The sequence below is a fragment of the Prosopis cineraria genome, unplaced genomic scaffold (assembly GCF_029017545.1).
Source record: "Prosopis cineraria cultivar Desert tree isolate PC_DT_omini unplaced genomic scaffold, ASM2901754v1 PC14, whole genome shotgun sequence".
Taxonomy (NCBI): Eukaryota; Viridiplantae; Streptophyta; class Magnoliopsida; order Fabales; family Fabaceae; genus Prosopis; species Prosopis cineraria.
In genome coordinates, this window is record NW_026555345.1 from 28,835,787 (window position 1) to 28,893,565 (window position 57,779).

The window sequence follows — 57,779 nt, forward strand, 5'->3', positions numbered from 1 at the left end:
ACATTATTGCTTGTTTCCACATCTTGAATTGTCCATGTTGCACTTTGGATGCTAAAATCCAACAAAAATTAAAGTTTCGAGTGGCAAAAAACACACTAATAAAGCTTGTTTTCATAGGACATTTATAACTTCAATGGATTGTCTGAAAAAAAATAAATATTACTCATAACCATTCAATTATTAGGTTTTAACTTAGACCTTTCATGAAAGTGACTGAATTAACTAACCCGTGGTCTGGTATAATCCTATTATAACCTAAAGCCAAAGAGGATTAGATTGGTCCAACAGGACATTCACTTTGTTTTCTTTTCTTTTTTCATCTATAAGAGGTAACAATTTATTTCAATATAATAAGTTCAATTAACATAATAAAATTATTCATAGTCATATAAAATTTAGCACAACAACAATAATTAAAAATTCACAACAATCTCTAAGTATTTTAGTTATAACATAAATGATTCAAATTAAACAACCTTCAACAATATTAAATAACCTTCAACATGTTTAAAATCCATTACACTAAGTTAACAACAAATTTCACCAATAAAAGGAGAAGGCTAAGGTTGATCAATGCTGAAATTTTATTCAATATTCATGATTTCACAAGTATAAAACACAAAAAATTATTAATTATTATTATAAATTAACTTATTATAATAATAATTAATTTAATTGTATTAAATAAATTTATAAGATCAGATCGGATTAAGTGGTTTAGATGCTCGGCATCTTATCCTGTCCAACTTAAAGAAAGAGTTTAGTCTTTTTGGTCTTTAAAAAACCAAATTTTATCTGGATCAAATTTGCCTCGAGTTGGACCGAACCAAATTGGACATGAGGACTTTTGTACACCCCTATAGTTCTAACCAATGTTTTCAGAACCGGACCGAATATTGAACTGAAAAAGTCAGCGGTTCACGATTCGCATGGTTCAACCGGTTGTACCAATGGTCCAACCGGTGATGTAATAATTAAATTAAAAAAATTATATATGTATATAGTAATTTAAATATAAGAAATACATATGAAATTGCTATTTAATTTAAAAAAATCAAATATTTTAAGTTTATCATGACCTAACAAGCCATATGATACAATATAATATCAAATGATTAAAAAAATTAGTTATTTTTTAAAAAAAATTTGATAAAAAATAAAAAAAGTTTTTTTTTTGAACAGTCCGGTTTTTAAAAATCGGATCCAGTTCCCGGCTTGATTCTGGTTTTCGGTCTGACCGCTGGTTCGAAACGGCTCAAATCGGCTCAACTCTTAAAACGGTTTTTTCCTTTGAACCAGACCGGTCGACGGTCCGATCGGCCGGTCCGATCTCGTTTTCAAAACAGTGGTTCTAACAACTTTATTATTAGGTATGGGAAGACATTAATATATGTCGTCCCTCTCATATTGCTGAGACTGTAAATTAGATGCTATAAGAAGTGGAAAATAAAGCCTATGATGGAAAAAAACTCACTCATGAAGTCCACTTTTACACATGCAACATGCTTGACTACTCATCACAAAAACACCCTCTTGGTGAACTAATTCATGCTCTGGACTTGTTTATTTATATTATGCTCAGAGAAACTGTGAACACTGAACACCGTGCTTGAGAGAAGAGAGTGACGTTGAAGGAAAGAATGAAGCAGAAAAATTGATAGAAGAGATAGAGGTCAGGAGACGGATAATGGAGAAGGAGGCCACATTTGGAGGGAGAATTGGAGACAGAGGAGACAATAACAGAGAGATTGAGAAGAAGCATCGAACTATTTAGAACATTGATCTAGTCTTTCAATGGGCATTCATGGCAGAGGAGCAAAGGGCATATCAAGTTTCATGTTTTTGCGAGTGCTGGGCCACATGCTTGAATGGGGTACATTACCTCATGGTGTACCATTTCTTAAGTGTATAAGGTATATCTTCAGCCTTTTACATTGTATCTTTCACCATCTTGCCCTCGTTTCCTGACAATATCATCATGACTCTTGGCTATGGGTTTGTTGCTTAGACGTTCATAACAGTACTCTTGATTGAATGATTTAGGTTATGCCTTTTGCTTCCTCTCTTCGTGTTCTTATCTAATTAATTTTCTACTGAGGCTCTATATTTGGAACTTGACATTTGTGAATCAATTTTTTTTTTTTTTTCAATTTGGGGCGACACTTCATGTGTTCTTGCCAAGCCTTGTTTACCAATAATGTGAGCCACCCTTTTGTTTCGTACTTCTGTCTCATAAAGAATACATATGGAAAGTTTGAAATTTGAAGCATTGCTATATATGCATGCTTATCTCTTTGAACTTTTTTTATTTCTTAAGTGGGTTTGTCACCTAGCCTTTAGTCATAAGAGAGATGTTGAGGTATTTGAGATTTAGGAGTTCACTGCGGGAAGATTTAACAAATTGCTTTGTTGAGTTGTGTATTATGGTATTAGATTAGTTTCTTTACTTTATGATTAATGGAATCAAATTTTGTGTGATCTTCATGCTAGGTCTAGGAAGTCAAATCTGATGTTTGAAATTGATAACGTTGGTGGTTAAATTTTATCCAATGATAGATTAACACTAATTCTTATTATTTCTTTTGAGCATAAGGGGATCATCAATCTAAGCTTGGCCATCATCTTCGGAGAAATAAAAGAGAAGATAGCACGGTAGTTTGTTTTTCCCCCCTCCCTTTATCTTTTAGTTTTACTGTATTGGAACATATTATTACTTAAGTAAGTGTATTGGCACACACAGTCATAGTTTTTCTATATTATTATTATGGAGTTACTTGTGCGAGACCTAAATTTCCACGTGTCATGTGAACGACTCCATAGGCATGTTAATTAATTTGTGTTCTCAAACCTAGGTTTAAATGTCAAACTCTCATTTTATTTTAGCGCACACAACTTTTCTTATTAATTAAGTTAAAACAGAATAGTATGGTCTTAACACGCATATAAATAAAATCAAACTCCTCAACCAATTTCTGTTTTTATAGACCATTGAAAAGAAATTCTAAAAATCTTACTTTATAAATTTTATTGGCAACTCCGATTCATTTAATTTTTCTATTCTGACAATAAATTTTTTCATGCAGCACTTACTAACCATGCGCTAAGTGCCTTTATGATCTTTTTTGGTAACACCAAGTGAAGTATAAAAGTTTTTTTTTTTTAAAAAGTATTGTTTATTCAGTTGAATGAACTAGTCAAGTGAACTCTAACATGAGCTTATTACACTGATAAACTGAAATGGTTTTCTCAATCCAACCAGCACAAATTGGTTAGCGGATTCTACCGGCCACTCTATCACATTTTATTCTACATACATCAATAATAATTCTAACAAAATAATTAATCTAAAAAATATTTTTATATTCCACATTTAAAGTAGGAAACTGAGGTCATAAAGAAAAATTACAAATAAAATTTGTCATGGTTAACTTGGGATTTAGTTTCATTATTCATTTGTTTAGTGGGCTTTTAGTAGTGGGCCTGGGCTAGCATTTGAATGATATATTAGATTTGAGTAATTAGGCCTTTTCACTAGCCAGTAGATAAGGGTCAATCTTGGTTTGAGCCCCAAAATTATATAGGAGCTGGCATTTTACCTTAGACGCCCAACACTTTCTCATTCTCTTTGAGCCTTGACTGCATCGTCATCTTCAGCACAAGTGCACAACACAAGGAAACAAAGCAGCAAGGCGGAAGCAGAAGCTCCAAGTTTTTAGTGAAAAGTGCTCCATCGTTTACAAAAACACCAAAAACATGTGCTTCCTTATTTGGTATTGTTACAGATGGAACCAACCTTGCTTCAACCTATCTTCCTCAAGCTTCTTGAGCTTTGGTAATCTTCCCTTTACGTATTTGGGGAAAGAAGACTAATTCTATCAAGTGATTAGATTGAACCATTTCCGGCCTCCACGCTTTATTCTCACGCTTGATAAAGAGTAAAGAGAACACGTTCAACAATAGTGACTAAAACACGTCCCTAAACCAACCCTCTCTAGTAAAAACGTTAGACTAGCGTTGTGGAGTCCTCAGAACAGAGGACTCCTCCAAAAATAGGCGTATGCCGCTTTAGGTGGCGAGCACACGGTATTCTTTAGTAAAAGGCGAAAGAATAGTTCGCTCTGTGCTCACCACACGGCTCCGTGTTTTTACATGGGGGAGCTTCGTTCGTTTTATAGCTGGGAGCACTTGCCTTCACTTATGACTCTGCCCGATGTGGTACCTGAAACCGGCACTTAATCTTTCTCATACTTCCACCTTCCTTTGCTTTTCAAGGGGGCCCAAATAAAATAATCATGCTCGTTTGCAAATATTTTTGAATACACAGACAGTTGTGTTCCGCAGATTACAATTTAGGTGTTAAAATCTAACGGAATTTAAAGCCTCAGCTCACGAAAAGCCAACTGGTGAAGTTCGCTTTTGCAGAACATCCATGATCCTTGACTGAATAGACTATGATGAAAATAATGTGGCTACCAACTTTCAATTGTCAGGTTCTAACAACTTCGTTATTAGGAATGGGAAGATATTAATGTATGTGGTCACTCTCTCATTGTTGATATTGTAAATTGGATGCTATAAGAAACAAAAAATAAAGCACAAAAATGGAAGAAAACTGACTTATGGCTATCAAGTCCGCTTTAGAACACCCTCGTAATGACAGTCATACTTCTACCGGTTTTGCGTAGTGACGTTGCAGGGAGAATCAAGGACGAAAGCTGGGAGAAGAGAGCAGCGTGGAGAGGGAAGCAAAAAAATTAAGATATGAGATTGAGGTGAAGAGAGAGGATATTTAGGGAGAGGGGAAACAGACTGAGAAGGAGGATTCAACTATTTAGAACATTTGATGGTTTAAAAAAAAAAATTATTTAGAACATTAAACTGTTCATTCAGGGTATTCATAGAAGAGGAGTAAAAGATCGTATCGTGTTTCATGTTTTTGTCGAGCGATGGCCTAATGCTTGAATGAGGTACACTTGCTTATGGCATGCGATTTCCTCAAGAAGAATAGAAGCAATCTCTTGGGCCTTTTCTAATGACCCTTTTTATTGCACTATCTAGCCCACATCTACTAACTAATATAATCATCAAATGAGCTTAATGCTTGGACGCTTTGGAATTTGCTTGCTCTATGTGTTCTCGTCTAATTTTTTTGCTGAGGCTGTAGCACGTTAGGAACTTGAGATTAATTTTCTTTTCATCCTGTGTCTCTGGTATTTGAATAAATTATTGCTTAAAAGTTTGTATTAGATCACACAACCACAATTTTCTACTAAATATTTATATCACCATCATCAATCAATCAATCATCAATTCTATTATACAAAACTTGTAGCACGCATTTGATTAGTCTTCATTGACTAAAATGCCATTGATCCATTTTACTTTTCTTAATTGATATTGGTCAAATTCCATTAATTTTGCGTTTAAACCAAAGATAACCCCTTATGCATTCATATTGGGATGGGGTGTTGTGTTCAGACTGTGTAGGAACATTCATTCCCACCGGTATTTTTTCTACCATGTGAATCGAACAGTCGTAACATTTTTTTTTAACGGTTCATTAATTACTCTCTGTTATACCCATATTCTATGCATCTTCCCCATGTGAGGAAATATGGCTACTCTCTTTTTCTATTTTGTTTTTCAAATTTGAAATGCGTGTTATATGATTTATTTCCTTCTCTTTCTCCATTATCAGTTGGAATGTCTCCATTGGATTTTTTTTTTTTTCAATTCTTATCCCATTTTAACTTGCTTCTCCTCTCCCATTTATTTCTGAATCTGCTCAATTGACCCTCTTTGATCGTTCCTCCATGGTAATGTTCTTAAAATCATTCTTTGCAAATTCCATTTATTCTTTTTTTTTTTCCAATTCTACAATTTTAACCCTCGTTTTTTTTTGTTTTGCTTCCATTCTTTATGTTGTTCTTCTCTATTTCTTACTTTGCTTTCTTCATCATCATATTACTAATACGTTTTTTCCCCCATATATTCTCTTTAAATTCCTATACCATTCTCATGTCTTTCATTTTTCACTCTCACCATTTTTTTTTATTTTGCTTACAGATAGACTCAAACCAAATAACCCCTTTAAAAGAGCTTACTAACGGAGATTCCCACTTTGACATTCATGTTCACTTGTTCGCCTGTTAGGAAAGACGATAGGGGTTGTCCATGTATCGTCAAAACTTTAAATGCAATAGCATGTGATAAGGAGGTATGATATTTCCCTTCTGCTTCTCTTCATTTTTTTGTTCATTACTTCTTATATTTCATTTATCTTATGTTTTCATCTTTTTACAAATATTTTATGGTACTCATATGATGGTTGTCATTGACAAGGTTGATCTGATTCATAGTCTTTAGCCCATCCCCCATGAGGTTTATACATACATCATTCATCATTTTGAAATTATGTCAAAAACCAATCCTTTTTCTATGTGCTATTTGATTAGAGTTCATCTGTATAACCGTTTGGAGGTTGTCCGATGTGCTTGTTTCCTCGCCTGTATTAAGGCGTTCTTCATTGGCGTTAATGCTCGACAGTGAAGAAACAGCTCTTCTATAAGATTTAATAAAATGAATTTACTTTTTCATGTTTTCTTGATACCAGAGTAATTGTCACTTTTCCAACATAATGTATCCTTTGTGTATCTATTCAATAAACAGATGTTGCTAGCTTGATGGTAGATGTGAGAAATTTGCAGAAATTTCAGAAGGAAGGATTTCAGGAAGAAGGTTTCTTGCCCTATTGCTTTTCCTTTTCTCTTACGGATGCTTGGTGTGTTTCTCCAGTATATTTGTCAGGTAACTTCTTTTGATCAGATTAGGCTTTGGAAGCCATTGGTAAAGCTTCGGAAGAGAAAGTTCCAAATACATCTATCTGCTAAAGTTATTTTCTGCCTATTTTCTTCTTCTTCTTTATAAAGTTATTCAGAGTGCCTTAATTTAGCCTAATTTAAGGGTTTTCATGAGATTCATAATAGTTTGCTTATTTCGCTTTCTTTTATTCAATTTTTCGTTTCAAAGATGGTCTGAGTTTCTATACATGTCGTCAGTTGAGAGAAATAACATATTTTTCACAATCTAGCTGTAATTGTTGCTTGAGTGGTGGTATTGCTACCTGATGTTTGAGTTTGGACATATCTGAATTAAGCATTCACTAATTCACTAATGAAATAAAAAAAATGATATTATGAGAAAACATTTGACTCTTTATTTTTGGTGGTTAATATATTTAATTATTTGAATGTAGTACATGTTTTTTTATTGATGGACAATGGCCATATGATGAGCATCAACCTTGTGTTTATGGAGAATGTGGGGTGGTTAATAATGTATCTTTGGCTACTTATCCTAACGAAATGCCTGTTTCAGCTCCATAGGTAGCTTCTGGTTCTAGCATGGATGTGGATAATAAGGCTATTCGGCGCATGGTAAGAATTGGTCTCACCTATAGAGTCTTAAGTTTTGTAATTAACAACATTGCTGAGTAAAGTGTCTGGACTTTAGAGTTCATTTTGAAACCTCATTGTACCGATGGAGTTGATAAATTAGATTCTTATAGGTCTATTGAATTTTCCATTTAGATTTGCATTTACAGATACAGTATTTCCGGATTGCCTTAACCCTCGTAATTTGTATACGCAAAAACATTTGTGCAATGTTTTTTTTTTTTTTCACGTGTTATGCTCTATTTGAGAACTCCACTTTCTTCTCAACTGTTATGTTCCATCTCTAAACTCGCACCAGCTTTGTCTTCTAGTTTCTCAATGGCTGCTTCAATCCCCACCATCAAACACTACAAGCTCAATGCTGAACCACTCAAAGAAGACCCCAGTAAGTTTTATTATCATTTTCTCCACAGAGTCGTCATCGTCACGATTTTCTTGGTCATGCTTCCCTTATCCGCTAGCATTTTGACAAAATCAATGGGTTTGAGAGACAGTTCAGTCTGGGATTCGACCTAATCAACCTTGAGTAGGCCATATGGAAGAAGATTGTCAACAAGAACGTCGATTTCTTTGCGTTTAGGATTTGCGATTTCCAAATGGATTTGCTTTGCATGCACTGGGTTCTGATTTGATCTTGGGATGGGTTTAAAGGACAGACTTGATCACTCTTACACCCATCCATGATCTTCAAACTACGCATTGTGGCAAAGATATTATGCTGCATCTTTCGTATTTCGTGTTCAAGGAAAGTCAAAAGTCTAAGTCTGAACAAAATTAAAAATCTACGATTGACAGCTCCAGAAAAAAGTTGGACAGCAAATTTTCCGAAGGATTTTAAATGAGCTGTCCAAACACCGTTGGGTTAACAAGATGATCGAGGACGAGATTGTGGAACCAGACCCATTAACAAAAACAGAAGTGGGATTCGATTCATTCACAAATTGCGGATTTAGAACAGTGGACTATTGAGGAAGTTGCCGATTTTGACCCATGGCTATGGAGGTGACGATAAGGTGTTGTGCCCTGAAGTAGAAACAAACCCTTCAACGATGCGCCAAGCTTGCTTGTTATTAAATTTAAGCCTTCCAGCATTTATTGTGATCGTTTCTTATTTGTTTTACATGGCATTTTCAATTTCAATGCAAAAATTAATTAGTACTTAACTTAATTAATTGAGAGTTGGTTTTTCAGTTGTACAGTATTTCAATTGTATTTATGTATTTATGAATTATGAATTTGATTACTGTTGATTCCCCTTTATTTTCATTTATTTTAACATGTTTATAGCTAAACAAAAAGTCTATTTTTAATATTAACTTAGTCCTTCAAGTTTAATATCTAATTTTCACACATGTGAACGAAATAAATTTTATTATTTATATCATGAATAACACTGTTATCTAGATGAAATGAAATGCATGTTATATATTGCTGAAAAATGCTTAATTATAATGCACTGAATATATAACATAATTTTTCATAAATTAATTAGAACCAAATGATTATGTATTTATTTCATTCATGGAAAGAAATTTAAAATAAGTGTAATGAAATACAAGTAATTGAGTTTTATTTTATTACTTCACATTATTCTTTCATACTTATCATCTTCAATTGAACTTATTTCTTTTCAATGTCTCTCTTTTACACAAATGTTGGATAAGTTTTCAATAACCCTAAACGTTGATAATATTCCTTCATTCAAATGATTTTAATTAATTTGAATTTCTCCAACGGACTAATTCCTAATAACGATAGTTATTATAGGGTTGTCCGTGGAAGACTTGATTTTTCACTAATGTATTGGATGATTATGTGCCATGACAGCCAAGAAGGCTTTGCGCTGTATTCTTCACCACACACTTTTCAATTAATAAAGAAATAATTGAAAATAAAAAAATAGTATGGTTTTACCACATGGGAATGACTCCCAAGCCCATGTCTATTTTTCTGACCACATTTTTTTAGGAAAAGAAAATGTTTTTCAAAATTCTTTTAAAAATTTTAGCAGTGGCTCCATTCCACTTGATTTCCCATTGTAAAAATTAAAGCTTAGGTGCAACAGTTGCTAACCATATTCTAAGTGTCTTGATGATATTTTTTTACTAAGAAAAAGTGAAACATAAAATTTTAAAAATTATTCTTATTTTTATAGAAATTACAGGTTTAATGAACTAGACTTTTTTGTGATTTTTTTTATACAAAGGAGGGTTTTCGTGGAAATGTAAATGAACTAGTCAAGTGAGTTTATTTTAACATTAGCTACTTGGGCTGACTAACCCGAATTATTCTTATTGGGCTTCTTGGCCTTCGACATCATAAACCCTAATCTAAACCCTAACGTGGTCTATAAGATCTATCGGACCGTCCCTGTAAGCTTCGACTTCGTTTTACGGTTGTTTCCACACTAGGCGTCGCCGTTCCCCCTCAGTCTTGCTGTATTAAAAGATGGCTCCTCCTCGAGGTGTCCGATGATGTTTCATTCCTCTGTTACTATATATATTCAACATTATCAAGCGATAGTGTAGCTGTTTATCTTGCTTTCTTGTGTTTTTTCGTTTCTCCAGTGCTGGTGGACTTCGCCAATCCTTTCTGTTTTTTGTCCCGCGTCATGGATGGTCGCATGAGGTTTTTGGTTTGGCTAGCTAAACAAATGAACTTTCAGAGTTAGAGATAGTCATGTTTGTTTACAATGGAACGATTGTTTGGCAAATAAAAAAAAATTGGAATAGTTGGTTTATATTTGGAATTACAAATTTGAAGGTCGAAGTTTTTTGTCCTGTTTTGCTTTGACAGTTTTATCTAATCGATCGTCGACTCGGAGTATTGTCTTGTTTCTAATGCTGCAAATCTAAGTAGGTCGTGGCGGCGGCGGCGGCGGCAGGGGCAGAGGTGATGGCGGTCGTGGAGGCAGAGGAGGAGGGAGAGGCTTTGGAGGAAGAGGAGCAGATATGAAAGCTCGTGGTGGTGGACGTGGAGGCAGGGGCGGTCGAGGAGCGGGTAGAGGTGGTGGTCGTGGAGGTAGGGGTGGAATGAAAGGTGGGAGCAAGGTGGTCATTGAGCCACATCGTCATGAAGGAATTTTCATTGCCAAGGGTAAAGAAGATGCCCTTGTTACGAAGAACTTAGTCCCTGGTGAAGCTGTTTATAACGAGAAAAGAATTACCGTTCAGGTTATTTCCTTTTTAATTGTTCTTTCCTTTTGATACCTGCTGTTCTTCAATACGTTGCTCGAGGTTTCTTGTGTTAAATTACGGCTCGGTCCTGTAATTTACAGGTTTTGCGGTTGTTTGTATATGTTTATTGCCGCTTTTAACTATGTTAACTTGTTTTATCTTTTTCACCATTGGTGTGTGTTCTTGTTTAACTCTTGAATTGGATTCCATTCAGAAGTGGATAATCAATGATGGGCAACACATCAATGGTTATCATCTGTGTCAAAATATTTTCAGTGGAGCCTTGAATCTAAATGCTTCGCTGCTAAGCATTTTGATAGTGTTTATTAATAATATCATTTGCTTTAGTTGCCGGTCCTTCCCATTTTTTTCTGTTCTATGCTTAAATTTACGGGAATGTATTTGGATACTGACAAAATGTGTTGTTGTATTTGGACACTGACAAACTATGTTACCATGTTTAGAATGAGGATGGTTCAAAAGTTGAGTATCGTGTGTGGAACCCTTTCCGTTCCAAGTTGGCCGCTGCTATTCTTGGTGGAGTTGACAACATTTGGATTGTAAGAATCTCTCTTGCCTTAGGCTGTATTGTTATTTGGCCTTGTATTCCGAATTCAGTTTCTTATATATTTTTCATTGCATTGTGGAATATAGAAACCTGGAGCCCGTGTTCTTTACCTGGGAGCTGCTTCTGGGACTACTGTCTCCCATGTTTCTGACATTGTTGGCCCAGTAAGTATTATTTCTAATTCCCTTCAGGTTTCCATATAATGTTGAATAGAGCTAATAAGACCAAGGCGTTATTGTTTGTAGACTGGAGTGGTCTATGCAGTAGAGTTTTCTCACCGGAGTGGAAGAGACCTTGTCAACATGGCTAAGAAGCGTACTAATGTTATACCCATTATTGAAGATGCCAGACATCCTGCCAAATACAGAATGTTAGTTGGCATGGTAGATGTCATATTTTCTGACGTTGCTCAGCCGGATCAGGTTTGGCTTTATTTTGTGGAAAGTAATTTTATGGAAGAGAGATCCAACTTCACATGTTCAGTCATGTTCATTTTTTATTTTTTACTGCCTTTTGTTTTCTTAAGTTGCTTACTTAAGCTTCCTTTGCATAAGCTTTTCTTTTGTTGTCTCTGGCTTCTGCTTTGGACTTGGTACAGAATACCTTTTTAACATTTTTGTATTACTTTGTGCTTTTGTTGTCCTGATTTTCTGTTTCTAGTGCTTTTCTGTTAGATTTCGTTTGCTGTTTTGTAAGTTTTTCTATACATGATATTCGTTTTTTTTTTCCTTTGTTCGTAAGTCGTGTTCCTGATGATTTCTGGAAGATCTTTTGTTAATATTTTTTAAATGTTTCTTGTTCACTTTGGTATGTGCATTTTTCACTATTTGATATTTGATGCTCCGTGCATATGATGAGCTAACTCGGATTCCCCTTCAAGACATCATGGATGATGCAGACCCGAGTTTCTGATGCACTTGAACTTTGATATATATTCTACTTTGAGTTTTTTAGCACCCATGTTTGTATACATATTTATTTATCCTTTAGATGAACATGTTACTAGTGGATTAGTTTGATTGATCAGGTTGTGCTTTAGCATTTTCTTTATCATGTTTCAATACAACCTCTCTCTTCTATATTGTTTGATTTAATAATAGGTTGTGTCATTTCTCAAATTCTCTATGCACTATTAACCAACTTGCTGAATAGAGGCCCTTTGTCGGAGGATCTGGTTCTCATTATGAAACCTTTGCAGGCTAGGATTCTAGGGCTGAATGCTTCATATTATCTGAAAACAGGAGGCCATTTTGTTATTTCAATCAAGGTTTGTTCCGAATTCTGGCATTTAATCAATCCTATTATGCAGTTAGGGTCTTTCCAAGCCGTGTCTTTTAGTGCCGTTTTATTTCTCAATTCAAGAGAGACGTTGTAAATGAAGTTATTAATGGGATTTGTTTTTAATTTTGTATGACTAGTTTGTGGGTCATTATTACTATTATTATTATTATTAGACTTATAACTTGGTTTGTATGTCAGGCCAACTGCATAGACTCGACAGTGCCAGCAACAGCAGTGTTTGCGAGTGAGGTGAACAAGCTGAGGGCTGATCAATTTAAGCCGAGCGAGCAAGTGACTCTGGAGCCATACGAACGAGACCATGCTTGCGTGGTCGGTACTTACAGAGTGGCCAAGAAGAAGAAAGATGCCGAGTAGATCGCTTAATATTGCTCCACAACTAATGTGGAATGTGGACGTCAATCCCTTGGCGAGTAATTTCTTTTAATTTTCTCTTCCTTGAGGGAGAATGTAACGGGTCTTATTTGACTTTCGTTTTTGTGTCGTCGTCTTGTTTTGACGAATATACTTGACGCCTGCTTGTACTCGAAATGTTTATTTGTGATGCTTTAGTGGAAATTAGTACCCTGATCAACAGAGAGCGAAATTTGATGCGTTTCTGTTAACACATGCTATATGTACTCAACGTAGGATGTATTTAACTAGTATATATAGGTCAAGTGCATGTTTGGACGTCAAATTGAGTTAGTTTTAAGACCTAAAATTATGGTTTTGTAAAAATATATTAAAAAATTATATGACAAAAGTGATTTTAAGCTCAATCATCATTTTTTTTTAAATGTTATAAATATCTATTATGCATGTTAAAAATATCCTGACACTTCTATACATATGATAAAATCAATTATAAAATCATGATTAATTAATTGAGATCATAATTAATAGTAACGTCAATAAGGTGTTTGGGTATTTAAAAAAAATTATGATTTTTTTTCCTAATTAATTTTCAAATGTGTAATGATTTTTTTTTAAAGAAAATCATGATGTTGAGTTTTTCATTAATTTTAACATGTAATATGATTTGATAAAATTTTATAAAACAATGAGTTTCTTATTTTCAATTTAACCTTATTTTTAATTTTATTTTTCAATTCTATTTTTATTCTGTTTAAAATTAATCTTATTAAGTAATGTTATAAATCAATCATATTAATCAAATTTTCCATATTCATTTTATTTTTCATCCAAAGTCCAAACTGATCCTAAGAAATTCAGGTAAATTAGATATTTGTAGAAATGTGCCATGATTTCTGATCCGGAGGGAACTTCAATGATAAACATTGATTCTGGTAAATTGTAATGGGATGATTTTGCCGTGGGAGGATGTTCAAGCAACTTTTTGCCGTAGGACGAGAGAGCAGAGAGAAAGGATGGAGGAAAGAAAGAAAAGAAACTCAAGGGAAACAAAATACTGTAATATTAATATTTTTATTTTTTATGAAAATATTAATATTATTTAATTGATGAAAACGTATAATTCATAGAAGGTGGGGATCACATATCATCCACGTCACACCATTCTCCAAGACGCGTCTAAGTAGAGCGTCACATGGGAAAGGTTGGACTTGGTTCCATACGAACCCAATGCCCGGCCTGATTTAGTTGTGCGAATATCAGGTCACTTAAAGGTTTGAGTTAGGTTTCTCGAAAATACTTCTTTTAAAATATAAATATTTGTTTAATAAATAAAAAGTATAATTAAAATTTTTTAACTATATTTTTAATAAAACTAATCTAGAATTGAAAATAATAATTTTTAAAATTTTATGTGCTTAAAAATGATATATTATTTTTACCTAATTTAAACTTATAATGTTAGAAAAATCAATTTAAAATTTTTAAAAAAGATTATAAATATTTAAAATAATAGAAAATATCTATAGTAATCATAAGAAACAATATAATAATAATAAATTCTAAAGAAAAATAATACTACAAGATAATTAATTTCTATACAAAATTAAAAATTCAATAACTATATTTTTGAGCTAGGCCGAGCAAGGCAGGGGGTTGGCCCTCGCTTGGTGCCCAGCCTGACTAGGTTGGATAGGATGAGGCCAGTCGAGCTACCTAGCCACATGAACAGGCTTATTTGAGTTATCAGTTTATCACTTTTCATTTTTTAAGAGATGGTGCTCATTAGTATAATGAGATTTGGACCATCTAAAATTTGATCTTAATAGTTCAAATTTAAAGCATTATTTTATTTTTTTATTTTATATTTATTAAAATAAAAATTATAAAAAAAATTAATAAATATTTATCATCAATATGGTCTAAATTTAATTTTGAGAGTCTAATTTAATATTAAAATTTTTATATATTAACTATCTAGGTATAGTTTTTATAGTCCAAATTTATAGTTTTTAATTTGTAATTTTTAAAAAAAATGCCAGTTTTATACATTTTAATTTTTAATATTACATTTATCAAAAATAAAAATTTATAAAAAATTTGATATTAAACATGAACTATACAGAGTATATCTGAATAGTCAATATATAAAAATTATAAAAATTTTCATACTAAATTAGACCCTCTAAATTAAATTTAGACAATATTGATGGTAAAAAGGTTTTTTTTATTTTTTTATAATTTATATTAATTTTTATTTTAATAAATAGAAAATAATATTTAAAATCTTGACCGTATACATAAGATGTTATCACACTTGCACTGAAGATGAGTCGATTTTTCAACTGACACTGCTGACAACCTTGCCAATCAGGCTCATTCCCTCATGCCAGGATACCTTGCTCTTTGGCTATTTCTTATTTGCGCTTTGTTTCATCATATAATGTCACGAGAAAACAATTTTAAAAATAGCAAGACCGGAGAATAAAGAAGAAATGAGGTATTTCTGTCTGTCTTATCTTCATCAGGAGATGACAACTTACACAGGGAATATATATTTGTACCAAAAGGGTAGCGAGTGCTTTACATGGATGGATAAAGCCGGAATAAGCATGCAAGACCGTTGACCCTTGATATAAAGCATGAGATCCAGTTGGATGGCCGTTGGTTCTGGACATGCGAATTCAACAATAAGGTTACCTGCCAGCTTTACAGATGTTTAGAGCTTAGGGTCTGCCTGTTATCCCATCGACTTCCATGTCTTCCTGCCCTCCCCATTTCTTCATGCGTTCACTTGTTTCTTCCGCCTACAAATTCAATGCCAAGTAGTCAAAAAGAAAACTATCGATTATTATATCTCTATGAATTTTTATACAAGCCAAGTATTTGCAATGGAAAAGGGAAAATGTGAAAAATGAGAGCACCACATGAGGACTTAATTGCATTAGCGCAGATGTTGCTTTATATTTGAAATTGACTACCATTACTAAATGTAAAGCAGAACAGCTCATCTTGTGGTAATTTGTTTTCGGCTTCGTGTGATTCAACTACAGTGTATTTGTAGCAGAATTAACATTAGGAGCTGCAACAATGAAAATTACTTGATGTCTAATGCTACAGAAAGATATTATAATTGGAGATTATCAGTTTCTAGTAGCGATCCAAAAGATGCAGGTGAATTTTCAGAGAGAATGTGAAAGAATCGCCTACCTCCTTGTTCCAATTGGTTCTATAAAGTACAAACAAGAGCATCAATGTCTGTAGAGCAGTTCCACATATCATTCCTCCCCAAAGTCCCTATACATGTATTGTAACAAATTTCAGAACTATCAGAAAATTGTTGTTATCTTTTCCATTTTTTTGTCAATTTATATCTTCCTTACTGCCCCTAGAAAATAGTTAATGCTGCGGGAATATAAAGAAAGGCTGCGATTAAAGGTCTTGTTAAAAGTATGCAACCGTTAGATTTGAGATAATCATTATTTACAAAGCGGTGAATTTTTAATAGAAGTGAACATGGTTTTGTCCTCTTTAGTCTCTCTTATTCTTCTTATTGGCAGAAAGAGTACCCATTTAAACGGAAAGTGTCCAAGTTCATATAAGATGTCAAAGACCACTTCATTCAAAATTTAGTAATGAAGTGTATGCCCCTACTGTAATGCATGAGTTTTCCCCTGAATCTCTTACACATTGTTTCACACAAAAGTCTTGGAGCATCGGCAAAGCACAGGCTCTGCTATGTCATGTCAGGGTCAATTTATATAGTTTTATCCATAGTCTCTGACAAACAAATCCGAGAAAACCAGACTTGCTGTTTTGTTTTGTTTTTTTTTTTTTCACTCTCTTGATTGAGCGCACAGACTTGTTGTTTTATTTCTCTTTTTCAAAATGGCAGTATTCCATGGAAAGAGAAATGATTGAATTACCTTGACCCCTAACTTTGCTTCATAACCAAGATAGAATCCCAGGGGAAGCCCAAAAATGTAATAACAACCCACATTAATGTAAGCCACCAGTGCCTGCCATCCACCTCCAACGGCAACACCTGCAGGAATGATTCCAAAATCATAAATAAAAAAAAAACAACAAAAAAAACTTTCTCTTCATGAAGTAAAAATGGAAATTTTCAATAATTCATACCTGAAATCACTGGTTGAACACTGTTAAGAAGTACTGTCACAGCAAGGAGGTCAGCTAGGCGGGAGACTGCCGCATGCAAAATTTTGCTGCTCGTGAAAATTATAGCAAAATAGTCTCTAGTTACCAAAATAACAACCATAAAAAATATGCCAATCAAGAGAGATTGGAATACTGTCACGTAAACAGAGTATTTTGCAGCTCTTGGATGTCCCAGTCCAAGTTCATTGGAAACTCTGACACTGCAGGTATTGGAGGAAAAAACAATGAGTTACACATGACATGATAAAGATGTCGAAATAGAGACATTCAGATCAAGTAAAATAGATCAAAGTCAGACTCAGAATAAGGAACCTGTTTCCCCTTTTTACCAATTATAAATCCACCAAGGGTCTCAATTTTAGTGCTGGTTGTTATTGCAATAAAAAATCCTATTTCTTGAAGCTGATTTCAATATTTGATTATAATTTTGTGCCAGGTGCCTTGGAATGTCATTTGTCATAAAATGTGAAAGGAAGGGGGGAAAAAAAACTAAGACATGGCTTCTGGCTGCATACCTTATTGCTGCGTTTATTCCAATAAACAGCATTGCTTCCCATCCATTGTAATTCATGCTATAAAATATCATTGAATGCATTAGAAAACGGATGACGAGACAAGCATAATTTCAATAACTATCAGATACAATACCATGGTGAACTTACATGTGGAGAAATTAATTACTAGGGTTTATGTAAAGTTAATTCCTTAGTTCGTCACGGTGCTAGCTTCTAACTGTAGCCTCTATACTTATTTTTAATTTTATCTACAACTTCAAGAGGGAAATTTCAGCCTAAACGTCACTTTATTTCTTCTTCTCCAGTTTTCAATTGTTCAAGAATAAAATTATCACTCTGTTCTTTTCCTTTTATTTGGCAAGAATAAGAGCATAGTTCTGCAAGCCTAAATAAAACCATCACGAGGTTCATGACCTTCATCCCTCCTCCCCTATGGAGAATAGAAATAGGATATAATGCGATGCTACAATGGTTCAGATATTGACCTGGTTTTGGAACTTGATGAAATATTTATGCTTGAACATGAAGTTATGATCTTACCAAATTGAGAGAGAATCTACAGCGATGACTGCGTTATCAAGGTGGCCAGTAAGAACAATAAGGCTCATCATATACCAAACCTCAAGGCAAAGCATTACAGCTGATTCAAGTGATAGCCTAACGAAAGCCCATATATCCTTAAATGCTGTCCAGGAGAATCCATGCCACCCCTCCTTGCACCAAACTACAACATAAACAACTTGAGCCAATGAAATCCCCCAACTTGTGACGTCAAATGCCACAGCTGCACCAGTTAAGCCCCAGTTGAATACATATACTAAGATCCATAACAACCCAATGCGCAGAAGTAGAGCCACAAAACCAATCCAGGCAATCACATTAACCTTGCTTTGAGCTTGAAGAAACTTTTGGGTTGGAAAATTGATGGCTAGTGAGAAAAACTGAGGAATTACCAATATAGTGAACTTTGCAGAAAGATCAGCTATCTCTTTCTGTTGGCCTAGAAATTCCAATATTGGAGCTGAAAAGATGTAAATTGGCAAGAGTAAAATGCAGGTGACCCATAGGATTATCCATGAGCGTTGCATGTAAACACCAAGCAAGTAAATTTGTCCAGCACCAAAAGCTTGACCACAAAGTGTCTCCAATGCACTTCCCATGCCAAGCTACAGGTTTCATAGAGTAAGATCAGATTTTAAACTTAATAAAACAACTTTCAACATATATCAATGCTAAAGCTTTACTTTGGCAGAAAAACACAAGTGAAAATTGATATGAAAGTCGGAAATTTTCAAGCGCAGTATCAATTACTTAATTATTTATTGTGTAGTCATGGACTAGACTTCAAGCTGGACTTTGTGTTAATATTTGAAGGATATGGATCCCACACCCCGTCCACAATCAATTCTAGTTGCCATTCTTTCCGCAACACATAGTAATTATGCATCACAGTTTAATTAAAGCAAATAGGCTTCTGATATCACTTGCAACACTCAAAGATTAAAAGTAAATCAAGAGAGTGACATCAATGCATTGCAGATTCTCTTCATCATAATTCAAACCACAAAGATAAAACTTTCTACTTCACAAGATGAAGCGCTTTTAAGCCATTGTAATTCAGAGAAATCTGTAAAAAAGTTATTCAGCTTTAAAGGAATATGGACTCCGCATTGGTAACAGATTAGCCTCCAAGGGACTCAAGTATTGATGATATTTAATGTGACCAAAAAGATTTGCAACGCCAGCTGAAATGAAATTAAGCCAACAACGAAGACATTGAAACTTAGCTTTAATTAGCCAAGGCACGAGTGAAGTGAGTAAAAGAGAAGTAAAGAGACAAAGTTGATTGAGTTTCTCATGCACTAAGAACCAGTCATGACACTGGTGCGTAATGTCAACCGTGTTTAAATGTAAAGTATTATATCAAATTTGTATTACGTTAACGCACACTGTGTGATATGTGATAGGACTCTGATTTTCAGTATTGATGGAATATTTGCGTTGATAAACATACTCAGACACATCCATATAGCTTTCATACTCCTTCATCTAGAGAGAGGCGATTGAATACACTAACCATGAAGCCAAAAGAGAAAGTTCCGATAACAGAAAGAGACAGAGAAACCGCAGAGAGCTCAATTTCGCCAAGATGGCCGACGAAAATGTTGGTGAAGGAGTTGACGGCGAATTGGCACACAATGTTGAAAATGATCGGCACGGCAATCTGCCACAACTTGACCGATTCTGTCCAGAACACCTCCCTGGCGGCCCTAAACCCCTCAACTGGAGCGTAGTCGCCGTTCTCGGCCACCATCGCCAGGGAAGGCGGCGGAGCGTCTGAGGTTTTGAGCAGAGGAGCGTGTGCATCCATCTCAATCGCCGCCAGAGAAGCGTTGAAGAAAACAGAGAAGGAAGGAATAGCAGTTATTTACAAGAGACCATTCACAGTACTTGTTTGGCTTTCCTGTTGCATTCTGTGACTCCGCCACTGCATGCCTCCCAGTAGAGAGCTTAAATGCAGTAGGCTGCGGTGCAGCCTGCAGCCGCACTCAATTATTATTATTTTTATGTTATTTTTTGCTTCCCCCAAAAATAATGCTCAGTTATTTTTTTTCTAAAATTTCGTTAAATTACATAGAATATATATTTTTTTTTAATTTTTAAAATCATATTTGATGATTTTGTCCATAACTATAATATGATAAAGCTGAGAATTTAAGCAAAATGCAATTTATTTGGTCCACGAGATAATAGAACTAATAAAATAATATACTATTTTTTTGCCAACAATAAATAATACACCTTAGTTCACTTTTATAAGTTGATTAATAGTAACATTAGTCGATTAATTAAGTAAGATTTAAAAAGTCAGAAAATCACATGTTACGACGTAGCAAGTGTGCATGAAGGCATGCATTAAATTTGGATTAGGTAACGTGAATGGTGTAGGCTTAGCCGCGTCGACTGTTCTTCACTGATCGGATGTGGCGTGTTGTAAAACACTCTCTTCAACACCAAATTAATTATATCTAATGGACAAAATTGAAAAAGTTACTCGTTTTTTTACAGATTTAAAGATATCAACTATCACTCTTTTAAGAACCATGAAATAATTAATTTACCTTATAGTGAAGAGAAGACGGAGAAATTAACAAGTCTCGTATAATGTTTTGTCGGTGATAATTAACGAGAAAAATAAAAAGATCCATGCTTTGGGGACACATCATGGTGATATAATAAAAGAGGTAGTTGGGAAGTTATAGATAATGTACGCAAACGTAGCAAAAGGTTTGTGCATGGTAGATAAACGTTACTGAATTTGGAGTAGCAACGTCTTTATATAGGGAGGGGAAAAGTTGAGAAAACTATTCTAGTAATATGCAGCCAATATATTGGAAGGATTCAAATTAAATGTCTGATGAATGCTTCACCATACAATTAAAATGGCAAAAAATAAATCCAACCCTTCTTTCTGCCTAAATAAATTAAATTATTGTAGCTTTACTCTTTTTTAAAAAAAAATAACTACCTAATATTTAATGTTATTGGTTCACCATGCAAATAGACTCGTTTGTCCTTTAGCTCCTATGTTTTTCTTGACAATTTTTGAATATCCAGCTCAGCAAAAATTGATAGAAGACAGAAACAAATTAAAATAGCAAAGTAAAACTTTGCGATGATGCTTAAGTGAAGTAGGGATCTTCGTCCCAAAAGTTAGTTATTGAGTAAACAAGATCGACCTACTTAAATATTTTATCAAGAAAGCTATGTTACACCAAACATGAGATCTTACACACTTCGATGTGAAACTACCTGTAAACTTTGAAGAGAGATAAGTAAAATTATCCTTACTAATCCTTCTTAACCTCCAAGCATCATGGTAATTATTGAACTCAATAAATTATATAAATGAGATCCTAAATTTTCAATACTTAAAATAGATTTTCACAAAGTGAATGTCAAAGTTGATCATTTTATATGCAAAAGTATGGGATCACAAAAAAAAATTAGTACATTTGCTTAAAATTTGAAAAACAATGAAACAGTGCATGAAATAAGGCATGCGCCACGTCTAGTGTGACTTTGTGCCATGCGTCGTGATTCATTACACACTTTTGACAGCAAATTTTGCTATCATCTAATAGTAACTAAGGGCAACTTCTGACGCACCCTATTTCTCCGTCCAACTTTTGATTGATGTAATATAGGCATCTATAGAGAGCTTTTCCCTTACTTTAACTAATGGCTTTGGTTTCATAATCAAATTATCTCTCATTCAAAAGTTGAACACTCATTTAAAAAATCCTTCTTTTTCACCATTTTTACATAACTTGAGTGCCCAAAACTTACGCCAAAAATCAAAAGCTACAAACACCACTAGATCACATTCAATTAACTAAAATAGACATGTGCAATACACCACATCACTAACAATACTTATTAAATGTATATCCATTGCTCAACCCTTTAATCTCAAAAACAAAAAGGGGAGCTCAAATCTAACATTTCATCAATTAATCATCATAATTTATATGTCATACATAACTCTTACTTGCACTAATATTTTGGCCCTGCTATAGGTCTCATAATAAATACTCATACACCTTAAGGCCCAAAATACACCATATAATTTAACAAAACACATAGTGCAAATAAGTCATAACATGAACTAACCCTAGTTAGCAATATCATGCAAAAATATACACATTAATACTTCAAAAAGTAAAGAAAGCCTACTAATAGGATATTAATCCTATGCCTCAGGCTGTTTTCCTCTGTCTTATCCACTTGAACTAGTTCTTGTAATATTAAAGATAATAGAGTGAGTACAACTACTCAATAACTAAGGTCTATCTAACTCATATCAATGCATGTCAATCAATTTAGATGTAAGTCGCAAAAATATTCAATTTCAAATCATTTAGTATATTCAAGAGCATAATTCAATATTCTCATTCATAATAACACATGCTCATAAAATAATAATTTAGTAATACAATTTCATAATCATATGATTTATTTCACTAAGGTCATAATATAGAAAATCATATACCCTTTTATCGTTATATGCATAATCACACCTCTCATATATTCACTTTATGCCTTTGATACGAAATCGTGGACTATAACACATTGGAATCATCTATAAACTGAGATTACCCTGGCTAAAACACGCAGGAGAGATCACCCAGTGAAGGTTTCCCATCTCATTGATGAGTCACGATTTTTTTCATTTTTCACACTATAGGGTGTCATTTTCCCTAGACTAGTTTCTTCATTGGACAAGTGGATAACTAGCTAGGTTCAAATCTATCATTAAACCAGTAGGACAGTCCCTAGTTGAACAAGTAGAACAATAATATAAACAATCCAGACAAGCCATCGAGCTCATATGGAAGCTTTACCATGTATATTTAATTCTCTACTCCTTTTCCTAAACAAACCCCCGCCTCTCAAGATCATGCGATACATAACAATGCAACATTTCAAGGCATGTAATTTCTCCATGTCAAGCATGCATGACATCATCATTGCACTCATCTCATACATGAAAATCACATTAATACACATAATCAAATTATTGAACTCCTCATTTACAGATTCATTGACCTCCTCAACTATACATTTCATTGAACTCCGTAAATTTCACTTCATTGAACTTTACAATTTCTATTTCATTAAACCATTCACATATCAAGTCATTAAACTTCACTTATCATATAATTATTGAACTCCTTATCAACTCATATCATTGAACTTTAAAGAAATCATATCATAGCATTCCATTAATAATGTTTCATAGAATTTTACATGTACCATGTCATTGAACTTTACAAAATTATTATAGTAGATTTTTCAAGTAATTCATGCCATACTTACATTTCATTGAATTTCACACATTTAAATTATCAAATTTAAACTAATAAATCAATCAACATACAAAAATACAAGAAAGAATTCCTCCAGTTACTTCAAATCTTTGAGAGATCAAAGATTTCACCACTTAATTACACACTCTCAAAGCTTCTATGAAGTTTGAATGGTGCCAAATATGCTCACTTTACAATTAATCATAATACAATTCATCAATATTTCTTTTTGGATAATTTTTACTATTAACTCAAACACTTCTTCACTTCTAAGATTCAATATCTTCCTATGTAAAAATACCCATAGAGTTTCTTAACTTCCTCTAACTCACTTTAACTTCATTGAACTCTTAACTAACCATTAATGGAGCCACATTACTCCAATCACTTCACTAAAGGTAGATCTTTGGATATTTATAACTTTTGACAACCAAAAACGCATAGAGCCATAAATATTAGATTTGAATAGCTCAAACAACTCCCATTAACTCAATTTAAGTCAATAAGCTTGGACCCACAGCCTTTATGAACAAAAAATCATCATTCTCAACCAAACCTAAACTCCCAACATCAAGAAAATGGAAGAAAAAAAAGGAAGAAATGAGCTTAAAAACCTTACCTTAAGTGTTATTTAACTCTAATATGCTTCAAATATTTGAATTTTTCAAGCCCTAGCAGAGCTCCTCATGCTTCTCTTCGTTTTTCTCCCTTCTCTCTCCATTTCACAAGCTGCAAAACACTCTTATTTTTGTAAAAAAAAAAAATCATGAGCCATGGCAGACGCATCACATGCCACGTTTATGACACAAAGAAGTCTTGCCTAAGCATATTAGCTCACATGTGCCACGATGGATTACCCACAAGTCACGACATGTAGCACAGAACCTCACTCTTTAGATTTTTTTTTCTATTTCATATTCGGATGACCTGACTTCACTTCAAACCCCCATTTAAGGTTGAAATTACAACCAAATACACCTGTTAGACTTTTCTGACCACCTCACTAATAAACTTAATTATTCTAGTCAGGCACGATTAATTAAATTTAAATTTTAAGGATGTTACACTATCCACTCCCTGATATGATAGAAAAGTTTTTGAAGAAAATTGAATAAGAAATTAAATGAAATTGATAATACATTTTCAAAGTACTTTTATATGATAGAAAAAGTAAAAGAAATGTTCATTTAATTTATATTTAATACGTAGATTTAGTCTGAAAAGATGAAAAATCCTCATTGTAAAGTGTAATCAACTCCTATCATCATACACTTACTCGTGAGATCAGTGTCAGTAATAACAGGCCACAATGTTTATCTGCTAGGAAATGTTGGTGTGACATCTATAAAAAATGATTAAAAAATCATTTAAAATTGGTTCAATCGCGTAGTTGATGGAGTTGCCAGCTAAAAAAATAGTTATGTAGATGGTCTTTACCTTGCTAGAAAAAGGTAAGGAAAAGTTTAAAAAAAAAAAAGACACTTAGAAAGGTTATTGAAGAGAATCCATTGATAAATAAAATATTTAAAGAATTAGTTGTTAATTAAACTCGTCCATTTTTGTTTTGTCAGATTTAACCTCGTCCATTGATATAAAGTATAAACTTTTTGTTTTTTTGTTTTTTAATCCAAGGTATCCTTACAGCCAGATGAAATTAATCTCCCCGAGGAATACTTCTTGTTGTTGATGTAATTAACATTGCCTATAATCTACTTTTTTGGTGTTGCTTGGAAGTTAAATAAAGAAGCGGGCCTTTGAAAGCCCAAGTTATTGACTATTGGGTGTTGTGTGGCCCGTAGCCGACCATCCTAATTGGATTGGTCTCAATTACGTACAATATGAACTTCCCGACTGATTGCATGTTTCAATGACCCAAAAAGAAAAATCCAAAAGTTTGAAGTTCTCGCGATAAAAAAAAAAAAAAAAGAATGAAGCGATGTTTAATAAAATAATATTCAGAAAGGGAAACAGTGGAATGAAAGCTTCAATGCAAATTTTCTTTACTTTAGTGAGTTTTTATTTTATAAAAAATGATATGAACAAAAAAAAATTAACCTTTTAAAATTTTCAGTACTGGAAATTTATGTGGTGTAATGTAAGGTTTCTTCAGCCTTAAGAAAAAGTACTGTTGTCAGTGTCACGAAAGAGACCATTCATGAAAATTAATATTTATAATGTTGCAACGGGTACGGAAGTATAAATTCTAATTACAATTTATCTATCTGGTAATGAATTATAAAACAATAGATAGTTATTGGGAATAAATAAATCAATAATAAAATCTAAGATAAAAAAATAGTAGATAATTATTAATTAATGATATTTCTCACCGAGCTAATGTAGGACTTAGGAGCATCGTTCAACCAAGAACATCTCAATCGTGTTTTGAGTACCAAAATTAAAAGTGGACTCCTTTCAATTAGATTTGTCCCATACATTTGATTGGAAGTCAAAACTTCAATTATTATATTTAGTTTGGGCTTTTTCAATAAAAAATGCATGTTACATCTCAGTAGCACCCAAAAAAACTGATGTATAATATAGAAACTCATAAAGAAATCCTCACATGGTGAGAAAATAGTACTATTTTGTATTTCATACATATATAATTTTATTAGAGATAATTTTGTTTCAATCATAAACAGCCACTAACCTTTCATTTAGATGGGAAAAAAAATAGGAAGAACAAAAAACTAGGATAAAAAATTTTCAAAAATAGTAAACAACAAAACAAACCAAATCTTATAGTTTTCCCTCCTTTTTATTTTCCCCTCACTTTATAACTTTTCCAGCAGAGATTCAAGCTTTTTTAAATTGTTGATAAAAGAGGTATTATTTTTTCACGAGGAATAACATTCTTTTCTTTTTATCTATTTTTTTTTAAAAAATATAATTATTAATCCCTATAGTTTTATTAAGTTTTGTTTTTAATTCTTATATTTTTTTTATTATTTTTAATCTCAATAATTTTAACAAGATTAGGTAAAATTTATTTTTTGAGTCCACATTATTTCAGATTCCCATTGTTTTTTAAATCCGACAAGAATTAGGAACACTGAAAAAATTAGGAAGACAAACAAGACCGAATAAAGGTCAATGATTACGTTTCTTGTGTAATAAAAACATTAGAATAATTCAACAGGCGGTGCAACCAAATGCAAACATCTTTCTCCGCTCTAAAGATGCTGCTTTGATGAGTCATATTTTAAGCAAATCCAGAAAGCGTATATACTCTATAAACAAAATCTCTAAACATCAAATTTAAATTGACAATCCAATTGCTGTTAATGAGAGCCCTAACCTGCTGTAGAATTTAGAATGTCTCCAAAACTTCAATCTTCTTTTTACGTCCTGGCTGACACTTGACTTCATTGCTGGTTTTTTGATGATGTTTTTGCAAAGAGTTCATGAGGGGGGCATTTATGAGGGCATGTTTGAATGAATGAGAGAAGGTCCACATGCCATCATTGCCTTTTCTATGTCAAGGGCAGCACTCTTTTTGCTCAAAGTCTGCTCCCAGACCCCCCCCCCTCTCTCTCTCTCTCTGTTTTTTTGTGCACAATTCCAGGGCCAAAGTTACTGTACCTCCCCATTTCAAATCATGCAGGACCCTCCCTTCCAATATATCTCCTCGTTTGCCGTGAATATTACAGATATTCTTAATATGAGCATGTTACAAAATATTATTGTTGAATGATAAAGATTTAAACACAATAAATAATTCTTAAATCTTAAATTATAAAATATTTTTTAAAAAAATTAAAATATAAAAAATTTTAAAATAAATTAAAATTTTATTAAATACATTAATTTTAATATTATTTTTTATTTTTATGATTAATTTTTGTCCTTTCTCTTTTTCACACATTAAATGATGGATATTTTTAAAAATTTATATTTTATTTTAAAAATATAAAATTATTAAATGTATTTAATAAAATTTATTGATATGTGAGATTTTATTTAAAAGTGTAACACAATTTAGAACAGAGAGAGTATATATGTCAAGTAATCAAGATAAGAAAATAAGCACTGAAAACCACCTCGATTATTAAAATGTTCTGGAGATTTCATTTAGCATGATTGAAAAAGTTAAACCAATTTATCTTAGAATTTTAAATTTGAGCCTTGGGATCACATTAAGTAATATGTTAAAGATATCTGTGAGATTACTGCCGATAATAATGGTCCCACACAATGGGGGTTTAGATTAATTTAAATAGGTGATGGTAATACTTTTAGGTTTTTCAAGATATCAGTCAATGGACAATGTAATCCATTAAATTAGTTAAAATAATGGTTCAATCAGTTAAAACTTTGATTCAATGGTTTACCAATTTAATTTGCTAGATTGACCTGATTTTAATTATTACAACCAAATGTGAGGAATCATTTCAATAACTAAGGAAGAATGATAAATTCTCACATTGAATAGATGTACAGCACACACCATACAACAATGCCCATGTACACAAGATTGTTGGTCTCAAATTTGATCCTTCAACCTCTTGCATCAAGGGATAGGATCACAAGAATGAGTGCCACTAGATCAAAGAGTGATTAGCAGTAATTTGTTTGTCCAAGCATGTTTAAATATCAATTGTGTAAAATGACGTTAGGAAAAGTCAATTTAAAGAGTATATATAATTTAACAAAAGCAAATGCTTACATGCATTGGAAAAACTAGGATTTGATTAGCACTTCTCAGGAAAAAAGTCTAATTTAGCAACAACAAAAAACCCCTTAAAGGCTTTTTTTTTTATTAAAAAAACTAACAAACATTCAATGGAAACTGAGTTTATAAAACTCGATGGGCATCCAAAACTAATATTCAAGCACATTCTTTAATGCTTTTAAATTGGATCAGTTCTTACGACTAAGATGTCTCTTCATTGTTTATTCGAATTCCTGTGAATACAAAAAAAAAACGTTTTTAGAATACAGAGAAAAATTATAAATTTTGTTATAAAAAATGAAAAAAGAGGTCGAAAAATACTTTTCATTAAAAAGCATAGTACCCCTCATTATATGACCCACTCATGCGACATTCGATACACAAAAAAAAAAAAAAAGCAAATCATTCAAATTTTGGGACAGACACAAATAATTCAGGAGTAGAATTGAAAAAAAAAAAATCTCTGATCAGGATAGGGTGGAATCTCCTTAAAAGTATTAAAAATCTTTTTAGTGGAGATTCCTTTTAAAGGAGAGAACATATGACGTTGAGGGAGTACTTAAATAATTTTAACCATAACTATATAAAAAAGCTTAAGTTTTAGGAATTAGCGCTAATTAGTTTGTGGAGTATACTCTAAACTGAGTCTATACTGATATGTTTTAGAAGCTTAAGCAAATACAAAGGGAAAAAAAACTGTATAAGATTCTTAGCAAAAAAATGTGAGAAAATCCCCTTCATTTGTTTGCTGCAAAAAAAAAAAATAGTGCTCTTCATTAAAAAAAAAAAAGCATAGTACAATTCGCCATTAGATGACCCACCCATTTTACAATAAAACAGCTAAGAAGGGCTGAAGTTGGTGCGCATAAAATATGCATGCAGTTCTAGAACATTGTAAAGTAGCTTATGTGGCGCAAAAATATCCCAACAATAAGCAAATATTATTGTTATTATTGCTATTTCGTACGTATAATTTTCAGTCTCTATCTACCTATTCATATTCTTCCCTCGTTTTAAAAGAGGGAATATACTTTTCTCTCTCTTTTTTCTTCGTTGGTACGGGGCCTTAAATGCACTTTTAAGTTGATACCAGAGTTCAACTCGTAATAGTATCCCATTAATAAATAAAATAATTACAGAAGGTTTATTAATTGTGATTAAGGAATCCCATATACGGCAGCAAAGATGATTTTATAGACTTAATAATAATCCTGATCCTTTTGAGAGAAGGGAAATTCACAAGCCTCTTCAATTTTTCAAAGATAGTAAAAAGAAAACAAAGAAATTGTGTTTTAGCTGGTGAGTCGCTAGTTTGACTAACAATTGCACACAGTGGCGAAACCAGAGCATTAAAAATAGTTTTATAATAGAATTGATAAAAATTTTAAGATAACAAATCGTTTATAAAACTTAAATTAATATCAAAGGAACGTTATCATTTTGATGATAATCAATACATTGACTTTGAAAAAGATCATTACTATGTTTGTTTCAACTAAATCAAGACTTGTATATTTTTTATAAATTATTTATTCCATAATAAATTATAATTATTAATATTATTAATATATTAAAATTTACTTATTTTGATTTGATTAGATAAAAGTATATTAAATAATAAAGCTAAGTATCTAAGTTTTGTCTTGTGAAAAAAAATCATGCTTCTGTGATTTAAAAAAATGGTTTATGATAAAAATTAAAAGAAATTAATAATTTATTCATATTTTTATCTACTATTACCTATAAAGATAAAGAGAGATAGATAAGAGTAATTAATGTTTAAAAAGAGTTTTATTTTATTAACTGAAAAGGGCAACACAAACAGGTGTAAAAAATAAGTAGTGCAAAATAGGGAGATTAAAAATAAAAGTCAAAATCAAAATATTGAGGAGTATAGCAAAATAATTAAGAAAATTTCCCAAGCGTTAGGGGCACGGTCCCCCAAGGGGTAATCTAGGTCCGATCCTGATTACAATATTTCATCGTCTGGGAGATCAAGTTAGTAATCACTTTAAAATTAATTATTACTTCTTTTATTTAAAAATATAAAATATTTTTAATTACATTTCATTCATAATAAAATAATTATTTATCTTTAAATTAAACCTATATTTTTCTATTTACCCCTATTTAATAAAACATTTTACCTTAAAATAAATATAAAATAATTTATTCAATAAGAGTGCTTTTGAATGATAAAAAAAGTAATGATTATATTTTAAAAAATTAAAAATATTTTATATTTTTTAACATACAATCTCTTAAAAAAAGCAATGAAGGGAGTAACTAATTATCTTCTAACATGCTCTCTGACTTTGTTAACTTTGTGATGGAAAATACCAACTACTAAGAGGTTATATGTTGAACCTTTATTTAAATGGACTTAGGGAAAATAGCTGTGAAGGATTATTGAACAAAATTTATATTAGTCAAGAACTAATTAAACTAATTAATTTTGAAATTGCATTGTAATGATTGATATTAATTTGTTATGTAATACTCCCATTATTAATAGCACTAGCTACTAGCCCCCTATTGGTGGTAAGATCACCGAAACCCTTACCATCGACGAGGTCACCAACGACCACTTATTGGAGCTCCACCGTCAATGACATGGGTTTGATTCCATAACTCCCTAACAATCTAAAAAACTTAGTGGCCACTAGGCCATCAAACCATTTAATTATATATGGCAAAAAATATATATAAGTAGCAAACTAAGCTTTTAACCACCTTCATGTTATAACATAACAGTGTCTTATTAATTTCTAAACACTTGTTATTTTACTAACATTACTTGTTAATCTAGTATAGAAGTTACAAATTAAAAGTTTTAAAACTTCATGCATTTTACTTATTAAAAGTTCGAATAGACTATTGTTAATAAATGACTTGTTGTTTATACACTTGTTCCATGAGACCCATGCTTTTAATCATCAACATCAAGTATCTATTTGAATTTTGACAATAACTCATTTGAAATTAACAACTGTTCATTCGGGCTTTAACAAGTTAAAAAAACATATAAGACGAACATAATTAAACATGTTATTAATTTTTTATCAATAAGTATCCATTCGGGTTTTAACAACAGTTCATTTGAAATTAACAACAGTTCATTCAATATTTAACAAGCTAGAAAACACAGATAGGATGGGCATAATTACATATGTTAGTTTTTCATCAACAAATATCCATTTGGATTTTAACAACCACTCATTGTAAATTAACAACAGACCATTTGAGCTTTAATAAGTTAGAAAAATAGATAAGATGAGCTTAATTGTATCAATGTTAGTCCTCTGTCAACAAGCATACATTTAGATTTTCACAACAATTCATTCAAAGCTAACAACAATATATTCAGGTTTTAACAATTTAAAAAAATTGATACAATAGACTTAATTATATGCGTTAGTCTTTTATCGACAAATATCTATTTAAGTTTTAACAACAACTTATTTATGAACAATACATTCAAATTTTTAACAAGTAAAATGTATAAAGTTTTAAAGTCTTCAACTTATAATTGATCATATCAAGTTAACAAGTAATATTAGTAAAATAATAAGTACTGCTTGAAAATTAACAACACATTATTATATTATAGCATAAAAGTGATTATAAGCTTAGTTTATTACTTTTTTTTTTTGTCATATATAATGAAAAGTAAATGGCCAAGTCATAGAATCAATCCTTTCCCTTGTCGCTTAAACAAATTATTCTTGAATAAAAATATCGTTAGTGCTAGACCTCCAACGACCAACCACTAGTGACCCTATTGGTGGCAAGGGGCCTCGATGATCTCGTTGCTAGCAAGAAGTTCGACGGCCAACGCTAATAATAGTGGGGGTGGCTTTTTTTTTTCTTTACAAGCAATTTGGTCTTTTAATAAAATAAATTAATATCAATCAATAATTAAAAAACTGTAGTTCAATTTTAAAATTAATTAATTTTTAATTGATATGAATTTTATCTAGTGATTCTTTGATACTAGTTTTCCATGGACTTATTTGTGTGGCGACCCCATCACCATCAATACAAGGCAATAAAAGAGCCGATTTATCATGAAGTTAATAATTAATTAATTAATTGTATATCTGAAAAAAATTCCAACGTTCATGAAAGAAAAATATTCCGGCAGTTTTAACTTTTAACTTTTAAAACCCACCCCTCCCCCCTTCTCTCCCGGGGGCACAATGTAATTTTAACCTTGTTTTAAGTATTTTTTTTTTTCGGGGAAAAAAAAGTAAGTTTGTTAGGCCCTCGTTTCGACAGTTCGTTCAGGGTTCTACTTTACAAGCTCCGCACCATGACGTTGGTCTTTCTTTCTTTCTTTTTCCTTTGCAGTGGTTTTTGTTAATTAATAATAGTCATCTGTTTATTTAAAAAAAAAGTTTAATGTATAACCTTTTAAAACCAGGGGAAAACACTACCAATATAAAATAAAAATTTGTAACAAAATCTATTATAAAAAGTGGACCTACTTTGGAGATTCACAGATCTCACCCAGGTCTTTTTTTTTTATTATTTAATTTGGGCCAACAATGCTAACCAAGGTCCAGTCATTACTTAATTAGTTACTTCAGATTATGTAAAAAGCATAATATTACCAACGGAAAATTAGGTCTGATGGAAGATATTAGTTAATCTTTTATGATGAATTAAAATTTAAATCTTTATTAAAAAATATGCTCACATTTAATATCGATAGTGCTGTAAATATGATTATATATTACTCCTTTTAATTTAAATTATAAAGTATTTTTAGACAAGAACTTGTATATCAATAAATTTTATTAAATATATTTAAAAATCTTATTTTTTTAAAATAAAAATATAAAATTTTAAAAATATTCATAATTTAATAAATTGAAAAGAAAAAAAATAAAAATTAATTATAAAAAATAATATTAAAATTAATGCATTTAATTTATTCAAAATATTTTATATTTTAATAGAGAGAAATTTCTTTAAAAATATTTTACAATTTAAAATGAAGACAGTACATAACATTGGTAAAACAAACAAACAAACATAACCATACTCTACATACGTGTAGAGATAAACAATGCATCGTCCACTTAATATCTGCTAAATTTTAAATATTTTATCATTAAAGTGACATGTCTCTATCTTTTCTACTTGAATTTATCTATACTAAATACTATTAGTCCCTTGAATTCAATATGTGAGACGCTTTTTTCTTGCTTTTGCTGTGATCGTTTATTTTTCGTTTTGTTATTAATAAAAAAAAATGTCAGACACATCAATTTAATTGAGAAAGGGGTCGGAAAAGATTTAAGAAAACGGTTTAAATCTCCTAAAAAATCACGTTAGCATTCCAACATTATCCCTATAATAGCATCATCTATCCTCATATCTTGCGTTAGGAAATAGAAGGATTGTCATCAGTTGGTTACTTCACTGCACGTGGGAACATCCTGACGACTTAAGCCATCCCGCCAAGCCAGTGATTGACACGTGTATTAGCACACCTACGTCTTAATCCAACGGCTGGGATTTATTCAGTCCATAGGAATGCATCTTGACAAGGCCACAAGGGGTCGTCTTGACTAGTCAAGCCATATCCACAAATGGGTAGCTAGCACGTGTCAAATCCTTATCCTTTGTTGGATTGAACGGTCGTGATATTTATATCTCGTTCCATTGGATTGCCTCTTTACGGCGCCCGAGTCGGCAAAGCGAACTGAGGGGCGTCCCTCAAGTGCAGGTGACGTCATCTTTTGTCATTTCACCTCCCACTCGCTGTGTATAAAGCCTAATGCTACACGCGCTTGCAGGTCGTCACACAATATTCTTTTGCATATTTTCTAAATCCGCAAGTATTAAACCCCTTATTTTATTTCTCAACCATTTTCAAGTGACGGAACTATCCGTGTGTGATTATTTTCTTTTATTTTATTTTTAGATTGAACTACCAAGTTAGTATACTCATTGCTTGCGCATTCTTTAGATTTTCTTTCGGGCCAGACATTCTTGATGCTTTGTTTAATATATGAGAAAAATGTTAAATTTAAAATACAAATCAGTAAAATCTAAAAACATATGATATTTTGTTTAGTAGTATCTGTACTTTTTTATGGGTCAAAGACCAAATTTATTCTTCAACTATTTTTGTAGGACCACTGAATTTCCTATATTATAAGAGTGGTGTAAATAAAATGATCAACTATAAAAAGTGAAGCATTTGACACCTTCTGTTTATTTTCTAGTGACATATTCAAACCTTGATTCAAATAATTATGAGAGGCTAATTCTTTTTACCAGCACGTACAATCCTTGTTATTAATTATTATGAATAGTATGTGTCCTTTGTCTAGCCATGATTTCAACAGTGGGAAGCAAATCTTTGAAGGAATATGAAACGAATCGTTTGGTTGGATTCATTGAACCATTAATTTGCAAGTTGCAATTCCGTGTTCCCGTCAGTGCATGTTGAATTTGATTGTGTGAACTGTGAGGTGTATATTATTAGTTCAATAGCAACGATACTTTAACAAAAGAAAACAACAATACGTTCACAGAGAGAGAGGGGGGGGGGGAGGGAGAGGGAGAGAGAAAAGAAAGAAGACAACAATACTTAATTACAAAATAAAGAAAGAAAGAAAACAACAATAATTTAACAGGTTCATTGTTTTTTAAAAAAAAAAATATCACAAACTCTTGGAACTTGATAGCTCAGCGACATCAATCAATTGGAAGGCACCTATAGTTGCACTGGATAGTGGCCATCCATATTTACCTGTCAACAAAAAATACATAATTTTGTAGATTTAAATAATATAGGACTCTACCCCACTGAGTCTTATACATGTTTGTGTAGCTTTTAAAACTTGACAATAGAATTAATCCTATGTTTTTTCAATCTGTAGAAATAGGTTGTTATTAGTTAGTCTTTTAGATTCTACTAACATGTGTATTTTTATGCAAGAATAATTTTTGTGCATTGTTGCCTGATGTTTACAAAGTATGAACCTGTCACTAGTTCCCTCTGCCTACGGCTAATCCTAATTCTGACTCAAGTTTCTGATGAATTCAAATTAAAGGAGATTCTCTCAAAGTCAGGATTCATCGACAAAATATTTACTCAAATTTATAAATTAGAAGTAATCATTCTCAAATTATAAAAATTATTCATGAGAATGATAAGCAATACTTGTTTCTGTTTTAATTCAGGAACAAATTAAAGCTAACCAATTTCATAATTTTTAAGGAACGATAGTTAACACTCTTAAATTTATAAAAAAATATTAGACTTTTTTAATTTTGCCTCTCACAAAAATTGATTCCCACAATAAATTGTACTTGCACAAGAATTACAATCTAGTGCAATTAAGAAGGAACAATATTGAGGGAAAATAAGAACTATATTTCTTCCTTTTATTTAGGATTGAATAGAGGTTCAAAACTTTGTCCTATAATTAAGACCAAATAAAGTATAATTCAATTGCATACGAGATAATAATTAGAAAATGAAATTGAGGGCTACTTAATTCGACTGGTTGTAAAAGTTGAATTAGCTTATTTTAAAATATTTGGTTTGAGTCCGGCCTACAGGGGCGGTGTCAAGACCTTGGGCTATAGGGTGTAATATTTTAAAATTAATAAATTAAAATAATTATAAAAATTAAACCCAAAATCTTTAAGTTTAGACGAAGGGACGCAAAATATTGAAATACACAAACTTTTTTTTTGTAATTATTTTCCAAACTCAGGGGATGCATTTGCCCTTTGACTTTAATGTAACGCGACCCATAAGTTATGAGATATGCAATTATGTTAAATAAAATATTAAAGGCACCCCTTTGATACTCATGAACCTATCGTTAATGATAACAATCTCACACAACAAAAGCTCAAATTAATTTGGCGGGGCGTATTGATATTGAATGTTTTTTAAAGAATAAAAATAGTAATTTAAAAATGGAACTTAATAGGAGAAAGACATGTCACTGTGTGACATCAATGGGATAACTTCAAAATAAGGACTTTACCCGTATGGAGATCCGCTCGGATGTATTCAATAATTTTATTCAGATTTTCTAAAAAGAAAAATTACGCGCAGAAATGGAAAAATATTATTCTATCTTTATTCATGTTTGAATTCAATTATTGGAGAACTACTCAAATATTTTTTTTCTAATTTTATTTATAAATTATTTCTAGCATATTTCATTAAAAATTTAAAAAAATTTAAACTTCATTAATTTTATTTTAAAATTTAATAAGTTTTTATATTTACCTCTAACAAATACTCCATCCATATTCTATTGTTAGAGAAACTATTACTTTTTACTTATATTTTTTAAATCAAATCACCCATTTTAATAAATATTTATTACACATTTTATTAATTATTTCTTATAATTTACATTAATAAAAAATTTAATATATACTTATGTTAATTAATATAAGGTATTTTCATTTTTTATTTATTTTTAAATATAATTATTATAGTTTATGACTTTTTAAAACTATGTGATATAATTTTTTATCTTATTTATAGAAAAAGAGGGAGTATTCTTAAATTTTATTACTTATATTTTTATTTAAAGTATTTAAAAAAATAAAAATGTAAAAAAAACATTAAAAGTTGACAAGTATTATATAAACAAAATCAAAATTTTGTCCTCTCTTTATTTTATAAATATAATTAGAGAAGTACTCAGCAACGCTTTTTATATCCAAAAATACAAAATAGTTATTTTTAGCAATTAATTATTAATAATATTCAATAGAGGATAGGATGGGCACTTTCCTCCACGGCTCATTGTAGTTGTTGGGGAGAGAGGGCTCCACAAAATTAGTAGAATACTGGCAAACATGTATAATTAATTAATTGCGAGGGGTCTCTCACAGACTTGATGAGCAGAATTGATCGGTTCCATTCCAAATTTCAATTCATAAAATTTTCTCGCCATCTTTACCAATTAATTGAGAAAGATAACAACCTTTTCTCAACCAAAAAAAAAAAAAAAAAGAAGAATAGCTTTGAAGTTTTGAAATATTCTCTGAAACTATAATTTAAGGTTGACTTCTGCTTGCTTAGAAGTTTGAAGCAACGTTCGTTCTGCAGCTACAATTATGACACCGGCAAAATTTAAATGCTCAATTTTATATATTCAATATAGTTTTATTTAATTAAATTAACATGAGTAAATTTTAATATATTAATAATATTAATAACAAAAAATTATTATGAAATAAATAATTTATAAATGATATAGATGTCTTAATTTAATTAAAAATAATGACCTCAAGTGTGTAAAGTTAAGAGATGCTCCTTTCGTTCAAAAATATAACACATTTTTTGAGGAGTTGGATGTTCAAAAATATAAGGTATTTTTAATTTTTTGATGTGTAATCATTACCTTTTTTTTAAAGTATCCCTATTGATAGTAACTTTATATTTATTATATGGTGTTTAATAGAAAAAAATAAAAATATAGTTTTGAAATTAGGTAACTACTTTATTAAAAGGTGAAATTTGAATAAAAATATCTTATATTTTTTAACGAAAGAAGTAAGTATATAAGTTTTCCTCTTATAACAATTATTGTCTATGTAAATAAAAATAAATTAAATTATAAAAGTGAAATTAATAGCTCATTTCTTCCTTTTTTTATAAGGACATGTTTTCTTATTTTATAGCAATTTTTTTATCAATCTTTTAACTGTATAGCACAAACTAAAGTACCCCCTCCGTTAAAAAATGTAAGGTATTTTTAACTAAATCTCACCCTCAATAAAATAGTTACCTACTTTCTAACTAACTTTATCTTTTTATATTTACCCCTATTAAACACCCTATAATAAATATAAAGTCACTGTCAATAGAGGCACTTTTGAAAACAAAAACAATAATTACATCTCAAAAGATTAAAAATACCTTACATTTTTAAACACCCAACTCCTCAAAAAATGTCTTATATTTTTAAACAAAGGGAGTGATTAGTTAAAATTAATCAATATTGGTAAAAGTATTCCATGGATCCGCTTATATACTCAATTAATTCAGGCTAAGCTAGGCTTAACATTGGCTCAATTTCTAGTCTAATGAGCTCGAATGACTTGAATAGGGTCGGGTAAACTTAAAGTTGGAAAATGGACAAGTTCGACTCTTAAGGGCTCAAGCCTTGAAGCCTAATTTTTTAAAATTCATCCAAATCCTAGAAAATAACCTTTACGTAAAGGGTCAAGGTTGACCTATAATATCCTAAATTTTATTTGACCTTAAATTATTGATAAACACCTTAAAAAGGACATAAGATTAAGTAGTGGGTCTAAAATAATAGAACAGTTAAGTGCATGTGTGTGTATAATAGTTAAAGTAATTAAATTTAATAAATGTTTGAAACTAATTCATAAATATATACAAACATAATATTAAAAATCAAATAATCTAGTTAAGTTTTAAAGATATCAGATCATTATCTTTAAAGATATTATAAAAATAATAATAATTAATAAAAAATATTTGTTTAAATTTATAAATTTAAGAGTCTAAACCATAACCTACTAAAAAACCCTACTTCTATGTTCATTTGTTAGTTTTTCTCGTCCCTTTCCCACGGCTGCTGACTGCTCCCCACCCTCTCAGGACTCACACAGGTGTCTCTTTTCTTCTCCTTCTTTTCTTCCTTCTCTTTCGTTTTTCTTGCGCGCTCATTTTTCTTGGCTCACGCAAGTCATTGTCAATCAATTAATTAATTATATGCAAATATTTATTATATATGTTCTATATGCACATACGCACAGTACGTGAGGGTCCTTTTTCTTTTAGCTATGCCTCCCTGGTGCAAGCCATTATTCAATTGGCCATCTCACTCAACCTTCAATCAATCAATTTCTATATAATTTATACTTATATGTGTGTACACGCACAGATCTCCAAACAAGCTTTTAGCCTTCAATTCTCTCCTTACCTTTATAGCTTTCACCCCTTAACTTATATATATATATATATATATATATGGGATGCACGTACATATAACCTAATATAAATTTAACATGAATTGAAGATTAGGGATTTTAGATTCAAGAATTGGGAAACTTCTGCTCAGTCAAAATTTAGCATGAAAAATGACTACTCTAATAACTTAATTAAATTAGAAGGCGATATGATTTTTTTTTTTTGTTTAAATGAAAAAAAGAAGAGAATTTTGGGCCCTTTAGAGTAGTTTTAAGGTCCTAGTTGGAATTGTTTTAAGATGACCTTAGAATAGCTTTGGAGTAATTCTTTAATAGTTTTAAATTATATATTAATATTTTATATGTGTGTGCTTTCTGTAGACTCTCACTGAGAGCTCTTCTTATTTAGTTTTGCTACATGGCTACTTGTTAGCTCAAAGAAAGTGGGTAGCTTAGGGTTTGTTCATATGTGTGCAAGTTGTGTGTTTGACAATAAATGTGTATAATCATAAATTTTATTGTAAAAAATTTATATGTTACTTAAATTCTGTCAAGCATGCTTATAGCTCATCTATATGTTATTAGTGTTTCTTTTCAAGCATGCTTTTAAATGCCTATTAATAAATGTAATTTGATGGAAATGATATGTTTTATTTAAGAGTGATTTATTTCTTTCAAGTATGCTTGTACATTGAGTTGATTGAAAATAAGTCTATTCCTTTTCAAGCATGCTTATATACGACGTAATTGTTGTTTATGTGCAGTATGCATTGGGGGATAGGTTGAAGAGGAGATGATGATTTTTACACATACAATTCGATAACCATATGGTTTGCCTCTACTACACGCACAATGGTTGGCCTCTTTAAAGCCCCATTCCTCAATACTTACCTAGTCGGGTTTGTAAAAGGGGAATATGGGACAGTGACACCTCTTGGTTGGGGTTTTTAAAGGAGGGAAGCCATAATCTGGGCTCGTGTTTTGTACCTTTAGCTAGGTCCATCTCAACCACCAGAGAAGCTTGGTCAGTCCAGCATGTGGGCTAGACCGTATTTGAGCTTATGGTTCTAATCAGCAGAATAAGGATGGATGGAGTAATAAGGGAGATTTTTGGTATTGTATATTGACATGTTATGAGTTATTTTCTATGAAATTTTTATGTTATAACTGAATAAATCTTATGAACTCACTTGTATATTAATTGTATAATTGTGTGATTGTAGCTTGTACATGTATGATTAAACATTAGGTTACTGAGACGTTAGTACTCACCCCTTTTTTAACATTTTTAAAGTGAAGGCTTGAAAAAAAAATCAAGGAAAGGTGCCAGAGGAGTGAGCCTTTGGCTCTTGTACTCCTTGCAATACATGCAGGATTATATTTACTTTTTTTCATGACTATAGGACCTCTTGTCATTTTTTAGACCATATTTCTTTTGTTTTCTATTTGCCTTTAGTTATTAGACGGTAGTCCACCATAAATTAGCTTGGATTAATATTTTTAGAATTTGGTTATGTTTTAAATTATGATAGACCAAAAAAAAGTATGCTTTGAATTAAAAAAAGTAGGCATAGCCTTTGTTCTTCAATAATTATTTGCTAAGTGTCTAGATAGTAGGACAAAATATTACACGGCTTGTAAGCCCGCTTACAAAAATTAATATTACAATTTAATTAGAATATTAAAAAATAAAACATAAAATAAATCAATGTAATTACTCTAATTGGCCGAAAAAATTACTTTAACTAAACTTGGTGAGAATCAAAGCACTCCATCTAAAACAATCAAAGATCAAAGTATCAATTATTTAGCACCCATGGTAAGACAACAACTATGAGTGGAAAGCACATCGTGAGAGGCGTAAGGGACAGTAGATGCAATAGAGGTAAAGGGCAACATGACAAGCAAATGCGGGAGGGAGAGCTAAGTGACTCTGAGTAAGGCAAAAATCAACGATGAGGTAGGGATGACCGACAGGTAGCGAGAGAGCAAAGATGCCCAGTGACGTAGAGATAAGTGACAGTCGACGAGAGAGCAGACGAGTGACTGTGAAATCTTCAATCTTCAAGCTGAGAGAGTGAAAATCAAGAGATCAGAAATTAAAGAAGTTTAAACCTTAGGTTTTTCCCTCGTGAACTATTTTTTCATAGATTGTAACAATAAAAAAGGAATAACAGGGCTTGAAAACCCACCTAGGCCTAAGTCTATTTTTTCAAGGCTTATTAGAGCTAGCCCAAAAACTCAATTACCTTAAAAAACTCCCATTTTTCAAGCCAAAATTTTTATTTAAACAAAATCTGAAAGCCTAACCCTTATTCTCAACTTTAGATAAACTTGGATATCGGATTACTTGCACAACTCTAATCAACCTTTTCACATTGCATGCTTGCAATTTTTTACCTCATTTTCATGCAATTAATTCCTCATAAGTTTATTTGAAAGTATCCTTTTAATCTTTTGTAGTGGTTTGTTTGCCTTTGGCTTATGGCTTAACTCTTGTTACTTCACTTTCTGTTGGAGTATATTTCCCTTTTCTGGTCCCAAAAAATATATCATATTTGACGGTATACTTTTAAAGAAGTCATCGATTTACAAGAAGGGGTGACAATATTATGATAAAAGTAAATGACTTCAATTAAGAATAATTTTGGAATTTTTTAATATATTTTGGAAAAAAAATCAACTCAATTAACTAGTTTTGATTGATTTTATTATCTTACATAATTCAATTTAAAAGTTTCATATATTATATGTAGATCAGATAGCAAGTGTTGAGATTGATTAGAGTCTGAATAGACACGATTAAGATCCTTACTAATTTTAGTTAGAACATTTAATTTTATAAATAATTAGTCTTCTTATATGGGATTTACATGGAATTCTTCCATAAAACGATTTATTTCAAGTTTCGTGCGTATGCAATGCATGAGAATGCATGAGACTTGATTTGATTGAATTTAGGAACGAAAAAAATTACAATAAACAGCCTGAAGTTTTTTCTTAAAAAAAATAATAATACCGCAGGAAACGAATATTCAAGTATCAGGAAAAAAGAAACTTCCCAGTGATTCCATGAACTTCTTAAACTATAGGGAAAATACAGTATAGTATGATCTTAAATAATTCACGTTCGACATAATTAAAAAAAAAATCGGTGGACGAAAAAAAAACATAGTAAAAAAATTGGCAAATCGACCACCTTGATTTTTCAAGGTTAAAAGTTGATTTCTAAATACTTACTCTTGATTCTTTACTAAAAAAAAATTACTTACACTTGATGCACGATTCACGAATTAAAAATGTAATTTCAACTAGATATAAATAATAAAAATTGAACATGTTTGAAAAATTCTAAAATAAATTACATCCTAGTATTATTATTATGGTATGAAATCAAAGAGCGCGTCTGTGTCCAACCGAGAGCCAGCTTGAAACATTATGTTGGTTGCATGGTGATACGTGTACATCTTTAAGGTGACTGGGCCACTCACGAGCTTCCACGTGGCCCCCTTGGCCTTGGGGATCTGAAAAGTTAATTAGTTGCTAAATTCAACAAGATCCGCACCCACCCACCCGTTCCTTTTATTCTCCACTTCAATTTCCTTTGCTTCGTACATTCTCTAACACCAGCCCTTGATGGTTGATTTCCGCAACTTTGGTATCTCCATCGCCTCACGAGTCACGTGATGTCAACTCTTCAATGTCTCCTCATTTCAATTCCTTACACGTATTTAATTGTTTATAGATGGGGAGAGTCGCACCCAGCGTCTTCAAAAGAGAAAAAAATTACACTTCCAACCCAACATAATTTGAAACATCTCTACAGACTCAAAGGTCTTAAATGAAAATACGTTTTAACAAAAAAAAAAACCATCTGTCCTTCCCATAACCAATCAATGTTTCACAATCTGATTTATCTTCCTTTGGTTCCTGCTATAAGTTCGATGGAACTTTAAGTTTTAACATTATTAGAATGCTCCACTGGCTAGTATAAAATGTAACACCTGAACTATTTTATACTCTTGTAAAAGTAAACAAAGTTAAGAAATGTACAAGTAAAAGTCCTAAAATTCACAAATACAAGTATGATATCTAAAGTAAAAGTTCATATTTTGACAAACAAAGGTTCAAGGCTGACATGTTAAAATTTACAAATTCACAATTAAATGTCTAAAAATCACAAGTATAAGTTTAGCTATTCACAATTTAAAGTCTAGAATTTTTGACTTCATATATTTACAACTCAATGATAAAAGGACCTGTTTTTTATAACTTCCGTAGCAATTTTTAAAAATCTCATTGCAATTCCCAAAAAATCTCATAAATGTGTATCTAAATGAAAGATGAATCAACCCTTGTAAAGACCATTTGCAAAAAAAGTCATAATATTTATAGGTACAAATTTAAATATTTACAAGTAAAAGTCTATATCTTGACAAGTAAAGCTCAACTAAGAATAAATGAACAAAAAGATCAAAGATAAAACTTATAAGAAAACTTAAGTTCCAGAGGTTCGATGCTTAGGAGCTTGCCAGTGCTCATCTCAGAACAATGGCTTTTGATATAAGAAGAATGATCTACAAAATCTAATTCTTGTATGTTGGCTCAATGATTGATCGAGAAGATGAAGGAGGGAATGGAAGAACTAGGGAACTGCAATGCAATACTGTGAAGAAGAAGGGGAAAGACAAAGAAGAAGAGAGAGGAGCATTGAGATAAATTATAATTCAAGTTGTGTAATTTTATTTCAAACTAGCTATTCTAATACATACTCCCTCTACCCTTATATATGAGGTATTTCAAACTCAATCTCACATACCAACAAAAAACATTATTTGCTTGAAAGCATGTAAAATTGTAACAATTTGTTAATTTTACCCCTAATGTTACAACTAATATCATGATTATGGGTAATGGTTAATATTTCCTCCTTTTTATAAGATAGGGACAAAATTGTCTAAGTATTTAAAAATATTACAACACCCTTTATGTTTAGAGAGAAAAATAAATTTTTAGAAAATACTTTATACATAAAGATAGATGAGGTAATTTTTTTTATCTATACATCTCAAACTAAAATTTTATTTAAATAATACTTGATTAATAAGATATTGTTTGCACACAAAACATAGCTCTTGGGCCTGATCATTTTTTAAATATTATATCATATGTTTTTAAATGAGATCACAATTATTTTTTATTTTAAAACAAACTTAATAAATTCTAAGCCCTTCCTTTTCTTTTGGTCAAATTAGCCTTCCCTTGATTTAAATAAAAATGTTAAAAGCATCTTCTAAAAATTATGGTTCAGAGCATTGGTGAGTTCTCCCTCTGTCTTTTATTTGATTGCATCGATAAGCTCTTCATTTGCACCCATTTCGTTTCATATGGAAGGGAACTGAATTGTCCCCATTTTTTGAAGAATTACATGTAAGTTTCACTCAATTATGTTGTCATCTCCCTTGGTTCAGTTATTAATAAAAATTATAATAATTAAATGTATTGAGCAAGGCTTCGAAATAATTTTCCCTTTTTCTTTTGAGCAAATAACTGAACCCCCTTGGCGCGTGGATTCTGTGTTCGTATACATGCCGTCTGCGCGTCCACCACAGCGGCCTTGATAAGCGCGTTAGATTCTCCTGGTCGGCGTCTAGTGTATTCCTCCCGGCCACCGATCAGTCCAGTTACCTCAACTTCGCAACCAAACGTGGGTCCCAGCTCCACGAGATGACCACACTGACCCTCCCACCCCCACGGGTTAGTACTGAGCTGTTTTCTGTTATTATGACTTGTGCGGCGAAAACAGACGGCTTCGCCCATGAAAGAGAAAAATGCGTCGCATGTGTAATGACGGATCTACCCTCAAATTTTGTGGTTAGTTCGTTATCCTTGAGATGAGGTGGTGGGTGGGTATCATTGAGCTTTTAATGGCACTACACTGACGCAAACGTCGCTCCAGAATACTATAAGATATTACTTACAAGTTTTACTTAATCTAAAATATAAAAAATAAAATAAATTTTATAATTATTTTTTAATTATATTTCAATTTCATTTTCTGTTTTTTTTAAAATATGATACATTAAAATTTTAATTATTATTAAAATATTTATATAGGATATTTAGATGGTAAAATTGAAAATATGTAAATTATTTTAAAAAATTAAGTTGTCAATTAACATTCTTTGAGAATTGTGAATTAGTAAGCAACACCTATGTTTTTATTGGAGGAAGTAAATTTGAAATACTCTGTATAGTAATAGTTAATAAATTTTTAACTTAATGGCAAATTTAATAACGGAACATGAGATCACAACCTAATGCAGATAAAAAGTGCATAATTGTCGCGTTAAAAACCTTAATTATAAAATTCTAATTTAATACTTACTCAGATTCATTATATTAGTCATTGTAAGCTAAGATTTTTGCTACATGTTATCAGTTTTTTTAAGAATTTTAAGACAATATTTGATATTTGAAATTATTTTTCTTATTTCACTTGTATTTAATCCAATGAATTTATTAAATACAGTTAAACACCATACCTATTCCAGCGCAATTAAATAAGGGGAAGTTTTAGTAAAAACGGTCACTGTCTTGTGTTAACACATTTATTATATTTTTTAATCTGTATGCAAAGTCGCCGAATTCTATAGTCTGCTTAATTGGAGGGGAATTCAGAGAAGGTAAGAGAAGGGGAGATTTTAAACAACTTAATTTTTTTTTTTTGGGAAAAATGGAGAGGTGGGGTTGAGATATTTTAATTAATTTTTCTTACTCATTTAATGTATATATTTTCTTTAGGTAAAATATAACTATTAGTCCCTACACATTAAGTATGCCATGACATTAGCTTCTATATGTTTTTGTTGTTGTTTCTGGTCTTTTAAATTTTATTTGTATGTAATGTTAGTCTTTAATATTATTAACAGTGACTGTTAATCTTTCTATCTTCCTGTCCTAATTTTGTTAATTTTGCTGATGAGTTGGTAAATTATGATACGCTAAATAATGTATGACTAAAGTAACTGTTAATCTTTCTGTCTTTTTGCTCTAGCCATCATGTCTTTTATTTTCTTCCTTTTTTTGGGAAGTTTTGTCCATCTTCCTGCATGTTTCTTTTTGTATTTTATTCATTTTATAAGCAATTTGTTATATAATAAGTCAGCGAGAGCAGTTTTAGAATTTATGTTCATGTCAATTACCATTAAGTCCTTAGGTCATTTAAAAATACAATGACTAACGTTGCATAAGAATAAAACGATAAGAAGCAAATGAAAAAATATACTTCCTTCATTTAAAAATATAATATATTTTTTGAAGAGTTAGATGTTAAAAATATAAAGTTTTTTAGTCTTTCTAAATGTAATTATTATCTTTTTTTAAAAATATCCTATTAATAAATGACTTTATATTTATTGTAGGATATTTAATAAGGATAAATATAAAAAAATAATATTAATTTAAAAATAAATAATTATTTTATTGAGGGAAGAGATTTGATTAAAAATATTTTATATTTTTTAATGGAGGGAGTAGAGATTAACATAAAAACATGTTAAGAGTATATGGACCAGTCTTTTATTTTATTTTTTTTTTCTTCATTAAAAAAATTATACAAGCCATTTATTATTCTTGTAGAATCAGAATCACAGGGAATCTCTTCTTCCCTGCCTTCAATGAAGGGAGATCATTTGGCCCCCAAAAAAAATTAAGTAATTCAAGTTAAGTCTTAAAAAAATTTAGAATGCCATTAAAGTCTCTTTAGTTCTTTAACAATGTCAAGGCTAATATTTTTAAAAATTTTTAAGTTTAACTCTCAATTTTATAATTTTATTGTGATAAACAATAGACCATTAAGAAATAAAGGATCTATTTATTTTGATAAATAGGCAATATGCAAAGAATAAGCAATAGATTTAATATTTTTTAACATTAAATATAAACATTTGTGTCACCTGTTAAAAACTTAAAAACATGTTGAAAAATTTTTCATAACAAAGTTATAAAATTGGGACTCATCTTGCAAACCATTAAAACTATTATATTTAATACCTTTTAGTATTAAAGATGAACATTTGTATTTACTGTTAAAATTATAAAAATAAATTACAAATATATCACAATGAAATTATAAATCAGGGAGCCAAACTTGTACATTTTTTAAATTATTAGGCTTAATATTTCTCAACATTAAAGATGAACATTTGTATCCTTCATTAAAATTTGAAAAATAAGTGACGAATGCATCATCATTAAATTGTAAAATTAAAAATCAAACTTGTAAATCTTTGTAAATTCCTATTAGACTTATTATTACTGAAGGGCCAAGAAATTTTGTTGACATTTTAAAATTAATTAAAAATTAACTTAAATTAATTAATTCCTTCAAGACATAACTGTCATTTTTCCTCCAGCTAAACAAGGGTTGGTTGAAAGTATAAGTACAATAATTATAGACTTGTTTTAATTATAGCAATTAGATTTTATAAATATTTGAACAATATGAAAATATGTTTCTTTCCAAAAAAAATTAAAACAATGTTTATGATTAAAACATTTTTCACACTTGGTCCTTTTAAAAAATTAGAAAAATGGTATACTATAAATATTATACAATAAAATCTTTGATAACCATTTAATTAAATTAAATAATTGTTAACATATCACTGAAGACATTTATTGAGTAGGAAGACTTAAGTTATTCACTGTAGGAGTGTTCAACTTGGACATGTATCGATTAGTCCAATATCGTCTTGATCATATCAAGACGTGTTTTGTTCTGACCAGAAAATAATCGAGACGGGACAGGAAATGAGTTGGGGATGAGATGGGACATAGAATTACTATCGAGACATCTTGTTCCATCTCAAATATTATATATTATTTTTTATTTTAACTATATTAATATATATTTATACTTATATTAATTACATCAATTATAATTTCAATTGCAATTCTTATTTAAAACTAAAATTTTTTGAATTGATAATTTTAATAACATTGAATAAACATGACGATATCTTTCTTTATAATATATTAATTATATTAATATAATTTATTCTTACATCTATCTATTTAATAACTTTTATTTATAACGTATTTCTTGCTTTATTTTTAGAAGAGTCATTAGCTTAGTACATCTCCACTAAAGTAAAAGAAACATTTGATATTGTGCTTGACTTGCTTATTGTTGCTACTTTTATAGCCTAAAGATCACTTGTATTTGCTATTATAATGTGTAATTGTAATTAATGTAATTCAACAATTGACTTTAAATTGTTGTGATTTATGTACTTGTATTGTTTTAATTTTAAACTCAATAAATTATATATTTAAAATTTTAATGAACGTTATTATTTAAATTTTTCTTCAATATTATTTGATTTATCAGGATGCAAAATGTTTTGATCTTGTCTCGATTCCATCTTGACTTCTAATGAGACGAGATGACTTTTGGGATGGAATGAAATATAAGAATAAAATTTAGTCTTAATTTTTTTAAGACCGGACATGAAATGAGGGTGTTTCAATTTGGTCTCATCTCGTGAACACCTGTAACTCGCTGGATTTAAATCTATGGGATAACTGGTATTTTTATTTGGGTAAGATTTAATCCGCGATGAATTGTTAAATGCCAAAAAACAAAAAACAGTTAATTGATAAAAAATTGAATGGCGCAGGAGGTTGCGTGGGGTTAGGCAAGGTATAAGGGGCACATCACTCGTGCGTTTGCCACGTGGATATGTGATAGCTGTGTTGCCCTACTTTTCTTTTCTTTTTTCGCCAGCAGCTGCCCAACTATAACTTGCTCTTTCAGTACCGTGTCGTTCAACCATGCCTGTTACTTTTTTAAACTTGCTCATTTAAATATTAGTATTCTAAGATTAGGTTGTGTCGTGAAAATATTTTTTAATAACATAACGGGTAATTCACAAAAAATGATTATTACCTCTTGAATTATGTGACTTTGATTATAAGAAAAAAAACATATGACAGTATTTCTCGTAATAAAAAATTAGCAAAGTACCCATGTGATACAAGGGTTTTATACTGTAATTTTTATAAATAGGTGTTAATTTTACAAAAAGATCCTTGTTGAAGAAATAACTTGTGGCAGACATCTTTTGTATATCATTCAAAAGAATATTAAATATGTATATTAGAGTAAAATAAATGGCAAAATAAAATACATATTGTGTAAATAGATATGATAAAAAATAAATTAATAAAAACTCATAATTATTTAGATTAAATTATCAAAAAAATTTCTGTAAACAACATTAGAAGTTATATCTTTAGAGTAACTATCTTCATCAAGAATCAATATTTTTAAACCCTCCATTCTTTGAATGCGAGAAATAATGATATATAATTGGCCATTGGTGAAAATAGGATGAGGCAATATAAACTAGTGTGACATAAGCTTTGGTCCATACTCTCATTAACAGTCATTGCAAAGGGAAATATAATACTTATTAGTTTTTGTAGTATTTTTTTTCCTTTCAAACTATAAGAATAAAAATTAATTGTACGCGTCGTAATAAAAGTTTAAGGACTTAATGAGTGAAAATTAAATTATAGGACTAAATTAATAGTTGAGAGAAATTTAAATGGTCAAAAGTTTCATTATTTCTCTCTTATGCGAGTAGATTAAATTTCCTCCCACTCGCTCTAACAACAAACGTTTATCCGCCTTCTTTGTCATACTATATGTACTTATTCAGCCAGGAATACTTCAAAGGAGGTCATGAGGGCTTAAATACTAAAGTAATAGACCTAATCATGTTACCTCGTGGAAAAGAATCTTATTTTAAGCACCTATTAAAAATTTTGGTAGATACAAAAACCAGGCAAAAGCTTTTTTATTTTAAATTTATTTTCAATTAATCTGTTAGATGTTGTTTATTTTCTCCGAATTATAACACAAGACATTATTCATTGATTTATATTAAAAAATGATTAAGATCTTAGTCAATTTTTTAACAATTTTAGCACGTTTTTAATCATACTTTTAAATAGTATGAATATAATATTTAACTTAACTAGTCAATACATCCTCATTAATTACTTGAATGAAATATAGTAATACAATGGTACAATTCAAAAAAAAAATGTAAAATTTATTCAATGTCATATATTTTAGACCAAATGAGATTTATAGATAATGTCTTATACTGTGGTTTGAAAATATTAGTTTATTAAAAATTTATTTAATTAGTTACTTAGAAAATATCATAGCAATAAATATTAAAAATTTTGAGTTATGTCATGCTTGGAATGACAATGGATATCCCCCCCCCCTCTTGTATGTGTGTGTGTGTGTGTTTCAGATCGCATGCTCGCATCATGAGCAGCTGTGATATCAACTATCTTATACTAAATTGAGAAAATATAATTTCGGCAATGATCATATAAATATCCTGTGCATTGGATGACACCTTCATTAACTTTTCATGTTCATTGCCCCACACATTTAAAAATATCTCCCGTCAATTGGTATCCCACTCCATGGTACAATTTTAAGCTCGGTGATCCTACTAAAATGTCAGCATATGATTATGCAAAAACTGTGTTTATGTCATGTATTCATATTAATTACTTCAGATCCGTTTAAAATTATAAAATACTTTTTCAAGAGATATCGTGTTTAAAATATAAAAAATTTTAGGATTTTCTATGAGTAATTGACAATATTTTCAAGGAATGCCCTTAACAACGTAATGGTTGAAATTAACAATACTTGTGACACATGCAAGCTCATTTATAAATGAAAGGTTAGGGGATTTGATTGTAATCTCATGCTGTTAATTAGTACTTGCCTCAATTTAATACTCTCCAATTTTTTTTCCTTCAAAGGCTCTATTAATTTCCAATTTTAAGGAAATTAGTTCAAGCAAGTCAAATATTAAAAATTTATAAAATTTTTTAAAATTACCCTTTAATTGATATAACTCAGCTAGAAGGGGATGAAATGACAAATATAAAGAAATAAGAGAACTTTTGGATATTAGCAATAAATATTTCATTACATTTTATAAAAAGACTTACATTAAGAACCAAACGGATAATGACCTGCAAGACTGGATGGAGTATTTGTATTAATTAATAGCTTTTGTAACAGTCTATACTATTTAATGGAACATTCTCAGTTCTCACATTAAGTATAAAAAAGATAAACCTAATGCTTTTATAATAAACTGGGCACAGTTAAATCACCCGTGTCCAATCACTTATCTTCAATATTAATTATGAAATAAAAAGTTATTATCACTGTGAAGAAACTCTTTAATTTTGATGCCAAACTTGAAGCACACCAAGTAGCTTGTAAAAAATGCAACGAATTGGAACCACAGATTTAAAGAAGGCAAATTATGTCGCAAACCTAAATGCCTCATACATATTGCGGACATATCACATTATGGGTCACTGACTCACTATTGTTGATAAACTCAACCCAACTCAGCTCACACACCTTCTCTCGCATTTCACACTTTAAGAAATAAATAAATAAATATTAAGGCCACATCCATAGTATCTCCTCCAAGTTATTTACCATATTTGATGCAGATTGACAAAAGGGTTTTGGTTTTCCTATCTTTTCCTAATTTCACTGTTTTAAACCCAATCCTGTCCTTATTCGACAAAAGTCAATATCTTTTATAATAATCTCCACTTGGCTATTTATTTATTTTTAAATAAATAACTCGTCATTTTCTTAATTGTAACTCTTGAGATACATTTTTCTTTGCACGTATCTAAGTTTATATATTTTTTAATTTATTCTGAAATTCAATACACACTTCCATTAAAAAGTGTACAGCCGAGGGGAATGTTAATTAATTTATTCTCAAAGAGTATACTTTCTTGCAATAATTTATCTGTGATATGAAATGTACTCTTCTTATTTAAAAATGTAAAATATTTTTCTTGATATTAGATGTTAGAAAATACAATACATTTTTTAGTTTTTTATTATGTAATTAATGAATTTTTTTAATACTCTTAATACTTCCATGTTAAATATTTAAGGCATTTTTGTAGAGATTGAATGTTAAAAAATACGAGACATTTTTAGTATTTTAAGGTGTAATTAATATTTTTTTAAATGTCTATAATAAATAAATCACTTTATATTTATTTTAAATTAAAACACCCTATTAAATATATGTGGAAATAGAAATATGGTGCTAGTTTGAAGATAATTAACTGCTTTATTATAGATAAAATTTAATTAAAAATATTTTATATTTTTTAATGGATAGAGTAAGTAAACCACACAACCCTTCATATTTAGGTGAGGCATCTTGTTAAATAAGAATAAATATGAAAGAGATGATATTAGTTTAAAGACAATTAATTAGCTTATTAGCAAAGCCAAGAATAAGTGTCGAGCTTAATGGACAGTCTGTTTAACACTGTTTTTATAAAGGTTCAGACTTTTTTTTTGACCAAAATAAAGGTTCAGACTTTAAAATATAACATTTTTCAAGAAAATCGAGCTTTGAAGCCTAACCCTAATAGGTAATGAAAAAATGGGCTTGGATGGCTCTTTTTCGTTTTACCCATAAAAAATTAAAATATTTTTAATTGAATTTAAAATTTATAATATATGTTTATATTTTAAAATTAAAATTTTTATTATTTATTTTAAATTTTTGAACATTATAATTTGTATATTAAAAAGATACTCTATTTATCCCAAATTATAAGACATTTTTAGAAAAGATTTAGCGTTTAAAATATAAAACACTTTGAGAAAAATAATATTTTTTTAATATTACTTTCACATATATTCTCTCTCTTCAATATTTTTTCATTAATAAGGTATTAACTAAATAATATTTTTAAAATTTTATATTTTAATATTGAAAAAGTAAGGTTGTAAAGTGATTTTAATGAACTTTATTGACATATTAAATTTTATGTAAAAATATCTTATTATTTGAAATGGGACGAGTACAAAATATCATCATTGAAAAATTTAATTAAAAAAATAAAAAAGTAATAATAATAATAATAATAATAATAATAATAATAATAATAATGAGCCTACAAGCTAAGCTAGAAGCACTTTAAATAAAAACTAGGATTTACAAAATGACCCATTTTGAAGTAACCAACTTGCAGGCTTGAACCTTTAAAAGTTGAGATTATATGCGTTAGGCCAGCCGTTTCCCAGCTCCACTTAGTAGAGAGCGTAATTTAGTTAAAATGTATTATATCTTTAAATGGGAAAATATACAACAAGAAACAAACATTTTAATTCTGTAATTTTCAACACATTGATTATTTCTAGCATTAATATAATATAATTTAATCTGTTCTCAGAGGGAAAAAAGCTTGTGTTAGTACCGTGATCTCATTTTGCAAATCACTTTCAAGATATTCTGTCAAAATTAAAGAAAATTCCAAACTCATTAATTTTTTTTAAAAATGTAATAGTTTTTTAAATTTACTTTTATTAATCATAAATATTTTAATAATATATTTTATTTTATTAATATTTATGGGATAAAAAATTCATGATATTAAATTAATAACATATAATAGAGAATGATAAAAAAAAATATCTCACTCTACCTCATAATTAACAGGCGAGAGAGTATATGATTATATTTCTTTAATTTTTCATTTATAACGATGCGGGTCAAAAATTCGGACCCAAAATTCATAATGACATGGCGCCATTGACCAAATCCGCCGATCGAGGAAGTGGTATTTATGTCATTTCACAAAAAAGAATCGGATTGGAAAAGGATTAAATAGTTTGATTCTTAATTTTTTCTAAAAAAAAAATTTACTGTTTCCGTCTTGTTGTCGGAGACTGAGGGATGAGGATCTCAATGCGAGCATTTTCACGGTCAGGGCATGACCTACGTCGACAACATTGAGGTATTCACCGGTTCCGTCGGTAACCACCAAATCCCACCGGGGATTGGCGGTCAAGACTAACGAGAAACTACGGAATTTGGAATTAGGGGTAGGGGCAAAAGAAATCTTAAAACGACAAGGCTACGAAACCAAGTTCCCCCAAACGCGGGTTCCCATTGGTCCACGTGTCGACATGTCATTATCAGTTGTAGTCTGGATTGCATTTCTGGGACCTTTTCTTTTCTTTTTTCTTTTCTTTTTTTTTCCTTCCCTCCCCTGGTGTCTGTCCTTTTGGAATTACTTAAGTAACCATCTCCTCATTCGATCTCCTTCCGAATAAAGATCCATTCATCTTCACGATTTCGGCCACTCAAAACGTCCGCGCGTGCACGCGCTTTTCAAGCAACTTCTTCCCCTGCCGTTTTGCCTTTTTTATTTATTTATTTTTTTAACTCGACAATAGTTTGTTTAACTAAATACGCTTCAAACGGGGGGAAAAAACTAAAAAAGAAGTTTCACCCGTGAATTAGAAGTTTATTATCAGTGACATAATATTAAAAAATACACAATTTTGGACCCTTTGACAGTAATACCTAATTCAGGTACTGTTTTTTTAGGTTCGCGGGGCCTTCCTAGAAATTAAATATCTGAAATGTCCCTAGAAGTTTTAGCCAAAAGCTTTTATTTAATAAATAAATATATAATTGAACAAGTAATCCAAATTAAAATCGTTTTTTCTAAGTTCAAACCAGTTAGGGAGGAGAGAAAAAGTTTAATCGAAACTTGTATTCTCGGCCACAGGCAATTTTTTGGCTTTTGGCTCCCAAATATTTTTTTTCCTTAAATTATTATACACTCGTGGTTGCTTACATTTATACCAATTCAACACACACGCTTTTCAATCTCAATCTCCTGGAATGAAAATCTTGGCTCACCTTTTATTGTTGATTTAAATTTTTATTGATAAAAGAACTATTTGAAGAGTCGCCTAATTTATCGGGATAATTTTTAAATTTGGATAAGTTGGTAATATGATAGATGAAGTTGTATTAAAAATGAGTCCCTGTGTAAAATATGCCGATTGTTATAATTTATCCATACATTAGATAAACAAATCTCTGGTAGCTAGATAGATTATATATTTTAAACCTTTAATTAGCAATCTATTTAGTGTTTCACTCATTGTTTCAAGAATGAGGTCAGGTGACTGATTAGACCAGTTAATAATTTGGTTTGGAACAAAAATCATTTTTATTATTAAGTTAGATTAAACTTGAGTTCAGTTGTCATTGAAATGGAAATAGAAATGAAGTCAGTTTTCAAAAGATTGAAAGTCAATACCTGTTATAAAAAAATTATTTGTTATAAATTCAAAACTCTAGACCCTACAAAAACCAAATTATTTTTCGACCATTCACATGATAATATGATTTAAAATTATTTTCTTATAAAAATATTAACAACTATAATATAAACATAGATACTTTTAAACTTACTTATGCATGTTTAACTACAATTTACTTATGCTTAACAAGTTATAAAATATAAGTTATAATTATAATATTTTTTATATATGATATCATTGTGCTATTTTATTGACAATCAAATTTATTGTAAATTTATTTATTTACTAGTATTCATTATATATTATATGTATTTCATATAATCATTTATTTAATTATTATATTATTATTAGCTCACCTAACTAGTGCATCAAGTATTCATGAGATTGTTGTTAATAATGACAATTTAAGCTGATTTGTTTTAACTTATTTTATAAAAAAATACTTATTTTTTTAAAAATTTATTTTATGAGTTTTTATGATGTTTGTTTAAAATTTTAAAAATAAATTAAATATAAAAAATTATATTTTTGATTAGTTTATAAAAATAGTTTAAGAAAGTATTTTAAGGAGGCTGGATATATAGACGTGCCATAAAATTTTAAATTAATAAATAATAAATTATTTTTATAAAATAAAAATTAAGTAGGATATTATAAAATTAAAAATAACTAATCAATAATAATTTTATTATTATAATTAAATATAAAATAATGCACGTTTTTAATACAATATTTTTTATAAAAATTTTAAGCTAATTAAAAATTATTTAATTTTTTGGGGAATCAGATTCGGTAGAAAGATTAAAAAAAAATGACAAATGGCTTCAACAAACTACGGACAGGTCAAAAGATAAATTATATTAATATTGCTTTGACATTAAATTACTGTTCCAGCGAGGATGCAAGTTTGACAAGAAATCACAGTTTCTCGAGCCCGAGCGTGATGTTTCCTCGAATGGGTATTGGTTTTTTTTTTTTTTTTTTTGGCCAAAGAATGGGTATTGTTGTGAAGAGCTGAAGTTCGTTATTAAATGAGATTACGTTTCCGCTTTGGCTCCAGTTAGCTAATCGCCATCCATTGCGCATGAACCCCCATATTCAGAAAACAATTTAACGGTTCAGATCTTGAGTTGCACAGACATTCGCCCTCCTTGCAATTCAACTCAAAAATATTTTTTTAAAAATTTAATTTTTAATATTTTTTCACTTTAAATTATAAAATATTTTTTTTGAAAAATTTTATTTTAAAATATAAGACACTTCATATAAATTAAAATTTTATTAAATATATTAATTTTAATATTATTTTTTTATAATTAATTTTTATTTTTTTAATATATTAAATAATAAATATTTTAAAAAATTTATATTTTTATTTTGAAAAGATGAAATTATTAAATATATTTAATAAAATTTATTAATATATAAAATTTTATTTAAAAATATTTTATAATTTCACAGAATAGCAGTATCAAATAAAGTCCAATAAGAAAGCGAAGACGACCTTTTAACTCGCCTTCTCCTCCGTTATATTCACCAGAATCATTTCATTTCCATAAGAAACCTCTCTCTCTCTCTCTCTCTCTCTCTCCCAATCTCCATCTTCCCCTTCTCTTTCTTTGCCTTGTTCATTTCTCTCTGTCTCATGCGTTTCTCCAAAAACCCAACCTCTTGATAGCTCTCATTATCGTCATCATCATCATAATCATCTGAGGCTGAGGCGTTGTTCCGGTGAGGAAAATGTCATCGCCGGGATTCACGGGTGGGAGAGCACCGGAGTTCTACGGCGGAGTGAGCCGATCCGTGGCGGCAACCGTCAGGAACGACCCTACCAACGCCAACAACCTTCAACCTTCTTCTCTTCATCCTCTGTACCGAACCCAGCAACAGCAGCAACACCCAGCAATTTTTCTAGATCCTTACACGCAGATCGCTAGGCAAAATCCGAGTCTCATCAGGAAGCGAACCCTCGCAGAATTTCAAACTCACCAACAGAACCACAACAATCAGGTTCTTTCAAGCCTCCTCTTGCGCTCCGTGAAGCCCAGGACCTTCCAGAATAGCTCTCCCATGTCTCCTATGTCACCCATGGATTTCTCCATGTCCCCTGAATTGCCAAACTCTTCGGTTTTCTCGTCGCAGCGCTTTGGGGTGCCTTTGCTTCAGCAATCTCGCCCACAGACGATGAATCTCCCAAACGCAGCCTTATCCAGAGCAGGGTTTCAATATTTGGATGGTAATTTGGCCCAGGAAAGTGAGAAGAAGGTCATGGACCATCGGCTTCAGGAATTGGAGAAACAACTTTTGGAAGACAACGACGAGGAAGAAGGCGATCCGGTATCTGTGATCACCAGCAGCGAGTGGTCACTACAGAACCTCATCAGTCCCGGAGCGCAGAAACCAATTTCGTCGTCGCCTACTTCGTCCACAACCTCGACGACGTCGTCATCTTCCTCCGTTCTTTCACCTACTTCCACCTGTTTGAAGCAGTCGTTAATGGAGGCCGCATCTGCAATTGCCGATGGGAAATCCGAC

General features: G+C 30.8%; 3 protein-coding genes, 1 long non-coding RNA gene and 2 other non-coding genes across 8 annotated transcripts in view; 4 read left to right on the forward strand and 2 right to left on the reverse strand.

Annotated features, from left to right (window-relative positions):
• Window positions 1-4,020: 4,020 nt before the first annotated feature.
• On the reverse strand, window positions 4,021-4,137 carry LOC129294007 (U5 spliceosomal RNA). The gene has a single exon (XR_008589252.1). It is a non-coding gene; the product is annotated as a U5 spliceosomal RNA (small nuclear RNA).
• A 1,946-nt stretch (window positions 4,138-6,083) lies between these two features.
• Window positions 6,084-8,642, forward strand: LOC129292106 (uncharacterized). 2 transcript variants are annotated; one of them, XR_008588861.1, is made up of 4 exons: window positions 6,084-6,217; window positions 6,670-6,807; window positions 7,378-7,436; window positions 7,766-8,642. It is a non-coding gene; the product is annotated as an uncharacterized LOC129292106 (long non-coding RNA). The 2 variants fall into 2 exon arrangements; XR_008588860.1 differs by having other exon boundaries at window positions 7,378-8,642.
• A 1,147-nt stretch (window positions 8,643-9,789) lies between these two features.
• On the forward strand, window positions 9,790-13,071 carry LOC129292556 (rRNA 2'-O-methyltransferase fibrillarin 2-like). Its single transcript, XM_054930120.1, has 7 exons — window positions 9,790-9,918; window positions 10,314-10,627; window positions 11,095-11,190; window positions 11,285-11,362; window positions 11,444-11,620; window positions 12,397-12,465; window positions 12,678-13,071. The coding sequence occupies exons 1-7, from the start codon at window positions 9,903-9,905 to the stop codon at window positions 12,852-12,854; spliced, it is 927 nt and encodes a 308-aa protein (XP_054786095.1). The 5' UTR covers window positions 9,790-9,902; the 3' UTR covers window positions 12,855-13,071.
• Window positions 12,043-12,114, forward strand: LOC129294034 (small nucleolar RNA snoR60). The gene has a single exon (XR_008589276.1). It is a non-coding gene; the product is annotated as a small nucleolar RNA snoR60 (small nucleolar RNA).
• A 2,193-nt stretch (window positions 13,072-15,264) lies between the features above and the next one.
• LOC129293572 (protein DETOXIFICATION 35) lies at window positions 15,265-20,056 on the reverse strand. 2 transcript variants are annotated; one of them, XM_054931604.1, is made up of 7 exons: window positions 19,623-20,054; window positions 18,086-18,711; window positions 17,546-17,602; window positions 16,992-17,230; window positions 16,778-16,896; window positions 16,062-16,148; window positions 15,265-15,658 (listed from the first exon to the last, which is right to left on the reverse strand). In XM_054931604.1, exons 1-7 carry the CDS (start codon window positions 19,914-19,916, stop codon window positions 15,578-15,580), a joined length of 1,503 nt encoding a protein of 500 aa, XP_054787579.1. In that variant the 5' UTR covers window positions 19,917-20,054; the 3' UTR covers window positions 15,265-15,577. The 2 variants fall into 2 exon arrangements, with proteins under 2 accessions (XP_054787579.1, XP_054787580.1); XM_054931605.1 differs by lacking the exon at window positions 15,265-15,658 and adding an exon at window positions 15,666-15,933 and having other exon boundaries at window positions 19,623-20,056.
• Window positions 20,057-56,786: 36,730 nt separating this feature from the next.
• The window catches only part of LOC129293969 (scarecrow-like protein 8), a 2,234-nt gene continuing 1,241 nt past the window's right edge, over window positions 56,787-57,779 (forward strand). The window contains exon 1 of the mRNA XM_054932126.1: window positions 56,787-57,779. This exon is cut by the window's right edge and continues 1,241 nt beyond it. Coding sequence (XP_054788101.1) covers window positions 56,985-57,779 — 795 coding nt within the window. The 5' untranslated portion in view covers window positions 56,787-56,984.

Excerpts from the sequence above, each read along its gene's own strand:
- LOC129292556 (XM_054930120.1), top strand. Across the intron at positions 10,628-11,094 it reads AGAAAAGAATTACCGTTCAG|AATGAGGATGGTTCAAAAGT; the intron begins GTTATTTCCTTT and ends TACCATGTTTAG. Across the intron at positions 12,466-12,677 it reads ATTTTGTTATTTCAATCAAG|GCCAACTGCATAGACTCGAC; the intron begins GTTTGTTCCGAA and ends TTTGTATGTCAG.
- LOC129293572 (XM_054931604.1), bottom strand. The coding sequence starts at position 19,916 with ATGGATGCACACGCTCCTCTGCTCAAAACCTCAGACGCTCCGCCGCCT. Across the intron at positions 18,712-19,622 it reads CTTTCTCTTTTGGCTTCATG|CTTGGCATGGGAAGTGCATT; the intron begins GTTAGTGTATTC and ends TGAAACCTGTAG. Across the intron at positions 17,603-18,085 it reads GTAGATTCTCTCTCAATTTG|CATGAATTACAATGGATGGG; the intron begins GTAAGATCATAA and ends GATATTTTATAG.